Source organism: Triticum aestivum, chromosome 1B (assembly GCF_018294505.1).
Source record: "Triticum aestivum cultivar Chinese Spring chromosome 1B, IWGSC CS RefSeq v2.1, whole genome shotgun sequence".
Lineage (NCBI taxonomy): Eukaryota > Viridiplantae > Streptophyta > Magnoliopsida > Poales > Poaceae > Triticum > Triticum aestivum.
In genome coordinates, this window is record NC_057795.1 from 61,791,870 (window position 1) to 61,863,958 (window position 72,089).

A 72,089-nucleotide genomic window follows, 5' to 3' on the forward strand; every position below is an offset into this window, starting at 1 on the left:
AGTTCAAGAAGGGCAAGGGTAAGAAGAACTTCAAGAAGGACGGCAAAGATGTTGCCACGCCCGGTAAGCCAGTTGCCGGGAAGAAGTCAAAGAATGGACCCAAGCCTGAAACTGAGTGCTTTTATTGCAAGGGGAAGGGTCACTGGAAGCGGAACTGTCCCAAATACTTAGCAGACAAGAAGGCCGGCAACACTAAAGGTATATTTGATATACATGTAATTGATGTGTACCTTACCAGTACTCGTAGTAACTCCTGGGTATTTGATACCGGTGTCGTTGCTCACATTTGTAACTCATAGCAGGAGCTGCGGAATAAGCGGAGACTGGCGAAGGACGAGGTGACGATGCGCGTCGGGAATGGTTCCAAGGTCGATGTGATCGCCGTCGGCACGCTACCTCTACATTTACCTACGGGATTAGTTTTAAACCTCAATAATTGTTATTTAGTACCAAGTTTGAGCATGAACATTGTATCTGGATCTCGTTTAATACGAGATGGCTACTCATTTAAATCCGAGAATAATGGTTGTTCTATTTATATGAGAGATATGTTTTATGGTCATGCCCCGATGGTCAATGGTTTATTCTTAATGAATCTCAAACGTAATGTTACACATATTAATAACGTGAATACCAAAAGATGTAAAGTTGATAACGATAGTCCCACATACTTGTGGCATTGCCGCCTTGGTCACATTAGTGTCAAGCGCATGAAGAAGCTCCATGCTGATGGACTTTTAGAGTCTCTCGATTATGAATCATTTGACACATGCGAACCATGCCTCATGGGCAAAATGACCAAGACCCCGTTCTCCGAAACAATGGAGCGAGCAACCAACTTGTTGGAAATCATACATACCGATGTGTGCGGTCCAATGAGCGTTGAGGCTCGCGGAGGATATTGTTATGTTCTCACTCTCACTGATGACTTGAGTAGATATGGGTATGTCTACTTGATGAAACACAAGTCTGAGACCTTTGAAAAGTTCAAGGAATTTCAGAATGAAGTAGAGAATCAACGTGATCGAAAGAGAAAGTTCTTACGATCGGATCGTGGAGGAGAATATTTAAGTCACGAATTTGGTACACACTTAAGAAAATGTGGAATTGTTTCACAACTCACGCCGCCTGGAACACCTCAGCGTAACGGTGTGTCCGAACGTCGTAATCGCACTCTATTGGATATGGTGCGATCTATGATGTCTCTTACCGATTTACCGCTATCATTTTGGGGATACGCTCTAGAGACAGCTACATTCACTTTAAATAGGGCACCGTCTAAATCCATTGAGATGACACCGTATGAATTATGGTTTGGGAAGAAACCTAAGCTGTCGTTTCTAAAAGTTTGGGGATGCGATGCTTATGTCAAGAAACTTCAACCTGAAAAGCTCGAACCCAAGTCGGAAAAATGCGTCTTCATAGGATACCCTAAAGAAACCATTGGGTATACCTTCTACTTAAGATCCGAGGGCAAGATCTTTGTTGCCAAGAACGGATCCTTTCTGGAAAAAGAGTTTCTCTCAAAAGAAGTAAGTGGGAGGAAAGTAGAACTCGATGAAGTACTACCTCTTGAACGGGATAGTAGTGCAGCTCAGGAAAATGTTCCTGTGATGCCTACACCAACTAAAGAGGAAAATAATGATGATGATCAAGGTACTTCGGGTCAAGTTGCTACTGAACTTCGTAGGTCCAGAAGGACACGTTCCGCACCAGAGTGGTACGGCAACCCTGTCCTAGAAATCATGTTGTTGGACAACGGTGAACCTTCGAACTATGAAGAAGCAATGGCGGGCCCAGATTCCAACAAATGGCTAGAAGCCATGAAATCTGAGATAGAATCCATGTATGAAAACAAAGTATGGACTTTGACTGACTTGCCCCATGATCGGCGAGCGATAGAAAACAAATGGATCTTTAAGAAGAAGACGGACGCGGATGGAAATGTCACCATCTATAAAGCTCGACTTGTCGCTAAGGGTTATCGGCAAGTTCAAGGGATTGACTACGATGAGACTTTCTCTCCCGTAGCGAAACTTAAGTCCGTCCGAATCATGTTAGCAATTGCCGCATACTATGATTATGAGATACTGCAGATGGACGTCAAAACGGCATTCCTTAACGGACATCTTAAGGAAGAACTGTATATGATGCAGCCGGAGGGTTTTGTCGATCCTAAGAATGCTAACAAAGTATGCAAGCTCCAGCGATCCATTTATGGGCTGGTGCAAGCATCTCGGAGTTGGAACATTCGCTTTGATGAGATGATCAAAGCGTTTGGATTTATGCAGACTTATGGAGAAGCCTGCGTTTACAGAAAGTGAGTGGGAGCTCTGTAGCATTTCTCATATTATATGTAGATGACATACTTTTGATGGGAAATGATATAGAACTTTTGGACAGCATTAAGGCCTACTTGAATAAGTGTTTTTCAATGAAGGACCTTGGAGAAGCTGCTTATATATTAGGCATCAAGATCTATAGAGATAGATCGAGACGCCTCATAGGTCTTTCACAAAGCACATACCTTGATAAGATTTTGAAGAAAATGGATTAGTCCAAGAAGGGGTTCTTGCCTGTATTGCAAGGTGTGAGATTGAGCTCGGCTCAATGCCCGACCACGGCAAAAGATAAAGAAGAGATGAGTGTCATCCCCTATGCTTCAGCCATAGGATCTATTATGTATGCCATGCTGTGTACCAGACCTGATGTAAACCTTGCCCTAAGTTTGGTAGGAAGGTACCAAAGTAATCCCGGCAAGGAACACTGGACAGCGGTCAAGAATATCCTGAAGTACCTGAAAAGGACAAAGGACATGTTTCTCGTTTATGGAGGTGATGAAGAGCTTGCCGTAAAGGGTTACGTCGACGCTAGCTTCGACACAGATCTGGATGACTCTAAGTCACAAACTGGATACGTGTATATGTTGAATGGTGGAGCAGTAAGCTGGTGCAGCTGCAAGCAGAGCGTCGTGGCGGGATCTACATGTGAAGCGGAGTACATGGCAGCCTCGGAGGCAGCGCATGAAGCTATTTGGGTGAAGGAGTTCATCACCGACCTAGGAGTCATACCCAATGCGTCGGGGCCAATCAAACTCTTCTGTGACAACACTGGAGCTATTGCCCTTGCCAAGGAGCCCAGGTTTCATAAGAAGACCAGGCACATCAAGCGTCGTTTCAACTCCATCCGTGAAAATGTTCAAGATGGAGACATAGATATTTGCAAAGTACATACGGATCTGAATGTCGCAGATCCATTGACTAAACCTCTCTGCGAGCAAAACATGATCAACACCAGAACTCTATGGGTGTTCGATTCATCACAATGTAACTAGATTATTGACTCTAGTGCAAGTGGGAGACTGTTGGAAATATGCCCTAGAGGCAATAATAAAAGCATTATTATTATATTTCCTTGTTCATGATAATTGTCTTTTATTCATGCTATAATTGTATTATCCGGAAATCGTAATACACGTGTGAATACATAGACCACAATACGTCCCTAGTAAGCCTCTAGTTGACTAGCTCGTTGGTCAACAGATAGTCATGGTTTCCTGACTATGGACATTAGATGTCGTTGACAACGGGATCACATCATTAGGAGAATGATGTGATGGACAAGACCCAATCCTAAGCATAGCACAAGATCGTGTAGTTCGTTTTGCTAGAGCTTTTCCAATGTCAAGTATCTCTTCCCTAGACCATGAGATCGTGTAACTCCCGGATACCGTAGGAGTGCTTTGGGTGTACCAAACGTCACAACGTAACTGGGTGACTATAAAGGTGCACTACAGGTATCTCTGAAAGTGTCTATTGGGTTGACACGGACCGAGACTGGGATTTGTCACTCCGTATGACGGAGAGGTATCTCTGGGCCCACTCGGTAATGCATCATCATAATGAGCTCAAAGTGACCAAGTGTTTGGTCACGGGATCATGCATTATGGTACGAGTAAAGTGACTTGCCGGTAACGAGACTGAACGAGGTATTGGGATACCGATGATCGAGTCTCGGGCTTGTAACGTACCGATTGACAAAGAGAATAGTATACGGGGTTGCTTGAATCCTCGACATCGTGGTTCATCCGATGACATCATCGAGGAGCATGTGGGAGCCAACATGGGTATCCAGATCCCGTTGTTGGTTATTGACCGGAGAGCCGTCTCGGTCATGTCTGCGTGTCTCCCGAACCCGTAGGGTCTACATACTTAAGGTTTGGTGACGCTAGGGTTATTAGGAAGACTTGTATGTGATTACCGAATGTTGTTCAGAGTCCCGGATGAGATCCCGGACGTCATGAGGAGTTCCGGAAGGGTCCGGAGGTAAAGATTTATATATGGGAAGTTGTCATGCGGACACCGGAAAGTTTCGGTGACATATCGGTATTGTACCGGGGCCACCGGAAGGGTTCCGGGGGTCCACCGGGAGGGGCCACCCCTCTTGGTGGGCCACATGGGCCGCATGGGGTAGGGCACCAGCCCCTGGAGGGCTGGGCCCCCCCCTTGGGCCCATGCGCCTACGGTTGAGGGGGGAACCCTAGAGGGGGCGCCCCCTTTGCTTGGGGGGCAAGTCCCCCCTCCCTGGCCGCCGCCCCCCCTCTAGATCCCATCTAGAGGGGCCGGCCCCCCTTGCCCCTTCCCCTATAAATAGAGGGGTGAGGGGAGGGCTGCAATACACAACCCAAGGCACGGCCCCTCCCCTCCCCAACACCTCTCCTCCTCCGTCACAAGCTTGGCGAAGCCCTGCCGGAGTGCTGCTTCTCCACCAACACCACGCCATCGTGTTGCCGTTGGAGCTGTCTTCCTCAAACTCTCCTTCCTCCTTGCTGGATCAAGACGGAGGAGACGTCGTCCGTTCCGTACGTGTGTTGAACGCGGAGGTGCTGTCCGTTCGGCACTTGGTCATCGGTGATCTGAATCACGGCGAGTATGACTCCATCATCACCGTTGCCTCGAACGCTTCCGTACGCGATCTACAAGTGGTATGTAGATGCAATCTCTCTCTCATGACTCGTTGCTTAGATGAACTCATAGATGGATCTTGGTGAAACCGTAGGAAAAATTTTAATTTTCTGCAACGTTCCCCAACACGGCGCTGGGTGGCTGGAGCGGGGGCGGCGCCGGGCGGCGGGATGGTGGGGCGTCGGTGTGTGGGGGAGGGGGCGGTGGCGGGGCGGCGTCGGGCGGCAGGGGCGGTGGCAGGGGTGGCGTCAGGTGGCGGTGGCAGGGGCGATGGCGGGGGCGGCGCCGAGCGGCGAGGCGCCGGGGCAGCGGGATGGTGGGGCGTTGGCGGGTGGGGGAGGGGCGGTGGCGGGGGCGGCGCCGGGCGGCGGGGGCGGGGGCGGTGGCGGCGCAGGGCGGCGGGGCGGGGACGGGGGCGGCGTGGTGGGTGGATGTGGGCGTCGGGGAGGAGAGAGGGAGAACAGACCGGAGAGAGTAACGGGCGGGGGGGGGGGGCTCGGCTAGTTAGGTTAGTTAGGTCCAGTTTTTGCCGTCCGCTTTTTTGTATCTTTGCTGTCCGCTGCGGACGGCAAAGAGGGAGGACGTTAAGTGTTTCCGTTAGTGGGTGCCACCTCCCTCTTTGCCGTCAGCCAGCGGACGGCAAAGATTCTTTGCCGTCAGCCAGCACACGACAAAGAAATGGTCGATGGCAAAGGACTCTTTTGCCGTCTGCCGTTTCGTTGTCGTCTGCTTTTCGGTAGCTAATGGCAAAGAGCTTCTTTGCCGTCCGCTAGCGGGCGGCAAAGATCTAGCAGATGGCAAAGTAGCTGATTCCAGTAGTGTAAGGCCCACTAAGGCCCAATACTTCCCCGGGGGGTTCCGGTAACCCCTCCGGCACTCCAGTTTTCTCCGAAATCACCCAGAACACTCCTGTTGTCCGAATATAGCCATCCAATATATCAATCTTTATGTCTCGACCATTTCGAGACTCCTCATCATGTCTGTGATCACATCCGGGACTCCGAACTACCTTCGGTATATCAAAACACATAAACTCATAATACCAATCGTCATCGAACTTTAAGCGTGCGGACCCTATGGGTTCGAGAACTATGTAGACATGATCGAGACACGTCTCCGATCAATAACCAATAGCGTAACCTGGATGCTCATATTGGTTCCTACATATTCTACGAAGATCTTTATCGGTCAAACCGCATAACAACATACGTTGTTCCCTTTGTCATTGGTATGTTACTTGCCTGAGATTCGATTGTTGGTATCTCAATACCTAGTTCAATCTCGTTATCGGCAAGTCTCTTTACTCGTCCTGTAATACTTCATCCCGCAACTAACTTATTAGTCACAATGCTTGCAAGGCTTATAGTGATGAGTATTACCGAGAGGGCCTAGAGATACCTCTCTGAAACACGGAGTGACAAATTCTAATCTCGATCTATGCCAACCCAACAAACACCTTCGGAGACACCTGTAGAGCACCTTTATAATCACCCTTTTACATTGTGACGTTTGGTAGCACACAAAGTGTTCCTCCGGTATTCGGGAGTTGCATAATCTCATAGTCTGAGGAACTTGTATAAGTCATGAAGAAAGCAGTAGCACTGAAACTAACACGATCATAATGCTAAGCTAACGGATGGGTCATGTTCATCACATCATTCTCCTAATGATGTGATCCCGTTTATCAAATGACAACACATGTCTATGGTTAGGAAACTTAACCATCTTTGATTAACGAGCTAGTCAAGTTGAGGCATACTAGGGACTATATGTTTTGTCTATGTGTTCACACATGTACTAAGTTTCCGGTTAATACAATTCTAGCATGAATAATAAACAATTATCATGAATTAAGGAAATAAATAATAATTTTATTATTGCCTCTAGGGCATATTTTCTTCATAGGCGTGCTCACCTCGGGTGCCGGCGGAGTTAGGGAGCAGGAGGAGGCAAAGCGGCCAAGGGAGGGGGCGCGTGGCGTCGAGGTCGGGGTTGGGGCTCGGACGCGCAACGAGGGCGGGCACCAGACGACCACCAAGGACAACAAAAGGCGTGCAGAGGGCGACGGGAGGGCGCGCGGAGGCCGACGGCGGCAGCGACAGCAGAGGTGCGAGTGGGGATTTGGGGGAAGTGCCCCGGGGGAAGAAAAACCACACATGGGTTAAATCAAACATAGCGGTAGCGCCAGTCGGAAAAGCACTATAGCTAAATAGCTATAGCGTTGGCTATCAAAATGCGCTACTGCTATAGGCAGTAGCTATTTATTTTCCTTTTTCTTTTCTTTTTTTCCTTTTCATTTTCTTATTTACTTTTATTTTTTCCTTTCTCCTTATACAGAACACGCTACTGCTATATTAGCTATAGCGCTTGTTCTGAACGCACGCTACTGCTATGCCTTTCTCCTTTATTTTTATTTTTCTTTTATTTTCCTTTAAATTTTCTTTTTTCCTTTCTCCTTTTTCTATTTCTTTCATTTTCTTTTACTTTTCTATTTGTTTTTTATTTTATTTTATTTTCATTAGCAGTAGCGCTTTTCACAGAAAACGCGCTGCTACAACTAACTTAGCGGCAACGTGTTTTTTCCTAAGATTGCTACTACTATTCCTAGCCTGTCGAGAACAGTGTGGAAATTTTAGTTGTAGAGCCTTTTCTTGCAGAGGCACTACTGCTACCACCATAGTTGTAGCATGTTTTCTTACCAAGCGCTACGGGTGAATAGAAGTAGCGCTTGTTTATTGACCCATGCTACTGATAAGCTTCTTAGTATAAGGTTTTGCCTTGTAGTGCCACAAGGCCTTGCGAGCGTTTCGTCAGGTTTGTCAATAGCCCCGACTACAAGTTCACTATGGTGGACACCATCAACAATATAAAAGCGCTCAAGATTTCGGGCTTGGCCTACCAGAAACTTGTCGAATTCGTGGCCACTACAGGGTCCAGGGCAGCAAGAAGGAGAAGGACTCCCTTGTTGACCTCGCCTCAGCCATCATCAACCCCTACTACAAAGATATGATGGAGGATGCCAAGAGAAATCCTGCATCCTGGCACGAAGTCTGGATGAATCTCACCTCAAGTTCACGGCAAAGAACATGTACATGTGCTACGAGATGCATAAGCAGATCATTGACACGAGGGAGTGCATCCTTCCTATAATCGACGAGGGATCGAGCCACCAGCAGAGCAGTGGCGACAAGCGTCACAAGAAGAAGTAGATGATGATTAGATGATCGTTTATCCTACTTAATTATGCATGTAATTGTTTACGTTGGTGTGTGCCAATGTCACTAGTTACTTATATAATTGAATGTTTAATTTGGTTATGCAATCATGTCCTTATAAGTATATATATTGTTGTTCTGTAGACAGAGCAAATCATATCGCACATGGAATAAACTAGGGAACCCGTCGGTGATGATTTCATCAACTGCTGACAATTGTATACCAACAAGCGTCTGCCCACAACATACATGACATATTAGCATCAATCATATGTGTTATTATCGGTCTTTGCACACATTTTTTATTACGGACCTATTTGCCGCGGATCACACGCATCTTGTTAAGTTGAACTATTTCTGTTGTTTTCGCTCATCGCAAATAGTTCATTCAAGTGAATTTTATTTCGTCTATCGCACACGTCTTGATCTGGCTGGTCGTTTCTGTTGTGTTGCCTAATCGCAAATAGTTCATCCAAGTAAAAATATATGACGTATGTCACACACACCTTGATCTGACTGACTGTTTCTGTTGTTCTGGCTCATAGCAAATAGTTCGGATCAATTGTATGCCTTGTATCACACACACAACTCTAATCTGAATCGTGCTTGATATCTCCACCATCGCACACAGTTCATCTTATTGGTGATGGTTTTATGACGACACCGTTTGCGATGCATGCATTGCATATAGTTTGATCGAAGGGTCACTGATTCATGTGCCACGTTAGCAGCACCTGCATTAGTGCTAGGTCGGATCCTGCCGGCCACGACGGCAAGGACACTCAAGGGTGGCATTTTTCTTCCTGGAGACGTCATTCGGGCCCGCCCCACCTTTTCCCACCTCATGATCTCTCGGGTGAAAACCCTAGGGCGGCGACGCCGCTCTTGGCATCGTGCCCTTCTTGAAGGCGTCGTCATGAGAGCTATGTGGCGGTGGGCGCTTGGGTACGTCGGCAGTTGCAGATGGCATGCCCCTCTTCCTCCAGGTGGCAGTTGTTCCGGGGAAAACCCTAGATCTGGGTCTCCCGGATCGGATAATGACGGGACTTTGGTGCCGCTCTCCCTCCCGGGGCACGGTCTTGGAGCAGCGGTTCACTGGAGAGGCCAACAGGTGGAGAGTGTTACATCGACCACACTGAAGACTGTGGGTCTCGGCGGCATGGAGCAGTGGAGTCTCAGTGTTGGACGTGGTTTGATTGACACACATGGGTTGGTGGCGCTATTTGCTGTGGTGGGATCTTTGCAGTGATTCCTTCTGAAGACGAAATGGCGGAAGATGGCGGCGGCGGATCCTAGAGCGTGCGCATGCGATGCACGTTATGGGACGCCTAGACCGGATGGTCTTAAGGCCACTGGATTAGATTGTGTCCGTTATGCGGACATGGCACATCTGTATACTTGTAAGTGTAGCGACTCTGTTCGCCTAGAAGGTGGCTTCGGGTTGATCCTTGTATTCATTTTGTCATGCTATGGTGACTAATTAATAAAGATGGTTGTGTGCATCATGCTGATGCTGATGTAGAGGCCGGGGTAAATTCTCCTTTCCGAAAAATCCCTATATTTAACACATGATTTTTAGCTGCATAATAATCTAATACAATTTATAACATGTATTTTCAATTTTAGTTTGTACTCCCTATAACTCTTTTTAAAGATTTCACTATAGACTACATACGGATGTATATGGACATATTTTAGAATGTAGATTCACTCAGTTTGCTTCGTACATAGTTTTTTATTGAAATCTCTAAAAAAGACTTATATTTAAATACGAAGGAGTATATTGTTAATCTAAATATAAATATTAAATATAATCAAATCTCATTAAAAACCAATTCCCGTAGCAACACGTGGAACATCGTCTAGTCTCTCGTAATTTCCATGCGGAACATTAATCCGTACCAACCTGTTATCACAAATACATATTCCTTCCATTCACAAATATAAGACGTTTTGGATATTTCAGTATGGACTGAAATGAGTGAACAAACACACTAAAACATGTCTATATAAATCTGATTCAGATGAAAAAAAAAGGGTTAAAGCATCTTATATTTATATTTATGAACAGTGAGTAGCTTAGATGCAGAAAAATCCATGGGAGATCAATGAAGCGAAGCGGCATTGCGGGGAGTGAAGCTAAGCTCACTCACTCGCCAATCCCAGTTAGTTCCCGCGCAAAACCAGAACCCCTCTCGCCAGTCCCCAGCCGGCCCCACCGGCCAGAACAACCCGGGCCCACCCCAGCACCCCTCTCTTTCCCCTCGCTCTCCTCCTCCTTCCTCCCACCTCGCCCGCCTCGTCTCTTCTCCCCCTTCCCCTTCCTTCCACCCCACCCCCGTCTCCCACCCCCCACCCCACCCGGACCGGACACTTTTGCGCCCGGCCCCCTCGCCTCCTCCGTAATCCCGCCCCGCGGCCTCCCCCCGCGCATCCGACGGCCCCCGCGGCCGCCACGTCTCCGTCGTCTTCCTCGCCCGCCCACTATTTATCCGCCTCCCGTCCCCTCCCCTCCGCCCCATCCCCACAACCCCGCATCGCCGCGCTAGGGTTAGGGTTCCGCGCCCCCAGCTTCCGCGCCGCCCCTGCTTTCTCCGGTGAGATTTCCTGTTCCCTTTCCGTTCGATTCGCGGGGCGGGCGCGGCTCCGCTCCCGGAGGAGTGGGGTCGATTGGGTTGGATTCGGGGGCTAGGGTTTTGGCCGGCGCGTGTGTTTTTGCTGAGGATTGGTCTTGCGGTGGTTTGGCGCAGGTGGTGCGACGCGATGGCGATCGTAAGGACCGGCGGCGCCAGGGTCCAGCGGCTGGAGTCCGGCGGGGAGGACGGCTCCACGGAGGACGAGGAGGAGCGCTCGCCCGCCACGGTCTCGGAGGGGTCCGAGGCGGAGGGGTTCTCGGCCCAGGAGGAGAATGGCGGCGGCGGCCAGGAGGAGGAGGAGGACGACTCCGGGATGGGGTCTGACGAGCTTGAGATCACGCAGCTCGGGGAGGCGGGGGCGGAGATGTGCCAGGTCGGGGACCAGAGCGTGGCCCTGCCGCTGGAGCTCTACGACCTCCCTGGCCTCGGCGGCGTCATCTCGCTGGACGCCTGGAACGGCCTGCTCTCCGAGGACGACCGTCTCCGCCTCGCCGCCTTCCTGCCCGACCTGGACCAGGAGACGTTCGCCCGCACGCTCGTCGAGCTCCTCAGGGGGGACAACTTCCACTTCGGGAGCCCCCTGGCCGCCCTGTTCGACCGCCTCAAGGGCGGCCTCTGCGACCCCAGGATCGTCCTGTACCGCCGTGGTGCCCGCTTTGCGGAACGGCGCAAGCATTACTACCATCTGCAGAGGTACCACAATACGATGGTGCTGGGGCTGTGGGACACCAAGGACTGCTGGAAGAGCTGCAACGGGTACAGCCTTGGTGAGAGGCTGAGAGCCATGGATGCAATGAAGGCACAGCGGAAGCAGAAGGAACTGGGTTTGGTTGCCCGGGCTGGGTCAGAGACTGACTCAGAGAGCAGGGGGTCTGCGGAACAGTTCTTGACACGGTCGAAGCCAGATAAGATGGGTCTCAACAAGGCTGGGAAGTTAGGGAAGGAAAGGTCCAAGGGCGTTCTGCGGTTGGGTGTGTCAAAAGGCGTGGGTGAGGAGTACATTGGAGGGTCTGGCCGTGATGCTGCAGGGGCTCTCTCTAAGCTTTCTCGTCCAGATAATGCTTATGGGTATGATGCCGGAGTCGCGCATAGAGGGAAGCTGCACAGAAGCATAGATGGCCTTCATTCTGAGGACCTGGGATATGACAGGAATTTGCCCAGGATCCGGTCTCAGAGACCTCTGATGAAGCCAGTGAAGAAGGAATTGGCCACGGGCTATGATATCAATCCTTATGGAAACAACTACCATGATAGCCAGACTGGTTCTTCTTACTACCATGGCAGGAATGCCATTGGTAATCAGGGAGTTACCTTAGCAGCATCATTTGACCCTCCATATTCTGAGAATGCAAGGAGTGCAAAATACTCGGAGAGAGATCGGATATATGGTGGAAAAGCTGCCCAGAATAAAGCTCCCAAAGTGGAAGAGAGGGATTGGCCAGCTGGTAGCCATGCTGATCTCTTAAGTGACTGGCAGAGAGGGCAGCCTGAAGGCGATTACAGGAGCAGGAAGTCTCAAGTTGGTCATGGTGTGAAGGTTAAGTCCTACAAAAGTATTGAGCAGCAGATAAATGGTGCACATTCTGGATCTGATCCTAGAGGCAGGATATCACAGGTTAAGATTAATGTTAAATCCAATAGTCAGCATGGTAGGATTGGCCAGAAGGACTCCAGGAGCAAAGCTGCCCATGTTCAGAGTGAGGAGACAGAATCTGATTCATCAGAACGGTTTGAAGATGGGGCAGATATGAATCTTGTTGAAGAACAGCCAAACCTTCAATATTCTGAACTTCATATACCAGCATATGGTGCCAAAAGTTCAAACAAACTTAGCAAATCAGTCAAAACAAATTATCCTGCCCCTACTGCAGATTTCGAACCCTACCAGACTCAGAGCAAGCGGTCACACAGAGGAAAGGTTGCAGAGCCTGATTATTTACGCGATGTGCATGTGGAGGTGGCGGAACAGATTAGTGAAGTGATGAGACCCCCAGCAGCAAGGAGTGAAAGAAAGCGCAAGGGAATTGCAAACCTGGACATGCATGGTTATGACAACTCTGAATTGCATGATAGCAACGAGAAAGCCAGTGAATCACTGAGGTCACCAGAGAGTGATAGGCTGGCCAGTAGAGCAGGCTATGCAGTCCAAGATTCTAATGGCGACTTTGATGTTTCTGAAAGAGCGAAAATGCCGCTGGCAAGTTGCAGCTCTGGGTCCAAAAGGCAAAAAGGAAGAGTTGAACTTACAAACCTGGACGAGCATGGCGAGTATGCACCATCTGGTCCAAAGGTGGTAGAGATCAGTGGCAGCTCGAAGAAGAAAAGTAAAAAGAAGCCAGATACTGTTACAGATGCAATTACTGTAGCAGAACCAGCTCCTGTCGTGCCAGAGGTTATTGTGGTGCCAGTAGAACCTGAGAAACCTAAGAAGAAGTATGTACCAATTACACCAACTATCCATACTGGCTTTTCTTTCTCCATCGTACATCTTCTAACCGCCGTTAAGAAGGCTATGGTCGCTCCGGCTGAGGATACTCCAGTGGCAGCCACGGTCACTCCTACTGAGGCTACTCCAGTGGCAGCTACGGTCACTCCTACCGAGGTTACTCCAGTGGTAGCGAAGCAGCCTGATGGGGAGGAGAACAGAAAATGGTTCAATAGTGAGGAACCTGGCAAAACGCCTCAAGAGCCAAGTGCAGCAGAGCAAGCACAAGATACCAGTGCTGCAGAGCAGACCGTGCAGAGCAATTCACCGGCATTAACTGTTCAAGATCTTGTTCATCGGATTAAAACTAATCCTGGAGATCCCAACATACTTGAAACACAGGAGCCCCTGCAGGATTTAGTTCGAGGAGTGCTCAAGGTACTGTCATCTAGAACAGCTCCTCTAGGTGCAAAGGGCTGGAGAGCGCTAGTTGCCTATGACAAGTCGAACAAAAGCTGGTTTTGGGTTGGTCCACTGCCTTCTGCCACCTCATATAGTGATCCTAATGAAGAAACTTCTGCTGAGGCATGGGGTATACCACACAAGATGCTTGTGAAGTTGGTCGATGCATTTGCTAATTGGCTGAAAAGTGGTCAGGAAACCCTTAAGCAAATAGGATCCCTTCCACCACCTCCAGCACCAAATCCTGCAAACTTGGATTTGAAGGAAAGATTTAAGGACCTTAGGGCCCAGAAAAGTCTGAACACAATAAGCCCAAGCTCTGACGAAGCAAGGGCATATTTCCAGCGTGAGGAGTTTTTGAGATACTCAATTCCTGATAGAGCATTTTGCTATACTGCTGCTGATGGGGAGAAATCTATTGTTGCTCCTTTGCGAAGGGGAGGTGGAAAGCCCACGTCAAAAGCTAGGGGACATCCCATGCTCTTGCCTGATCGCCCTCCGCATGTTACTATTCTCTGTCTTGTAAGAGATGCTGCTTCTAGGTTGCCTGGAAGAACTGGAACAAGAGCTGATGTTTGCACACTTCTCAAAGATTCACAGTACCTAAATCATGCAGAATCCAATAAAGAGGCTGCTGTTAATCAAGTTGTCAGTGGCGCTCTTGATCGCTTGCATTATGAGCGTGATCCTTGTGTGCTGTATGATAATGACAAAAAATTGTGGACCTATCTGCACAGGGGTAGAGAGGAGGAAGATTTTGAGGATGATGGCACATCATCTACGAAAAAGTGGAAGAGACCAAGGAAAGATTCAGATCCCGCAGACCCTGGTGCAGGAAACGATGATCCTGAGGATGATGGCACCCCTAACGCAAAAAAACAAAAGAAAGCTGATGCAGACCCTACAGCGTCAGGAGAAGACAAGGATGGTGTTCAGGATCCATCTAACAGTGGGCTGGAAGGTGACCTTGAGGTTGATGTTGTTCCATCATCAACAAATGACAAAGAAACCAGCAAGCTTGTTTCTGCTGATGCAAGGCCAGATATTGGTAGCTCCAGACCTTCAGTAGATGCAGCAGCAAGGGTGACAGCTGATGCAAGGCCAGATATTGGTAGCTCCAGACCTTCAGTAGATGCAGCAGCAAGGGTGACAGCTGATGCAAGGCCAGATATTGGTAGCTCCAGACCTTCAGTAGATGCAGCAGCAAGGGGGGCAGCTGATGCAAGGCCAGATATTGGTAGCTCCAGACCTTCAGTAGATGCAGCAGCAGCAAGGGGGATAGCTGATGGCAATTCATCAAGAGCCCCAGAAAAGAAGCACAATATGGCACTCCCTGTGCAATTCACCAGCAGGGAGTTTAATAAAGGTGCAGAAAGAGAGGGGTCAAAAGGATTCATGGATGCAACCCCGTCATGAATAATGCATAGCAGGACATATATTGGAGCACCAGATTAGGTAATTGCTGCAGAAACTTGAAGTTTTCTGAATTTATTCTAATTTACCAGGCATTCTTTTCATTGTTATAGTGTTACTTCATACTTCTCTTTATCCTATAGTAACATATAAACTGGAAACTGCTAGGTGGTCATTTGTTGTATGAAACCTGTTGATCTATATATAAGTTTGAGATTGCCTTTATACCAAAACTGTGTAACTGCAAGTTGTAATATACTGCTTCAGCCCTAAATATATCTGCGACTCACTTTCTGTGTCTTAGTCGTAATTTTCTTGTCTATTTCTTACTTCTCACAATGATCATCAGCTAGTAGCTTTCCTGCAGCCTGTATATGCCTCAGGCATAGCACATTTACTTCTATCCTAATTATGTTGAGAAAAATAAAATAGCATGTGAAAACTAGATATTGTGTACAGTAATTGTTAGCGTGGGAAGTGATTTGAACAACAACAACAAAGCCTTTAGTCCCAAATGATTTTAACAGATGTTTTTTTTTGGGTTAATTTTTAGTTCACCGACTGATTGTAACAATTATCCTAATTATGTCCTGCATTTCGAATATAATTTTTAGTCCAATTCCCCTGTTCCTTCATCCATAATCCCCATACTGAGGATCTCTTATTTTTGCTTTGCAGGGTATGAAGCGGCAGCCGCCTTTTATCAGTCAGGCCTTCCCCTCAACAGAATATTTTGTAGCAGAAATAGTTTTTTGGTTCTGCCCTTGTGCTTGTACATTCTTCTGTCAAGAAGCAGCGGCTTTCATAGTTTTTTTTCTTCTCCTAGTGGCTTTGTGCAGTTGTGGTGCAGTTCTCATCTAAAGTTGTTAGATCACCAATATATGTTTATGTAACTACAGTACGTTTCACTCATATTTGGATACCAGCCACCAAATTCCAGTGCCAGTGACACTTGACCTACCCACAGTTGAGGCTTGTTTGCGACAGAGATTTAGTCATCAGGTTATTATTGTTATTATTATTTTCAACAGAGATTTCTTCATCTGATTGTTATATTTTTTTCAACAGATATTTACTCATCAGATTATTACAAAAGAGATTTCCTCATCAGACATGGACTTTTTGCTCGGGTGAACAGAAAAAAAAAAAAAAAACTACTTTTTTTTGTAACACATATCCGAATGTTCTACTCCTGTGCAAAATTTCGTGCAGAAATAACATTCCATTTGCTCAGAAGAAGCTCATTTCTTAAGAATTTTTGGGTGCCTGATTTGCTTTTTTAACCAAAGCATCACGAATGAATGTGATCTCTATATGAAAATTTATACGTAGGGTGAACACTCAAGAATGTTTGCCTTCGCCCAGGTACATTTGCACCTGGGAGCAGAATATCACTTTTGTCATCAGACGTTTCTTATTTTAAATGGAGGGAAAATCATCCGCTATCTCCCTCTTGGTTTATTGGTCCATTTTGTATTTTGTGCCAAATTTTGAATTTAACTAACAAAATATTAATGCATGTCACGAAAAATTATGTTGTTGAATTTGTATTTGAACATAGTTTCCGGTGATATTATTTTTGTTACATATAACTTATATTTTATTAATCATGGTCAATATGACCCTAAATATGAGGGTTATTAATCATGGTCAAAATATGACCGTAAATACGAGAGGGACTAATAAACAAGGACAGAGGTACTAGTGCATACGGGCTCTTTTCACAACGTTGCAGCACATTAAGCATAATACTCAGCTCAATGAGTCTTCCATTGGTGCTCAAAAACATTATTCTTTCACTGTGTTGCCTATGTAAATACATATATATTACATTAGATCCACTGATGCAGCAGTAAGTACACGTACTCTTCACTGGTGACCAGCCTAAGAACAGCAAACCCCTCAACTGACAATAGCAATTAATCAAATGGATGGCACTATCAACAGCAAATCAACTGGGTAAAACGTAAAACTAAACAAACGGCTCCTTTGTACATGGTTTGGATGAATCTAATTTCTGGCTATAAGGGGGACCCTCGCCTCCCTGACCGACGACGACGGCGATGCCGACTCTTGTGCCTCCGGGAGGTGTTTCATGTCTCCGTTCGCCTGCTTCCACCCAGCCCTCGACTCGTGAAACGACCTGAGGAGCTCGTCGTAGTCCGGGGTCCGCAGCTCCTCGATTGACTCAGCGCTTGGCAGGTCGATCTGCCGCCTCCTTGGCGTCGAACACGACGGTTCATCCACCTGTCACGTTTAAGGAGAAAGATGCAATGCAGGTTTGCTCAGTCACTGTCAAGGATGATAAAGAACAGATTTCCCCACCAATCACTTTTCATGACTGCTCACCAGGTATTCTTCCTCTAGGCATTTCCCCGCATTTCCGGTTATCTCCACGACCTTGTGGTAATGCGCACCCTTCAACTCCGTCATTTCCCCGTGGCACAGGGTGAGAACGGAGACGATGTTTGCACACGCCTCATGGTCAACTTTCAGCGAGCCTGAAATAACATTAAGTTGTCATCAAAATGAGGAAAAATTATGCTATGCCCTGTGTTTTAGTAACTCTGAAGCGTTAAGAACTTACTGTCAATGGAAGAAAGAAGGGCCTTGTTTGCTACATCTATATCTTCGAGAGTAGTCGATACTGCGGCAGACAATTTGGAACGCAGCAATTGGTTGGCCTCTCTCCCCGTCCTGGTAAAGTGCACATACCATGATCACTTGCAATTCATCGTTGCTAGCTTAAGATAGAAGAGAAATTCCAAAATATTCCAGATCAGTTTCTATGCTAATACCTGACTATGCTATCTACTGATTCAACATTTCCTTTGCCAAGGCTGAAGAGAGAATCCTCAGCATTCTTCCATTGTTGTGCACCCATGCCCGTCTTAGTTTTGCTGCAGATTTCAAAAAAACGTTAAGCACCAAAATCTCCATATTTCATAGCAGAAAGCATCACATCAAGTAGCCATACTGACCATTCCACAAGAACTTCTGCCAAGCAAGACCGTCCACTGTCGACTGCAGTGGTATCTTCAATGTAATTATTCTCCGTTTCTTCCATGTAAAAGCCCCACTTTTCCCGTACGGATGAGGTGAAGTCCTGTGCTGTTGAAATTTCTTTCTGCAGCTGCCCTGTCCTGTTTACAGCGCTCTCTCGAAGGCCACCTACAGCTGTTTGGACCTGCAATATGTGCTTATGATTAACAATGTGTAGCAGTTGTGTAATAGTTCAACTCCTTAATCAATCATAGACAACACATACCTTCTTTTTTTGGTATCACATCATATACTAGATTACTAGCACTCAGATAGTCACAGGCTAAAATCTGAATTACAGAAGATATGGACAACACTTACCAGCTTCTTCTTTCTTGCATTGGAAATTGCAAGCATCTCTGCCACCTTTTCTATAAGTTGCTTTTCTTCATTAGCTGCACACTCCTGTCAAAAATGATAAAATCACATTATGTTAAGAAGTTATATTAATTTATTAACTGCATACTGAATGTAATAATTATCATTAGGAATAACCTCAAATTTCTTCTCAAGATCAATAAGTTGTTGATCTTGCACACCTTGTGTTTCTTCCAAAATACTAGTAAGTTTAGATGCATGAACATCCAGTGAATGGAAGAAACCAACAGTAATATTTGAGATGGACCGCGACGCTTCCACGGCTCTTAGGTGTCCCTGCACACATTAACAGAAATGTTGGAACAGAATGGCTTAACCAAATATCAGATGTTCTAGTGCCTCAAAATATTACAAACCTCCCGCTGCTTGTTTGCGAAGTGGGCTAGTCGCTCTTCTTGTTTCGAAAGGCTACACTGAAGCTCATTTAACAAGTTGTCTGCTCCCAAAGCAATTACTCCGAAACACTATAAAATACAGGAAGATCAATCAGAAATATTCCTATAGTCACTGCAACCACAAGTTGGCCAAAAGAAACAAAGCTTACTTTCTCAAGATCTGATGTGTGTGATTGTACTTGTGAGTTCAGTTTCTCAAATGTTGTCTGAGAATTCATGTCAATTTCGCCTGCTAAATTATCCAGCGCTGTAATACCTGAACCATGCAGGGCTTTCAGGTTTTGTATGCTCTCCTTTAGCCCTTGTGCAGCCTAAAAATGGGTAACTCAAGCACGTCATACTCCACCTTACATAGCAGTAACACAAGATAAACTTTTAAGTACAATATTGAGGGGAAACTTAATTGCCTCATCCTTTGAAGATACGAAGGATTGCATATCATCTTCCATTTCTTTGAGGTGATCCTCCTGCTGCATCACTGAAGTGGAGACGGTTTTATGCAAGGCATCAAGCTCCTGGGTCAGTTGAGATCTAAATCTCTGCACGAGTGACCTGTTTCCATCTTCTATTTTGTCTTTACGCTCTGCCAGTATTCAAGAACAATGACCATTGAAGTGAAACCGGTCCATCACAAAGTAGGGGTGATCAAGTTGAGATGCCGAACCTATTTTGGAGAATAGACCAGAAACATCTGCTGCTGCATTTTCTAATTCTGCGCGGAGATTATAGGCACAATCTACCAGTGATTTTTCTGTAGCAAAAATACCAGCAAGTTTCATTGAATGTCGGCAAACATAGTAAGTATACACTCAATTGGCTAACTGAAATCAAGTATGGATGAGCTTGTGATTCTATGTCAAGACAATTGACAACAATTGATGATTCATTTACCAGTAATTATAAGAAGTAAATGAGCAAACCATGCTAAGCAAAGAGACTTGCAGTAATGAGTTAATTCTTGTTTTTGCAGGTAATAATTAGTTAGTTCAACAAACCTGAGTTTTGAAGATTAAATATTGCAAATTCCTTTTCTTTGATAGTAGACTTTGCTTCACTGTATTTTTCTTCTAAATCATGCAGAGCATGCCTGGTGTCCTCCAGATCTTTCTGCAGACAAAAGACAGATGGAATGACAATTATATAATGTATTTGCCGAAAGATTGCAAAACCATGAGCTGGACACTATAAATATACCTGAGTTTTCTCAAGTTTTTCGCCCAACTCTGCACTCAAAAGCATTTGAGCATCATAAAGCTCTTTTAGTTCCACCAGTTGCTGCCCATAGATTGTGTAGAGAATTTAAAATCAAATCATCATTCAAATAAATGGTTTGCTGTGACATGCTTATATACAACTAACCTTATCCCTAGCCTCTAGATCAACTCCCAGTTTTTCTATTTTTTCTGTCATGGCCTGAGTAAAAAAGTTAGGTTTGAAAAGTTGAGATGATGAATAAAGATTTATTCAGTTTATCTGAACAAATATAACAAGGGTTTAATTGGAAAATTAAGATAAACCTTTTTCTCAGCTTCCTCTTGGAGGTAGCGCTCTCTTGGAATGTATATACCATTCTTCTCTCTTGCCGCAAACACTTCTGAAAAATAGATAGGAGACTAAGTGAGTAGAAAATGCATGACATTTAACATTTCAGTATAGAAAAAAAGTGCACACAGACAAACCTTGTTTAAGGCGATCAATTTCAGAGTAAAGGTCCTTGATGACAGCAGATTTCATCATCTTTTGGTTCACCTGGACTCGATGGTAATAAGAGTAAGTTAGGCGATACAAAACACATCGTCAACGTTTCTACTATCTGAAATAATGAAACATCAATATTTACGGATTATCCAAACGAAAAAAACAAGATAGTAACCTCGGGTTTGTTCCTGATATTTTTTGCACGATGTGCATAATCGAGTGTGCTCAACGTCTCTTCCAAGCAATATACCGAAGGTGATATTGTAGCAATAATGCAAGTCTTTGTTTTCCCTCCCAATGAATCTCGCAATAATCTTGTCAGCTTGCTATCTCTGAAACAAATAGGTAGAGCAATGTTAAGCCCTCTTTAGCAATGCTTTGCTATAACAGGTGCAGTCAGGAGAATGCCCTTAGAGCTACCTATATGGGACATGTCCAGAGTGCTCAACTAGAGCATTAATAACACGGCCAAGTGTGAGCAAACTCTTGTTGATCTCCCCAGCCTCTCTCGCTCTGCCCTGCAATCCAATTGAATATCAAATGTACTTCATGGCATTTGAAAAATCAGGTACATGGGAAGAAGAAGAAAATACTGAATAGGACATTTGAAGTTCACTCACATCTCTAGCACCTGAGCGTGATATATTTTCTGAACCAGCTAGGTCAACGAGATTGAGCTTCCCAATTTTGATCATCTCCTCGCTCTCATGAGTCAATTCCTTGATGTGAATTGTGATTGAGAATATGGAGTGTGACCTGCTGCTTTGCTTGTTCAGCAATGTCTCTGCGGTGCGCCTCTTTGCAGAGCCCTTGTCAAGAATCTTGTAGATTTCGCCAGCAGAGTACACAACCTCCTCTTCAAGCCCTCTAACAAAAACACCACCCTTGCCATCTTCCATAAGGGCAATGGGCTTTTTATTCTTGTCCTCGGGGACAGGTAACACGGGGAACCTTGGCTCATCAGGAGCCAACAAATCAGTGATCTCTTCATTGTAAAGCTCAAGAAAGGTGACTTTCATGCTGTACTCCGCGCACTGGGCCTCAAGGATGTCGAAAATTTGTCTGACGGACCTCGGGATAACTCCAGCATCAGTTGGGAGCTCGCCACTCTGGTTGTTACAGGAGCCAGCCAATGGTAAGGAACATGCACACCAAAGGTACATTTTTAATCCACTTCAAGTACAAAATGTTAACAATTTTACCTTGGCCTTTCTGGTTCCACCTCCTTCCATTGTATAGGTTTTCCCGGTACCGGTTTGCCCATAGGCAAAAATTGTGCAATTATAGCCCTCAAGGACCTCATGCACTATTGGTGAGATGGATTGTTCAAACAAGTCCTTCTGCTTTGATGACGGGCCAAAGACCTACTCGGAACCAATCATTAGACTAAATATGAGTCAAAACTTGCAGTTGCATACATGAAGTCAACAACAACAATCATCAACAAATGCAAAGTGCAACACAGGTGACAGGACAGAGGTTGTCACCATTGAGTGAGGTAATAGCCTAGCAGAAGTGACCGTGGAAGATGATGTAATACCTTGTCGAAGGCGAAAGTCCGGTCAATCTGCTTATTGGCTATGACCTGAGTGGCGGCGACCTCCCGGCGGCGCTCATTGCATGAGATCACCACCGGAGTATTCCCCTTTGTCTCGTCTTCACTCAGGGGCCTGAATGCATCAAATTGCAGAGTGTGAGTGGGCACAAAAAACAGCATGACACTGAACTTCTGAACTTAGAACTGCTGAGCTCTCCTCACTCACCTGCATCTGAGGATGACCTGCACATTGACTCCCTTCTCCTTGTCGCCTTTCGGGGTGGCGTTGCCGCCGGCGCTCGCGCCGCCGTTGGCGTCCCCCGACCTCGTCAAGTCCTTCCCGGACTTCTCCGTCGACCTCGGCGACGGCGATGGAGTGCCACCCCTCTTCTCCATCCCCAATTCCACTCAGCAATCCAATCTCTAGCCCCTTATCAAGAGAACCCAATTCTGCAGTCAAGCGCCAAACCGTTTAAATGCGGACGCAAACTGCTGGAATGGTGAACTGTAAAACATAAAAATCCAGCTACTAGCTGATCAGGAACCAGAGTAAAAAACAAAAGATTACTGAATGTGACAGCGGGTGTCAAACAAAATTTGGCCAGATCAGAGGAGCAGCAAGAAGAGCCAAAACCGCCGGCCACTAGGAGCCCAAACGCAGTAATAATGCAGTAAGAGACAACGGGAGCGAGACAAAGTCGCCGCGGATGCAAATCTCGGATGCATTTGCGATGGGATATTCACCGGAGCAAATCGAGGCAGGATTGGCCGCTGTTTGGCAAATCAGACCAAAGGGAGATCTTTTCTAATGCCACGAATGGAAACCGGAGCATGCTCAAATCACCGGTGAAATGGAAGACAGAAAAAGAAACAATTTGTCACATTTTATTAGCTGCCAAAAACACAGATCTTTGTGGCGCAGAAATCACGAACTAATAACTGAACGAAACGAAAATCCAAGAACTTGGGCAAGCAGCAGAGAGCCCGCGGAACCATCGCAATCAGATCTTCCTCGCGGGGAACAGAACAGAACAGGGGCACCGGAACCAAATCAAGAACAAGAAGCAAAGCCAGAAGCACAAATCGATCGAGGAACGGGAGCACTCACGCTGACGCACGGACGGGGCTCGAACCGAGGCGATCCAATCCGAGCGGCTCAAGACAAGTGTGGTGGTAGTCGTAGCAGTAGGTAGGTAGGTGGCCAGGGGGGGAGGGCAGTGGCAGCAGAGGCAATGGCAGCGGGCAGGGCCGAGATCCAGGGGGGCAGCAGGGTCAGGAGGAGTCCTGCAGAGCGGAGCGGTGGCTTGGAGAAGAGCTCGTGGTCTCTATCAATGGCAACCTCCCCCCGCTTCTTCTATCTGTCCCACTCCCACCCCAGCTTTGCCTGCCTTTCTTTTCCCTCTTTCTTTTGCCTTTGGGTTGGAGACAGACCATGCATCAGATGATACCGACGCACTCGAGCTTTCCTGCCATTGCCATCTTGATGACAATAATAATAATCCGCGTTAATGTTAAAAATTCCCGGACGGTAACGCCAGTTTTACTGTGCCGTTGCTCGCAGAATCATTTTTTTAATTTTTATTAAAAGTTACAGTTATTTTTTTATTTTCGGGAATGGGTGGCGGTAATTTAGATAGCCGGTTTATATATTCCGTTTTGTCATTTGTGGAATGTATTTCTTTTTGGTAGGTGTTGGTGGGATTTGATTGCTACGTTTAGTACCTTTATAAGATCTATCCAAATGTACAACGCACAGGCCTTGTTGCCTAGTTTTTTAATTCATCAGAGAGTAGTAGATAGATTATGGACCAACTCCCAGTGGCCAGTGGGCGTTGCAACCTTGTTGTTGACCTCAACCTCACTTTCGAGTTTTGACCGACTTGGTGCGTTTGACTGGTCAAGGTGACGCCGTTACAACTGGACACCGGTAACGTTTTTGGGAGTATGTGCATAAGTGAATTACTTCAGTTATTTCTTCTGATGTTTTCAAGTGTTTTAAAAAAAATCTTATGAACACCTTTTTTTTTGTTTTGGTTGCATGCCATGTTTTCACTAGCTAATATTATATTTAACCCTGCATATTGCTATTAAATACTACTCCCTCCGTCCGTAAATACTTGTCATCAAAATGGATAAAAAGGGATGTATCTAGAACTAAAATACGTCTAGATACATCCCCTTTTATCCATTTTGGTGACAAATATTTCCGGATGGAGGGAGTATATTTTTTGCGGATTATTATTAAATATTTATAGTTTGGGAGAAATAAAAACTAGCACTCCAAATAATAGTAAGTATGATATATCTGCTAAATGTTAGGAAAGAAACCATCTATACAAAAAGTTCATGTACCATGAAAAATACTTTATTTGTTAAAAATGATGAATTTTACTAGGTTTCTAGTGATTAGCTCTTTAGGGCATCTCTAGCCGATCCCCTAAACTTAGTGGAGTAGAAGGCTTAGTGGAGTATATATATACTCCACTAAGTTTTGGCCGGACCTAGCCGATCCCCTAAATATAACAGAGTAATTTTTTATTTTTCTAAACTTTGTAATTCTAGTATAAATTGCAACTATATATTAGCACACATATAGAAACTAAACATAAATTGGAATGTTCAACCAAATACGAATATAGTTTACAAACCGAAGTCAAAGTTTAGAAACCGAATTATTCAAATTTAAACACGCTGAATGATTCAAATGCAGCAAATAGCATTTCATAAAACAACTAGGACTCGCTTAGACGTTGCCAATGATGCTCAACAAGATCTTGTTGGAGCTGAGTATGAACTTGACCTTTCTCGATCTTCCGATGACGCTCAAGAAATGACAGTATCCTATTAGTATCATACTCTGGCTCAACCGGAGCCCCGTTGGTGATGTACCGAAATTTCTCAGGCATATCTCTCTCGTCTTCAATGATCATGTTATGCAATATGATGCAACAAGTCATGTTTCACCATAGAACCTTCGATAGGCTGGGTTTGGATCAAAGTAATATCTCATGATCTTGGCATGGCCCTTCGCTCTATCATGGTTGATGTGTATGCGGCCAAATTGTGATCCTCTCCTCAGCCGCTGAACATCATCATTGAAAATCATGCCTAAAACGGTGTCAAAGTCATCGTCGTCTTCTTCCTCTTCGGATGATGACTAGTCCTCGAACGCCATCTCCCTCAACCTCTTCACTACAATACAAATAGTTTGGTTCAATCCAAACGGCTTAGTTCAAAGAGTGAAAAAAAAACAAAAAAAAACTCACCAAGGCGATTCTTCGAACACTTGGGGTGCGGTGGTGGTGCACAAGCCGGCCGACGTGGTTTAGATCGAACCGACGAGCGGCGGGTGACCTGCAGTGGTGCGCAAGCAAGGTGGGATGCGGCGGCTGCTAGAAAAATAAGAAACTCGAAAGAAATTGGGCGAATCAACAATAGCGACGGCGACGGTGTTTCACCTTGATTCCGGGGACGGCGATGGGGGCCGAATGGGTTGGCCGACGGGTAGAACGGCGGCGGAGGGCAAGAGATGGAATGAGGTAGCAGGGGGCCGGCGGGAGGCGCGCCGGCGAAGATGCAGTGGCGGGGCGGACATGAGAGAGAGCGCAACGTTTTACTCGGACGCCAACCAATGGAGTAAAAATAGGAAAACTTTTAGGGCCGTAGGAAAAATATACTCCACTAACGGCGGATTGGGGATCAGCTAGGTGCCGGTTAGTAGAGTAAAATCGAAATTTTACTCCTCTAACCGGTTATAGAGGATCACTTAGAAATGCCCTTAGTTGGTGAATAGGTTTGAAATACAAATTCACAAAAAATGTTTCAGATAAGCAACAACAAAAGAGGGTTACACTCCAATGATTGTTTTGGGGTTTCGTCTTCATAAGAATGGTTGAGTTTTGATGTTGCCTCGTTAAACTTATCACAAGCATCCTCTTTTACCTGGGCTTTTGGGACCGGTTGTGTTGAGACAACATAGGTATAGTTAGCTATGAGATACAAGCACAAGGAAAAAAATTCAAAAAACAAGTGTAGATGCACTTATATCGATAATTTTATGTGGTAAAACGTTTATAAACAGGAACAATATGGTTGAGGTATCCATGTCAAGTGAAAAGCGCCCATGTAACATATCTTTGACACCAACATATGGTAATTAAAGTAGAGGGCCATACTCAAGATTGAAAATGAACCCCCCACAATTTTTTTTAGTCTTTGCTAAGTATATAAGGTTGGTTGCTTTCTCTTTAAATCCCTGCAAGTGTTCCATAAAAAGGAAAAAAATCTTGCAAGTGTTGAGGACATCAAATTATCTAATTAAAAAGCAAACACTTTTTTATTCACAAAATGGGAGCTTTCACAAACAAAGCCATCTAACATCCAAAAAGTCAAGTTCCAACTCACAAGTCATGACCAAAATAAAAAGCGAAGAAGAGCTAAGTTGAAGGACATCGACGTCCTTCCACAACACACGAACTGAGTATAATGAGCGACAAAAGAAGAATAGACTTGACAGAACTTCAGAAATGAATAAAATGCTTGATATTGTCTTTAAGTGTTTTATTAAATATACATATCTGGCTGTTTGCATCAACTAATGCAGCGGTCGATGGTTTATCCTCCTTTTCAGGAAAAAAGAAAATAAAAAAGACAAAAGGAGTAAGTGCCCATCGATACGATTATACTGAATATCTGATTCTCTTCCATGTCAACCTTATTTTGGCAAAAGAGTAATCTCACCTTGAGGGGCCAATTATCCCCGGCTATAAAATCGCTGAGCCACAAAGAGTATGCAAAATACAAGAGTACACTTGTAGTTGCCAATTATGTTGCTCACATTTCTCTCTCAGTTTAACCTTCTTGATCAAACTTGTTCGTGCACAAATTTTTTTAATTTATAGCAGTCTTGGTGATGTAATCTCTCCCACAATATATTAGCTGGGTGAGTAGAATTTTCCAGCCAGATCATAATAGTCCTTTCTCTGCTTTGGGCTTGAAGAGCCAGTAACACACTGACACATGAAATCGCATGGCATGATAAGCCATGTGGCGCTTGCATTCTCTGCAATCTTCCTGTCTAACTGCACACTCATGTTCTGATGCTAACCTTTGGCCCCTCACCACGTGATGCTCTGTCATTCTCATACACATATGAGCTTACACTGTCAAGAAGCCCTTCTGGTTTATACTAGTTTTTAATCACCCTCCCAATTTTCTATTTTTTTTTACTTTAGCCCCACATATTGGTCGGTGGAATGTTAATTAATTGCACCACTTGGGTTTGTAAACCAAGATAAGCTTTTGTCTTGTGCTGCAAAAGCTACTGCGTGTTCGTTTCATCGGGAACGCTTTTTGTCGGTGCAAGAGAATCTAGTACACAATTGTATAGCCGCTTCGAAAATGTACTGCCCGTTACTTGTTTTGGCATTGAGAAAGTCTCTTAGGCCTTGTATAATATTGGGTACTTAGTATTATTGCATCTCAAGAAAATTTTGCCACACAATGAAGAGTGCTTCCAGTAGGTGCTTAGTTGCTTCAAATATGTAGCATCCGTGAGGGAAGGAGAGCAGTTAACTCCCCTAAGCACCGGCTGGCATCGAAGCCAAAGTTTGCTTCCGTACCACCTAATAAGCATTTGTGTAAGCATCTGCCCGGAGAAAAACCGGTATTTTTCAACGAGGCACCTGTGTAAGCACCTGCGTTGTACAGGGCCTTATGAGAAAGTCTCTGATGGTTGCATGTATTTGGTTTTTTTTTTCTAGGGAACTTCATAGAGATTTATTTAAGAGAAAGCATTCGCTGGCAGTCAGCCAAAAGGTTGCTAACCAAGAAGCTAGGGGTGCAGTCCAGCCTCTTTCAGTCGTAGTAAGTGTACATGCACGCTTAGCACACAAATGTACTGGACCGTTAGCGGCTCTTATTACATGAGAAATATGAAATGACAAAAAGCTAGCAGAGAGAGCTCTCTAATTTCTAACAAGATCGGTGCTACTACCGAGCGGTCGGTGTAGCTAGAGTTCCAGAGGTTAACTGCCTCGAGACAATCGGATTTCAGTCGCACGTGCGTGTAGCCTCGAAGCTTCGTGAAGATGACGCCCTCACGCAAGGAGAGCACTTCAGCAATGAAGGGATCCGTGACCCCCAGGTGGGGTTTGCACCATGCGCCCAGGAATGCCGAGGAAGAGCGGGCTACTCCCCCCACGCCGGGGTTGCCGGCATCGCGATGTATAGCAGCGTCCATGTTGATCTTTACAAAGTCAGCTTCAGGGGGCCACCAACCGTGACCCGGCAGCGGTATGAAGCTCTGTCGGGGAATGTCCAGTAATGCCAGGTCTTCGCGAATGCATCTAACTGATACGTCTCCAACGTATTTATAATTTTTGATTGTTCCATGCTATTATATTATCCGTTTGGAATGTTTAATGGGCTTTATTATGCACTTTTATATTATTTTTGGGACTAACGTATTAACCGGAGGCCCAGTGCAAATTGCTGTTTTTGCCTATTTCAGTGTTTTGCAGAAAAGAAATATCAAACGGAGTCCAAACGGAATGAAACCTTCGGGAGAATCGTTTTTGGAACAAACACAATTCAGGAGACTTGGAGTGGACGTCAGGGAATCAATGAGGTGGCCACGAGGGTCCAGGGCGGACCCTACCCCCTGGGCGCGCCCCCACCCTCGTGGGCCCCTCGTGGCTCCCCTGACCGACTTCTTTCGCCTATATATATACTCATATACCCTAAAAACATCGAGGAACACAATAGATCGGGAGTTCCGCCGCCGCAAGCTTCTGTAGCCACCAAAAACCAATCAGGACCCTGTTCCGGCACCCTGCCAGAGGGGGGATCCCTCACCGGTGGCCATCTTCATCATCCTGGCGCTCTCCATGACGAGGAGGGAGTAGTTCACCCTCGGGGTTGAGGGTATGTACCAGTAGCTATGTGTTTGATCTCTCTCTCTCTCGTGTTCTTGATTTGGCACGATCTTGATATACCGCGAGCTTTGCTATTATAGGTGGATCTTATGATGTTTCTCCCCCTCTATTCTCTTGTAATGGATTGAGTTTTCCCTTTGAAGTTATCTTATCGGATTGAGTCTTTAAGGATTTGAGAACACTTGATGTATGTATTGCATGTGCTTATCTGTGGTGACAATTGGATATTCACGTGACCTACTTGATGTATGTTTTGGTGATCAACTTGCGGGTTCAGTGACCTTGTGAACTTATGCATAGGGGTTGGCACACGTTTTTGTCTTGACTCTCCGGTAGAAACTTTGGGGTACTCTTTGAAGTACTTTGTGTTGGTTGAATAGATGAATCTGAGATTGTGTGATGCATATCGTATAATCATACTCACGGATACTTGAGGTGACATTGGAGTATCTAGGTGACATTAGGGTTTTGGTTGATTTGTGTCTTAAGGTGTTATTCTAATACGAACTCTATGATAAATCGAACGGAAAGAATAACTTCGTGTTATCTTACTACGGACTCTTGAATAGATCGATCAGAAAGGATAACTTTGAGGTGGTTTCGTACCCTACAATAATCTCTTCGTTTGTTCTCCGCTATTAGTGACTTTGGAGTGACTCTTTGTTGCATGTTGAGGGATAGTTATATGATCTAGTTATGTTATTATTGTTGAGAGAACTTGCACTAGTGAAAGTATGAACCCTAGGCCTTGTTTCCTAGCATTGCAGTACCATTTACGCTCACTTTTATCACTTGCTACCTTGCTGTTTTTATATTTTTCAGATTACAAATACCTATATCTACCATCCATATTGCACTTGTATCACCATCTCTTCGTGGAACTAGTGCACCTATACAATTTACCATTGTATTGGGTGTGTCGGGGACACAAGAGACTCTTTGTTATTTGGTTACAGGGTTGCTTGAGAGAGACCATCTTCAACCTACGCCTCCCGCGGATTGATAAACCTTAGGTCATCCACTTGAGGGAAATTTGTTGTTGTCCTACAAACTTCTGCACTTGGAGGCCCAACAACATCTTCAAGAAGAAGGTTGTGTAGTAGACATCACTAACCGAGGTAGCTGGATCAATGATCTCCTGATCGTGTGTCCTCTTGTTGTGAGACATCCAGATAGCCCACATGACAGTAATGATTGTTGCACGATCCTTGTCTATAAATTGGATATCACAAAGGATATCACGTGCCCAAGTGCTGGGATGGAGCCGTGGCAGGTTAATCTCGAAGAGCAATCTCGCCTCCTCCCAAAAACGCCTTGCATGAGAGAATTGAACAAGAGCATGCATCAAGTCCTCGTCCATGGCAAGGCACAACTTACATAGACTTGTGTCTTTGATATGACGGTGTTGAAGGGTAGATTATCCGGAATGATTCCTCTGATTACCCTCCACCAGAATACTCTGACTTTTGGAACAACTTTGAGCTTCCATAAGCGAATCCACATCTGCTCTTCATCCGTTGATGGCCCCGCTATCTGCCCTTCTTCTAGAGCTAACCGCTTGTTCTGATTCACCAGAGCTCGATAGGCTATTTTAACAGAGTAGATGCCGGATCTCTCATGTGCCCAAGCAAGGAAGTCCTCCCCGCTGCCCTAACGGAGTGGGATGTTAAGAATTGCCTCCGTGTCAGGTGTGATGAAAGTCGCTCGGATTAGATCACACTTCTAGGTCCAATTCTCCGAGTCGATTAGGTCACTGACCAAGGTGACTGAGGGAGTCCTGGATTAGGGGGTGTCCGGATGGCTGGACTATGACCTTTGGCCGGACTCCCGGATTATGAAGATACAAGATTGAAGACTTTGTCCCGTGTCCGGATAGGACTTTCCTTGGCGTGGAAGGCAAGTTTGGCGATTCGATATGAAGGTCTCCTCCCATTGTAACCGACTCTGTGTAACCCTAGCCCTCTTCAGTGTCTATATAAACCGGAGAGTTTTAGTCCGTAGGACGAACAACAATCATACCATAGGCTAGCTTCTAGGGTTTAGCCTCTCTGATCTCGTGGTAGATCAACTCTTGTACTACCCATATCATCAATATTAATCAAGCAGGAGTAGGGTTTCACCTCCATCGAGAGGGCCCGAACCTAGGTAAAAACATCGTGTCCCTTGTCTCCTGTTACCATCCGCCTAGACACACAGTTCAGGACCCCCTACCCGAGATCCGCCGGTTTTGACACCGACATTGGTGCTTTCATTGGGAGTTCCTCTGTGTCGTCACCTTTAGGCCCGATGGCTTCTTCGATCATCAACCACGACGCGGTCCAGGGTGAGACTTTTCTCCTCGGACAGATCTTCGTATTCGGCGGCTTCGCACTACGGGCCAATTCGCTTGGCCATCTGGAGCAGATCGAAAGCTACGCCCCTGGCCATCAGGTCAGATTTGGAAGCTTAAACTACACGACCGACATCCGCGGGGACTTGATCTTCGACGGATTCGAGCCACGGACGAGCGCGCCGCACTGTCATGATGGGCATGATCTAGCTCTGCCGCCGGACAGCGGCCAGAGCGCCGCTTAGGTGTCTGCTCCGACCCCTAGCTCGGAGCCGACCACGCCAGTCGGGGACGGACGGTTGGACGCCGCCCCAGGAGCCGCAATTTCTACGGCGATCGAGCCGAATACCGGCCTAGTCCTTTGTGAGGCCTGTGACTCCAAGGTGCCGGACTCCTTTCCGGACTCCAAATCTTCCGCACCCCTTCCGATCGAACCCAATTGGGCTCCGATCATGGAGTTCACCGCCACATACGTCTTTCAGTACTCGCCCTTTGGTGACATCCTGAATTCACTAAAGTCTCTCTCTTTGTCAGGAGAGCCCTGGCCGGACTATGGTCAGCAAGGTTGGGATGCGGACGACGAAGAAATTCGAAACCCACCCACCATCCACTTTGTAGCCACTTTCGACGATCTAACCGACATGCTCGACTTCGACTCCGAAGACATCGACGGTATGGACGCCGATGAAGGAGACGACCAAGAACCAGCACCTATAGGGCACTAGAAAGCCACCTCGTCATATGCCATATACATGGTGGACACCCCTAAAGCAGGGGATGTCGATGAAAAAACAGAGGACGACCCCTCCAAGAAGCAACCCAAGCGCCGACGTCAGCGGCGCCGCTCTAAATCCCACCAAAGCAAAAACGGCGAGTTCGGCACTAGAGACAACAACACTCCGGACAGTGCCGAAGACAACCCCCTCCATCAGGATTCAGCGCAGGAGGACGGAGAAGCCATCCCTCATGAGAGAGCGGCAGACAGGGAGGTCGAGGACGACAATTACATGCCTCCCTCCGAAGACGAGGCAAGCCTCGACGACGACGAATTTGTCGTGCCAGAGGATCCCATCGAACAAGAGCGTTTCAAACGCAGGCTTATGGCCACGGCAAGCAGCCTCAAGAAAAAACAACAGCAGCTTAGAGCTGACCAAGACTTGCTAGCCGACAGATGGACTGAAGTCCTGGCGGCCGAAGAGTATAAACTCGAACGCCCCTCCAAGAGCTACCCAAAGCGCAGGCTGCTATCCCAACTAGAGGAGGAAGCAACTAAACCTACATCACCAACGTATGATGCGCCCGATTGGCCACCCCGTTGTCACGCCCAATATGCGACCCTATCCAAAAGGAACTCGAAGGTCCCACCAAGGATAGACCCGCATATTGAAACGCTTTTGCAAGGTGGATATCATTACATCAACATTACATAATAGATGGGGATACATACATAAGGCATGCAATGCCACAAGAATACAACATCACAATACAAGAGCATCGTCCGTCTACGGATGAAACACAAACAGAAACTCAAACGACATCCACCCTGCTAGCCCAGGCTGCCGACCTGGAACCTATCCCTGATCGAAAAAGCAGAAGAAGAACTCAACGCAAGCAAGCATCGCTCTCGCGTCATGATCATCGCATAACCTGTACCTACAACTGTTGTTGTAGTAATCTGTGAGCCACGAGGACTCAGCAATCCCATTACCATGGGTATCAAGACTAGCAAAGCTTAAAAGGAAAGGAAGGGGTAAAGTGGTGAGGCTGCAGCAGCGACTAAGCATATATGGTGGCTAACATACGCAAATAAGAGCGAGAAGAGAGCAAGCGGAACGGTCGTCAACTAGTAAAGATCAAGAAGTGATCCTGAACTCCTACTTACGTCAAACATAACCCAGAAACCGTGTTCACTTCCCAGACTCCGCCGAGAAGAGACCATCACGGCTACACACGCGGTTGATGCGTTTTAATTCGGATCTGGTGTCAAGTTATCTACAACCGGACATTAACAAATTCCCATCTGCCTATAACCGCAGGCACGGCTTTCGAAAGATTATACCCTGCAGGGGTGTCCCAACTTAGCCCATGACAAGCTCTCGCGATCAACGTAGGAATAGACCTTCTCCCAGGAAGACCCGATCAGACTCGGAATCCCGGTTTACAAGACATTTCGACAATGGTAAAACAAGACCAGCAAAGCCGCCCGATGCCCCGACAATCCCGATAGGAGCGGCACATATCTCGTTCTTAGGGCAACACCGGATAGGTCAGCCTACGAGTAAAACCAACCCTCGAGTTGCCCCGAGGTGGCCCCGCAGTCTGCCCGGTTCGGACCAACACTTAGACAAGCACTGGCCCGGGGGGGGGGGGCTAAAATAAAGATGACCCTTGGGTTGGCCGACCCAAGGGAAAGGTATAGGTGGTGGTGAGGCAAATGGTAAAACCAAGGTTGGGCCTTGCTGGAGGAGTTTTATTCAAAGCGAACTGTCAAGGGGGTCCCATAAATCACCCGACTGCGTAAGGAACGCAAAATCCGGGAACATAACACCGGTATGAAGGAAACTAGGGCGGCAAGAGTGGAACAAAACACTAGGCAAAAGGCCGAGTCTTCCACCCTTTACCAAGTATATCGATGCATTAATAATATAAGAGATATTGTGATATCCCAACCAAAATCCTGTCCACCATGGAGCAATCTTCAACTTCACCTGCAACTAGCAACGCTATAAGAGGGGCTGAGCAAAAGCGGTAACATAGCCAAACAATGGTTTGCATAGGAAAGGTGTCAAAGGTTAGAGGTTCATGGCAATTTGGGACGACTTGATAAACAGGTAGTAGGTAGCGCAGCAAAGCGATAGAACGAAGCAACTAGCATAGCAATGATAGTAGTGAGATCCAGGGTAGCGGTCATCTTGCCTGAAATCCCGCTAGGAATAAGAACGAGTCCATGAAGAAGACGAACGGATGGAGCTGAACCAAGCGTAGACGAACGAATCCTCACGATCGCAACGAAACAGGAACTATCAAAAAGAAACACACCACACATGAACAAGGCATGATGCACAACAAGTATGATGCATGACAAAGCTACATGAAGCTACTCATGTCAAGAGATGATGCAAACAAGAGCAACACATCAAGGCAAGTTTAAATGAGGCCGGGAACAACATATAACAATTCCGGTAAGTCCTCATATGCATATTTTGAAATTGGTCCAGATCTGAATACAACTTATGTTCAAGTTGTTAAACAGCAAGTTAAGATGCACAAAGATGATCTACACGAGATTCTAGTCAAGTTACATATAAAGTTCATTTAGTTCGGAGCTACGGCCTAGAAGATATGAGTAAAACAAGTTAAACATGTCATTGATGCAAAATGCACCCAAACATCAAGCAAACACCTCAAAACAAGGATGCAACATGATAATATGAAACTACATGCAATTCTAAGCAAGTTTCATATAGAGCACACTCAAAACGGAGCAACGGTTCAACACACACACATGAAACAAGTTATAGCAACAATCTGTCCAAAACAGCAACTAGGCATATTGCAAGCATCAAAACAACATGCTACATCACACCAACATGATAACAAAAGGCATGGGCATGATATACAGGTAAAGCACAACAAAACATGAACACTGAGCTATATCTAGAAATCACTAGAACATACTCAAACACACATGGTAAGATTGCAAGTTATAACAATTCCAGACTTTGCAGAAAATAACATCACGATGAAATGTTTAGAGCTATTAAACAACATGTTACAGGAACTTATCATGGCAAACAAAGGCATGACATGAATCTACTAATTGCATATATCAAAAGTCCCTTAGTGACCATAAGCCAAAAAGGATCAGAAAATATGATGGCACCCACGTAAACATAGCAAGTTATTATACAGATTCAAACATGGCAGAAACAGAATTATGAAGGCATGTAAATGAGCTTGTGCAACTCACTACAGAGCAATACATGGCATGGAAAGGCACCCAACAGTAAGAAGACATGTTTGTGAAGCTAAGCATGGCAATATCAAGGTCATAGGGTGCATGGATCACTAGCAAAACACATGGGAACAAGTGAACTTAATGTAAACAGGCTGACAGCAACATTATGAAGCAACTTTGGAGCAAGATATGAACAAGCTACAGCAACCTATAAATGCAACCAGGGGCATGGATGGATAGAGGATGACATGTAGATCAAAATATGTTTATAGAACATCTCCAGATTATGCATAGAATGATTAGTAGCAACATGTTTATATAGCATCACGAAATAACAGATTCAGCCTAGCAAAACAGCAACAACATGCACCCTACTAAACAAGACCACAAGTCATTGCATGACAAGATAAGCATAGCATCATCAAGAAGACATGTTTGTGTAACCAACCAAGGCAAGAACAAGTCCATAGCATGCAAGGATCAACTATAGCAAGCTTGGCCAAATTGAATAACACGTAAACAATCTACCAGAAAACATTTTGAAGCAAAAGTAGAGCACGAAAATGACATGCTAGACTACTCCATAATTGCAACAAAGGGCATGAATGGATAGACAATAACCACATGTTCAAAACACCCTTACTGAAGTATCTCTAAATATGCATGGATCTCTCTGTAGCATCATGTTTACATGGCATCAAAATAACAGCAGAACAGGGACTAAAACAGCAACATCACGATGCCTAGTTTGCATGCTTGTGCTAGTCACCACATTGATCACAAAAATACATGGTAAGCACCTCCGTAAAGAAGACATAGCCTAGTTCAAAACACCTGAAGACGTCAACCTCATAGGATGCACACATCAATCATGGCAAAAATGACAAAAGAGCTCATTCTGTTAACAGACAACAGAAAACATTATAAAGCACTCTTACAACGATGATTCAGGCATCAAGATGACCTCAAATGAATATGATGCAATGGAATGAAATGATGTACTCGTTGAGACAAACAATTTGACATATTACACGCACAAAACGGAGCTACGGATGCAGAGATACGATGGCATGAACATGGCATGAAAATTACACAGAAACGGGGACTTGGTCATTTCTGAAAAAAAAACGAACGGGCGCAAAATAACTAAACTGCGACCGGGGCAGAGGATAGGGGGGTTGCTCACCCTGGGCTCGGCCCACGAAGAGGAAGCAGGCCGGGGTGGAGGCTGGACAGGGCGCTGGGCTGGGGGAGTCGGGCTGGACCGTGGCCCACGAGGCCTGCGGGGCTGGAGGAGGCCCAGGACGGCGCCGAGCTCGTCGCGCGATCCCGGAGGCCGAGCAAGGCGGCGGCGCTGGCGGGGCTCCGGCGATACAGGGGCGGGGACGAGGCAGGGGTCGGCGAGGAGGCGACAGGGCGCCGGCGGCGAGGTCCGATGGCGGCGGCGAGGCGCTCGGTGGCTGGCGGTGCACCGGGGAGCTGGGCGACGCGGGGGCACGGATAGGGCGGCGGAGGAGGACGGCGGTGCACGCGCGGGGGCGTGCCGGCGAGGTGCCGCGGCGAGGCGCGGAGCGGCGCCCGGCCGGAGGCGGCGAACGGCGGCGACGGGCGGAGGCGGAGGAGCGCTCGGGCGGCGGTGGAGCGGATCGGGCCCGCGCGGGCCCCGGATGGGCTCCGCGGGCCGGCGGTGCGATGGGGAGAGAGAGGGCGCGGGCCGGGACACGTGTCGGCCTGGGAGTGGAGGAGGGAGGCGGCGGCGCTGAGGTGTCAACGTCCTATTGGACGGGGTGACGGGCGGACATGTCCGGGCGCGGACCGGACGTGGCCAGCAGCGCGCAGGGGAAGAGGCTAGGGTTTGATCTGCGCGAAAATTCGGGGGGGAGGTCTAGTTTTATAGGTAGAGGGAGCTAGGAGAGTCCAAATGAGGAGCGGTTTTCGGCCACGCGATCGTGATTGAACGACCGAGAGCATGGAGGGGAGTTAGATGGATTTTGGGCCAGTTTGGAAGAGGTGTTGGGCTGCAAGGAGAGAGGGGCTTTACGGTTACCCGGTTAACCGTTGGGGTACCAAACGAACTCCAAATGGCACGAAACTTGACAGGCGGTCTACCGGTGCTATACCAAGGCCACTTGGCAAGCCTCGGTCCATTCCGAGAACGTTTAACACCCACTCACAACGAGAGACGAAAGGGGAACGCCGGAGGGCATAGGAGCGCCGGATTGCAAAACGGATAACGGGGAAAAGGCTCGGATTCATGAGACGAACACGTATGCAAAATGAAATGCACATGATGACATGATAAAATGCAACACGCAAGAAAATGACATGACAACAAAGACGAATAACTGGTAGACACCTGGCGCATCGGATCCGGGGCGTTACAACACTCCTCCACTAACAAGAGATCTCGTCCCGAGATCTTAGGACCGAGACGGAAGGGAAAAGGATGAGGTGAAGCAAGAACTCGAGAGAAGAAGCAAAGAATCAAGAGCACTCGAGAATTAGAGAGGAACAACGAGAATGACGAGAATCGAAAGCTCACGGAATCAGATAGACTATGAAATCACTCGTTCTAACCGGAGTGGTTAGAATGAGAAAAGAAACGAATAAGACTGAAAGAATTTAGGCAGCACTCTGACTGAAACATGAAAACATTAGGACATGAACTTGAGAGGATGGAACGATACTTGATGAAGACATGACACAAAACCTCTGGAAAGAATTGAAAGAGTTGAATGAAAAGAACTTAGGACGAAGGATTGAATGGAGTTGTTGAGAAAAACAACAACGAAAGAATAAACTTGTCATGGACTTATGGATAACATCTCGGAAATTATGAGGTGATAACCAGCCGCAAACGGAAATGATTGGATAGCTGAGAAGAACGAAGGAATGCAAAACTCCACTTCAAACGAATACAAAGGATTAATTGCACTTCGAGACGCAAGAAGAAAAGATACTTGAACTTCACCGACGAGAATCTTGATGAACACTTGAAGAATGAATTAAATCATGAAGATCCAACATGAAGAACTCCGGTACAAAAAGATGATGAGATAGAATAAAGGATGAAAGCATAAGATGAGCCTTGCGGTGAAAAGAAATGGGAAAACAACTTCTGACATACCCCGGATGGTTAAGAAAGAATATCCGACAACCTGAAATAATTCGAGAGGATGATATGAAAACTCTTCTCCGATCTTCAACTGACGACGTGAAACAACCTCAAAATTACTTAGATACTCCGGGAGAATGAAAAACGAAGAGGTTCAGCCAACAATGAAAAGAATTTGAAAACGATCTTGGGGAAGGCATGTGACTGATGGAATCCATTCTTACGTCACACTTTGAAAATAATTAGGAATAGCTCCGGGGAAATTAAAAGAGTCAGGTAAGATCCTGGAAAAAGACCTGTGGGTTAGGCCCCACTGAAGAGATAACACCGTTGAAAAGGATTGTTGAACAGATAGATGATGCACCGGAACAATAGAAATATTTGAATGAGGTGACAACCTCGAATTAATTCGAACACAAACGAATCTCCTGAGATGTCTTCCTAACTCCGGAATGATAAACTGGCGAGAAGGCGAACAATCAGGGAAAACACTTGATCGAAGGAAGAGAATATGATCAACCCGAAAAATGGAATTGAATCCACCGGAAAAAGAAAAGGGATGAAGAATGACGAACAAGACGAGAATTCACCGGTTGAAATGATTGAGGGAAGACTGAAGAGGCTTCGCACGAATGAAACAGATTGTCGTGAGAGAGACAGACTCCGGGAAGAAAAAGGGTGGGAGGGCGGGAAAACAAAGACAACTTGGAAGGGGAAATCGACGAATATCTTGAAGAAAAAACACCGGTTGAAATCATTGAGGAAAGAAAACAAAGACATCGCACGAGTAGAATGGATACTCGATTACGAACTCCGGTTCCGAGAAGAAAAAGGGGTGGGCGGGTGGGAAAAAGACAACTGAGGATTGAACTCAAAGATGAAGAGGATCGAGTCGACTTGACGAGAAATGCACCGGATGAAAAGAGCTGGGAACCAACGATCGGAAAACCAACTGCGTGATCCTAAAGAAAATTTGAAGGGGAAGAGAAGTAACTCAAAACACCTACGTCAAGATTCCTCACCAGAGCGACGAAGGGGCTGAGGAGTAAAAAGAATTCCTACTCTCTAATATAACTAGACTCCGAAAACAGTTTCTTCTAGACTCAACAACGGCCAAACTACCAATCAATCAAGGGGGCTCCTAGGGTCGGTCGAGGCTCTGATACCAACTTGTCACGCCCAATATGCGATCCTATCCAAAAGGAACTCGAAGGTCCCACCAAGGATACACCCGCATATTGAAACACTTTTGCAAGATGGATATCATTACATCAACATTACATAATAGATGGGGATACATACATAAGGCATGCAATGCCACAAGAATACAACATCACAATAGAAGAGCATCATCCGACTACGGATGAAACACAAACAGAAACTCAAATGACATCCACCCTGCTAGCCCAGGCTGCCGACCTGGAACCTATCCCTGATCGAAGAAGCAGAAGAAGAACTCAATGCAAGCAAGCATCACTCTCGCGTCATGATCATCGCATAACCTGTACCTGCAACTGTTGTTGTAGTAATCTGTGAGCCACGAGGACTCAGCAATCCCATTACCATGGGTATCAAGACTAGCAAAGCTTAAAAGAAAAGGAAGGGGTAAAGTGGTGAGGCTGCAGCAGCAACTAAGCATATATGGTGGCTAACATACCCACATAAGAGCGAGAAGAGAGCAAGCGGAACGGTCGTCAACTAGTAAAGATCAAGAAGTGATCCTGAACTCCTACTTACGTCAAACATAACCCAGAAACCGTGTTCACTTCCCAGACTCCGCCGAGAAGAGACCATCACGGCTACACACGCGGTTGATGCGTTTTAATTCGGATCTGGTGTCAAGTTATCTACAACCGGACATTAACAAATTCCCATCTGCCTATAACCGTAGGCACGGCTTTCAAAAGATTATACCCTGCAGGGGTGTCCCAACTTAGCCCATGACAAGCTCTCGTGATCAACGAAGGAATAGACCTTCTCCCAGGAAGACCCGATGAGACTCGGAATCCCGGTTTACAAGACATTTCGATAATGGTAAAACGAGACCAGCAAAGCTGCCTGATGCGCCGACAATCCCGATAGGAGCTGCACATATCTCGTTCTCAGGGCAACACCGGATAGGTCAGCCTACGAGTAAAACCAACCCTCGAGTTGCCCCGAGGTGGCCCCGCAGTCTGCCAGGTTCGGACCAACACTTAGACAAGCACTGGCCCGGGGGGCTAAAATAAAGATGACCCTTGGGTTGGCCAACCCAAGGGAAAGGTATAGGTGGTGGTGAGGCAAATGGTAAAACCAAGGTTGGGCCTTGCTGGAGGAGTTTTATTCAAAGCGAACTATCAAGGGGGTCCCATAAATCACCCGACCGCGTAAGGAACGCAAAATCCGGGAACATAACACGGGTATGACGGAAACTAGGGCGGCAAGAGTGGAACAAAACACTAGGCAAAAGGCCGAGTATTCCACCCTTTACCAAGTATATAGATGCATTAATAATATAAGAGATATTGTGATATCCCAACCAAAATCCTATCCACCATGGAGCAATCTTCAAATTCACCTGCAACTAGCAACGCTATAAGAGGGGCTGAGCAAAAGCGGTAACATAGCCAAACAACGGTTTGCATAGGAAAGGTGTCAAAGGTTAGAGGTTCATGGCAATTTGGGACGGCTTGATAAACAGGTAGTAGGTAGCGCAGCAAAGCAATAGAACGAAGCAACTAGCATAGCAATGATAGTAGTGAGATCCAGGGTAGCGGTCATCTTGCCTGAAATCCCGCTAGGAAGAAGAACGAGTCCATGAAGAAGACGAACGGATGAAGCCAAACCAAGCGTAGACGAACGAATCCTCACGATCGCAACGAAACAGGAACTATCGAAAAGAAGCACACAACATAGTAAACACACCACACATGAACAAGGCATGATGCACAACAAGCATGATGCATGACAAAGCTACATGAAGCTACTCATGTCAAGAGATGATGCAAACAAGAGCAACACATCAAGGCAAGTTTAAATGAGGCCGGGAACAACATATAACAATTCCGGTAAGTCCTCATATGCATATTTTGAAATTGGTCCAGATCTGAATACAACTTATGTTCAAGTTGTTAAACAGCAAGTTAAGATGCACAAAGATGATCTACACGAGATTCTAGTCAAGTTACATATAAAGTTCATTTAGTTCAGAGCTACGGCCTAGAAGATATGAGTAAAACAAGTTAAACATGTCATTGATGCAAAATGCACCCAAACATCAAGCAAACACCTCAAAACAAGGATGCAACATGATAATATGAAACTACATGCAATTCTAAGCAAGTTTCATATAGAGCACACTCAAAACGGAGCAACGGTTCAACACACACACATGAAACAAGTTATAGCAACAATCTGTCCAAAACAGCAACTAGGCATATTGCAAGCATCAAAACAACATGCTACAACACACCAACATGATAACAAAAGGCATGGGCATGATGTACAGGTAAAGCACAACAAAACATGAACACTGAGCTATATCTAGAAATCACTAGAACATACTCAAACACACATGGTAAAATTGCAAGTTATAACAATTCCAGACTTTGCAGAAAATAACATCACGATGCAATGTTTAGAGCTATCAAACAACATGTTACAGGAACTTATCATGGCAAACAAAGGCATGGCATGAATCTACTAATTTCATATATCAAAAGTCCCTTAGTGACCATAAGCCAAAAAGGATCAGAAAATATGATGGCACCCACGTAAACATAGCAAGTTATTATACAGATTCAAACATGGCAGAAATAGAATTATGAAGGCATGTAAATGAGCTCGTGCAACTCACTACAGAGCAATACATGGCATGGCAAGGCACCCAACAGTAAGAATACATGTTTGTGAAGCTAAGCATGGCAATATCAAGGTCATAGGGTGCATGGATCACTAGCAAAACACATAGGAACAAGTGAACTTAATGTAAATAGGCTGACAACAACATTATGAAGCAACTTTGGAGCAAGATATGAACGAGCTACAACAACCTATAAATGCAACCAGGGGCATGGATGGATAGAGGATGACATGTAGATCAAAACATGTTTATAGAACATCTCCATATTATGCATAGAATGATTACTAGCAACATGTTTATATAGCATCACGAAATAACAGATTCAGCCTAGCAAAACAGCAATAGCATGTACCCTACTAAACAAGCTCGATACACTCACCACAAGTCATTGCATGACAAGATAAGCATATCATCATCAATAAGACATGTTTGTGTAACCAACCTAGGCAAGAACAAGTCCATAGCATGCAAGGATCAACTATAGCAAGCTTGGCCAAATTGAATAACACGTAAACAATCTGCCAGGAAACATTTTGAAGCAAAAGTAGAGCACGAAAATGACATGCTAGACTACTCCATAATTGCAACAAAGGGCATGAATGGATAGACAATAACCACATGTTCAAAACACCCTTACTGAAGTATCTCTAAATATGCATGGATCTCTCTGTAGCATCAAGTTTACATGACATTTAAATAACAACAGAACAGGGACTAAAACAGCAACATCACGATGCCTAGTTTGCATGCTTGTGCTAGTCACCACATTGATCACAAAAATACATGGTAAGCACCTCTATAAATAAGACATAGCCTAGTTCAAAACACCTGAAGACATCAACCTCATAGGATGCACACATCAATCATGGCAAAAATGACAAAAGAGCTCATTCTGTTAACAGATAGCAGAAAAAATTATGAAGCACTCTTACAATGATGATTCAGGCATCAAGATGACCTCAAATGAATATGATGCAATGGAATGAAATGATGTACTCGTTGAGGCGAACAATTTGACATATTACACGCACAAAACGGAGCTACGGATGCGGAGATACGATGGCATGAACATGGCATGAAAATTACACAGAAACGGGGACTTAGTCATTTCTGAAAAAAAACGAACGGGCACAAAATAACTAAACTGCGACCGGGGCAGAGGATAGGGGGGTTGCTCACCCTGGGGTCGACCCACGAAGAGGAAGCAGGCCGGGGTGGAGGCTGGACAGGGCGCTGGGCTGGGGGAGTCGGGCTGGACCGTGGCCCACGAGGCCTGCGGGGCTGGAGGAGGCCCAGGACGGCGCCGAGCTCATCGCGCGATCCCGGAGGCCGAGCAAGGCGGCGGCGCTGGCGGGGCTCCGGCGATGCAGGGGCAGGGACGAGGCAGGGGCCGGCGAGGAGGCGATAGGGCGCCGGTGGCGAGGTCTGATGGCGGCGGCGAGGCGCTCGGTGGCTGGCGGTGCACCGGGGAGCTGGGCGACGCGGGGGCGCGGATAGGGCAGCGGAGGAGGACGGCGGTGCACGCACGGGGGCGCACCGGCGAGGTGCCGCGGCGAGGCGCCCGGCCGGAGGCGGCGAATAGCGGCGACGGGCGGAGGCAGAGCGGATCGGGCCCGCGCGGGCCTCGGATGGGCTCCACGGGCCGGCGGCGCGGTGGGGAGAGAGAGGGCGCAGGCCGGGACACGTGTCGGCCCGGGAGTGGAGGAGGGAGGCGGCGGCGTCCTATTGGACGGGGTGACGGGCGGACATGTCCGGGCGCGGACCGGACATGTCCGGCGGCGCGCAGGGGAAGAGGCTAGGGTTTGATCTGCGCGAAAATTCGGGGGGAGGTCCAGTTTTATAGGTAGAGGGAGTTAGGAGAGTCCAAATGAGGAGCGGTTTTCGGCCACGCGATCGTGATCGAACGACCGAGAGCATGGAGGGGATTTAGATGGTTTTGGGCCAGTTTGGAAGAGGTGTTGGGCTGCAAGGAGAGAGGGGCTTTACGGTTACCCGGTTAACCGTTGGGGTACCAAACGAATTTCAAATGGCACAAAACTTGACAGGCGGTCTACCGGTGCTATACCAAGACCACTTGGCAAGCCTCGGTCCATTCCGAGAACGTTTAACACCCACTCACAACGAGAGACGAAAGGGGAACGCCGGAGGGCATAGGAGCGCCGGATTGCAAAACGAACAACGGGGAAAAGGCTCGGATGCATGAGACGAACACGTATGCAAAATGAAATGCACATGATGACATGATAAAATGCAACACGCAAGCAAATGACATGACAACAAATACGAATAACTAGCAGACACCTGGCGCATCGGATCCGGGGCGTTACACCCGTGGCCGCGACAGAGAGGCCTTTCGGCCCTCAACTCAAGCCACACCCCGGCGCCGCTCCAAAAATACCAGAGCACGGGGAAACGCAACAGACCTGCAAGACGTATTGGAGGATAAGGCAAGGCAAACAAGATCGATCTACGGATTTCGTGGGCGCCCCATGTCATGTGACGATAACCGTCACGCCGGATACGATAAATATGGCCAGGCCGAACACAACAGACAAAGCTCATCCGAGCTACGTCGCGATATAGCCCAGTACAGGGGCACCGCACACCCACTATGCTTCACAGACGAAGTAATGGATCATCAAATCCCCGAGGGTTTTAAACCCGTAAACATCGAATCATATGATGGCACAACAGATCCCGCGGTATGGATCGAGGATTATCTCCTTCATATCCACATGGCCCGTGGTGATGATCTACACGCCATCAAATACCTCCCGCTCAAGCTTAAAGGACCAGCCCGGCATTGGCTTAACAGCCTGCCAGCAGAGTCAATTAGTTGCTGGGAGGACCTGGAATCCGCATTCCTTGACAACTTCCAGGGCACTTATGTGCGACCACCAGACGCCGATGACATAAGCCACATAATCCAGCAGCCAGAGGAATCGGCCAGACAATTCTGGACACGGTTCCTAACCAAGAAAAATCAAATAGTCGTCTGTCCGGACGCAGAGGCCCTTGTAGCCTTCAGGCACAACATCCGAGACGAATGGCTTGCCCGTCACCTAGGACAGGAAAAGCCGAAATCTATGGCAGCCCTCACGACACTCATGACCCGCTTTTGCGTGGGAGAAGGCAGCTGGCTAGCTCATAGCAATAACATAACCAAGAGTCCTGGCAATTCGGATACCAAGGACAACAATAGCAGGTCACGTCGCAACAAGCACAAGCGCCGCATTAACAGCGACAATACTGAGGAGACGACAGTTAATGCCGGATTCAGAGGCTCTAAACCCGATCAGCGGAAGAAGCCATTCAAAAGAAACCCTCCGGGCCCATCCAGTTTAGACCGGATACTCGATCGCTCGTGCCAGATACACGTCACCCCCGAACAACCAGCCAACCACACCAACAGGGATTGTTGGCTGTTCAAGCAGGCAGGCAAGTTAAGTACCGAAACCAGAGACAAGGGGCTGCATAGCGATGACGAGGAGGAGCCTCGGCCGCCGAACAACAGAGGACAGAAGGGCTTCCCCCCGCAAGTGCGGACGGTGAACATGATATACGCAACCCATATCCCCAAAAGGGAGCGGAAGCGTGCTCTCAAGGACGTCGATGCGTTGGAGCCAGTCGCCCCAAAGTTCAACCCATGGTCCTCCTGCCCGATCACTTTTGATCGAAGGGACCACCCCACTAGCATTCGTCACGGCGGATTCGCCGCATTGGTCCTAGACCCAATCATTGACGGATTTCACCTCACCAGAGTCCTCATGGACGGCGGCAGCAGCCTGAACCTGCTTTATCAGGATACAATGCGAAAAATGGGTATAGACCCCTCAAGGATTAAACCCACAAAGACAACCTTTAAAGGCGTCATACCAGGTGTAGAAGCCAGCTGTACAGGCTCGGTTACACTCGAAGTGGTCTTCGGATCCCTGGATAATTTCCGAAGCGAAGAGTTAATCTTCGACATAGTCCCATTCCGCAGTGGCTATCACGCCCTGCTCGAACGAACCACATTCGCAAAATTCAATGCGGTGCCGCACTACGCATATCTCAAGCTCAAGATGCCAGGCCCTCACGGAGTCATTACGGTCAATGGAAACACCGAACGCTCTCTCTGAACGGAGGAGCACACGGCGGCCCTGGCGGCGGAAGTACAAAGTAGCCTCTTAAGGCAATTCTCCAATCTGGGTGTTAAATGTCTGGACAATGTCAAGCGCGCCCGAAGTAACCTACAACAAAACCGGCTGGCACATTCCGATCAAGCATAGCAGTGCGGCCCCAACCCCAGCCCTCGCCAAATGGCGATAGCGGTACCATGCGTACATAATTACGCTCTGGAAATACCATGGGCATAAGGGGAGGGGCACAATCACGGCACGCCCAGAATGCGGCTCAACCGCACTAGGGGCTCCCTATTCTGCCATTTCCTTTTTTTATATACTTTCAGGACCCAACTATTCGGAAGTCCTGTCCGGCAATACACTCGCCGAACGCACGAAGCAACAGCCAGGGAGACAACAAGCCATGTCAAATGTCCAGGTGGTCTCTATAACGAGCTAAATACCTGTTTTACTTAAAGTCTCGCAGCTTGCCCCCGGAGGGGGACATGTCAAATAATCCCATCTCTTGCTTTTCGCACTATTTGTATCGTTCTGCTTTCACAACAGCCCTTTTTAATAAACAATACATAGCTCTTATCTATTATTGTATTCATTTATTTTTATACAAATATGTTCAGTCATGACATTCTGAACCGTACACTTTGGTACGGCTAATACACCAGGGGCTGAAGTACCCCATAACACGGTGTGAGAAGACCGAACACTCTCATGAGTGCGGCACCCCGAACTTATAGCACTATATGCATCGGCTCCGAATCATGTATTGGGTCAATAGTTGGGTTTGCCCGGCTCCCATGTTTTGGTACCTTACGTTCCGCAATGTTGGCTAAGGTAGCGCTGGGAGAACTACTGCGATTGTGCCCTAGTTGAGCTGGGTTAACACCTCAGTAGAGAAAGCTAAAACTGACCATCATGATAGTGCGAGAGACCGGTCGCTGTTCGAGAGGTTTTTCGAGTCCCTAAAGACTTATGCCGCTTAGAGCGAGGAGCCGGATTTATCCGGCCTAGGCGTGGATAGCGCCCCGAGCTCGGTCTTCCGAATACTAGGGGCTTCACAGAAATTTAAAATTATAGAATTCTATGGCTAAGTGAGAGTGATAAAGCATTATAAGTCCGATGGCCTGGTTCGTTGTGCTGAGCGCCTCCCTAGATGGACCCAAGAATGGGAACAAGAGCACTCAGGTTTATCCCGAACACCCCAGCACTCGTGGCATGGGGGTAGAAGCCGACGACTTGCATCTCTCAGATTTCATAAACGGCCGCACAAAAGGTAATATTTTAAATTCAAAAAGCGTTGCTTAGCGCATATGAACCAGTTTTCAGCGCACATGATAAACACGAGCGAGTTTACTCAAAAATTACATTCCCGGTACATTCATTCGCTACAAGACGGGCACCCTTCAGGACGCCCTCATAATACATCTCGGGCCCGCGATGCTCCTTCCCCTCCAGTGGCCCATCCTTCACCAGCTTCTCAGCATCCAGCTTGCCCCAGTGCACTTTAGCACGGGCAAAAGCCCTACGGGCGCCCTTGATACACACGGAACGCTTGATGACTTCAAGCCGTGGACATGCATCCACCAGCCGCCGCACCAGCCCAAAGTAGCTCAAAGGCATGACCTCACCAGGCCACAGCCGGCCTATCAGGCCCTTCATGGCCTGTTCGGCTGCCTTATGAAGCTCGACCAGCTGCTTTAGCTGGTCACTCAAGGGCACCGGGTGTCCGGCCTCAGCATACTGGGACCAGAATACCTTCTCCGTTGAGCTTCCTTCCTCGGCCCGGTAGAATGCGACGGCATCGGATACACTGCGGGCCAGATCTGCGAATGCTCCTGGAGAACTGTAACGCCCCGGATACGATGCGCCAGGTGCCCTTCAGTTATTCGATGTTGTAGCCATGTCATTTGCTTGCGTGTTGCATTTTATCATGTCATCATGTGCATTGCATTGCATACGTGTTCGTCTCATGCATCTGAGTATTTTCCCCGTTGTCCATTTCGCGATCCGGCACTCCTATGTTCCCCGACGTCCCCTTTTGTCTCTTGTTGTGTGCGGGTGTTAAACTTTCTCGGAATGGCCCGAGGTTTGCCAAGCGGCCTTGGTATAGCACCGGTAGACCGCCTGTCAAGTTTTGTGCCATTTGGAGTCCGTTTGATACTCCAACGGTTAACCGCGTAGCTCGAAACCCCCATTTCTCTTTGCAGCCCAACACCCTTCCAAAGTGGCCCAAAACCTAGCAAACTCCCCTCCATGCTCTCGGTCGTTCGATCACGATCGTGTGGGCGAAAACCGCACTCCATTTGGAGTCTCCTAGCTCCCTCTACCTATAAATATGTGCTCTCCCCAAAAATCTCGCAGTCCAACCCTAGCCAAACTCCTCCCCACCGCCGGACACGTCCACCTCCGCACCGGACGCGTCCTCCGCCGCCTCCTCGCCCAATCCCAATGCACCACGTGTCCCCCGCACCTCCTCTCTCTCCTCCCGCCGCCGCCGGCCCGCGAAGCCCATCTGGAGCCTGCGCCGGGCCGCGCCGGGCCCGGATCCGCCCGGAGCCGCCCGATCCCGCGCCCCCGAGCGCGCGTGCTTGGCCTCCTGATCCAGCCCCTGCCGCCGGTCGTCTTCTCCGCCACTGCTCGCTGGAGCTCTGCCAGGATCTCGCCGGAGACCTCCAGCAGGCCAGGCCCCGCCTCCCCTTCCCTCGTGTCTCTCATTCTCCCGTTTGCTCTCTCCCTCGCTCAATTCTCTCTCCCTCACACAGCTCTCGCTCTCTCTCCTTGTTCCAGGAGCTTCCATGGCCGCCCCGATCTCCGCGCTCGCGCCGCCCCAAGCCGCCCCATCGTCGAGAATGGGTTGCCCCGCGCCCAATCTACTCGTTCACGGCCTCCCCGACCCTCGCCGGAGTCCCACGTCGCCCAACCACAGCTGTTGACTTCCACCGGAATGGTTCTGTACGAGGGAAGCAGCCAACCCCGTCCTGACAGTTTTTTTCGTGAGGTGAAAAAAAACTGTTAAGTCCCCGAAATAGTTACATTCTGGTGCTACCTTTGACCTGCCATAACTCCATGCATACTGCTCCATTTTGCATGCATAATATGTAAAAATGTTCACTGAGAGATGCTCTTCATTTCATTCCATTGCATCATGTTCATTTGAGTCCATCTTGATGCCTGAATCTTCATTGCAAGAGTGCTTCATAATGTTAGTTCCTGTTTCTTAACAGAACATGCTCATTTGTCATTTTTGCCATGTTTGATGTGTGCATCCTATGAGGTTGATTTCTACATGTGTTTTGAACTATGCCATGCCATCTTTAAAGTGGTGTATGCCATGTATTTTTGTGATCAATGTGGTGACTAGAACAAGCATGCAAACTAGGCTTCGTAATGTTGCTGATTTTAGTCCCTGTTCTGCTGTTATTTTGATGCCAAGTAAACTTGAGGCTACAGAGAGATACATGCATATTTTGAGATACTTCAGTAAGGATGTTTTGAACATATGGTTATGCTCTAGCCATACATGCCCCTGTTTGCAATTATGGAGTAGTCTAGCATGTCATTTTCGTGCTCTACTTTTGCTACAAAATGTTTCCTGGCAGATTGTTTACATGTTATTCAATTTTGCCAAGGTTGTTGTAGTTGATCCTTGCATGCTATGAACTTGTTCTTGCCTTGGTTTGTTTCATAAACATGTCTTCTTGATGATGATATGCTTATCTTGTCATGCAATGACTTGTGGTGAGTGAATCGAGCTTGTTAAGTAGGGTACTTGCTGTTACTGTTTTGCTAGGCTGAATCTGTTACTTCGTGATGCTATGTAAACCTGCTGCTACAAGTCATTCCATGCATAATATGGAGATGTTCACTAAGGGTGTTTTGTCATAAATGTCATGCTCTATCCATCCATGCCCCTGGTAGCATTTATAGCTTGCTGTAACTTGTTTTTATCTTGCTCTAAAGTTGCTAAATAATGTTGCTGTCAGCCTGTTAACATTAAGTTCATTTGTTGCCATGATTGTTGCTAGTGATCCATGCACCCTATGAACTTGCTCTTGCCATGCTTAGCTTCACAAACATGTCTTCTCACTGTTGTTTGCCTTGCCATGCCATGTATTGCTCTGTGGTGAGTGGTTCAAGCTCACAAACATGCCTTCATAATTCTGTTTCTGCCATATATGAATCTGTCATTATAACTTGCTATGTTCACATGGATGCCATCATATTTTCTGTTCCTTTTTGGCTCATGGTCAGTAAGGGACTTTTGTTCTATGAAATTAGTAGATTCATGCCATGCCTTTGTTTGCCATGATAAGTTCATGTAACATGTTATTTGGTAGCTCTAAACATTGCAACTTGATGTTATTTTCTGCAAAGTCTGAACTGTTATTATTTGCAATCTTGTCATGTGTGTTTGAGTATGTTCTAGTGATTTCTAGAAATAGCTCAGTGTTCATGTTTTGTATGCTTTACCTGTACATCATGTCCATGCCTTTTGTTATTATGTTGAGATGCTGTAGCATATTGTTTTGATGCTTGCAAGATGCCTAGTTGCTGTTTTGGACAGATTGTTGCTATAACTTGTTTCATGTGTGTGTGTTGAACCGTTGCTCCGTTTTGAGTGTGCTCTATATGAAACTTGCTTGATTTTGCATATAGTTTCATATTATCATGTTGCATCCTTGTTTTGGTGTGTTTGCTTGATGTTTGGGTGCATTTTGCATCAATGCCATGTTTGACTTGTTTTGCTCATATCTTCTAGGCCGTAGCTCCGAATTAAATGAACTTTATATGTACCTTGACTAGAATCTCATGTAGATCATCTTTGTGCATCTTAACTTGCTGTTTAACAACTTGAACATAAGGTTTATTCAGATCTGGACTAACTTCGAAATTTGCATATGAGGACTTATCGGTATTGTTATATGTTGTTCCCGGCCTCATTTAAACTTGCCTTGATGTGTTGCTCTTGTTTGCATCATCTCTTGCCATGAGTAGCTTCATGTAGTATTGTCTTGCATCATGCTTGTTTGTGCATCATGCCTTGTGCATGTGTGGTGTGTTTACTATGTTGTGTGCTTCTTCTCGATAGTTCCTGTTTCGTTGCGATCATGAGGATTCGTTCATCTACGCTTGGTTCGTCTTCGTGGCTTCATCCGTTCGTCTTCTTCATGGACTCGTTCTTCTTCCTTGCGGGATTTCAGGCAAGATGACCGCTACCCTGGATGTCACTACTATCATTGCTATGCTAGTTGCTTCGTTCTATCGCTATGCTACGCTACCTATCACCTGTTTATCAAGACTCCCAAATTGCCATGAACCTCTAACCTTTGACACCTTTCCTATGCAAACCGTTGCTTGGCTATGTTACCTCTTTGTTCAGCCCTCTTATAGCGTTGTTAGTTGTAGGTGAAGTTGAAGATTGCTCCATGGTGGACAGGATTATGTTGGGATGTCACAATATCTCTTATATTATTAATGCATCTATATATTTGGTGAAGGGTGGAAGGCTCGGCCTTATGCCTGGTGTTTTGTTCCACTCTTGCCGCCCTAGTTTCCATCATACCGGTGTTATGTTCCCGGATTTTGCGTTCCTTGCGCGGTCGGGTGATTTATGGGACCCCCTTGACAGTTCGCTTTGAATAAAACTCCTCCAGCAAGGCCCAACATTGGTTTTACCATTTGCCTCACCACCACCTATATTTCCCTTGGGAGTAATTAACCCAAGGGTCATCTTTATTACAGCCCCCCCGGGCCAATGCTTGTCTAAGTGTTGGTCCGAACCAGAGCCACTTGCAGCGCCACCTCGGGGAAACTCGAGGTCTGGTTTTAGTTGTACGTAATGTTCATCCGGTGTTGCCTTGAGAACGAGATATGTGCAGCTCCTATCGGGATTGTCGGCGCATCGGGCGGTCTTGCTGGTCTTGTTTTACCATTGTCGAAATGTCTTTTAAACCGGGATTCCGAGTCTGATCGGGTCTTCCTGGGAGAAGGTATATCCTTCATTGATCAAGAGAGCTTGTCATGGGCTAAGTTGGGACACCCCTGTAGGGTTTAAACTTTCGAAAGCCGTGCCCGCGGTTATGGGCAGATGGGAATTTGTTAATGTCCGGTTTTAGATAACTTGACACCATATCCGAATTAAAATGCATCAACCGTGTGTGTAGCCGTGATGGTCTCTTTTCGGCGGAGTCCGGGAAGTGAACACGGTTTTGGGTTATGTTTGACGTAAGTAGGAGTTCAGGATCACTTCTTGATCATTGCTAGCTTCACGACCGTTCCGCTTGCTCTCTTCTCGCTCTTATTTGCGTATGTTAGCCACCATATATGCTTAGTCGCTGCTGCAACCTCACCACTTTACCCCTTCCTTTCCCTTTAAGCTTTGCTAGTCTTGATACCTATGGTAATGGGATTGCTGAGTCCTCGTGGCTCACAGATTACTACAACAACAGTTGCAGGTATAGGTTATGTGATGATCATGACGCGAGAGCGATGCTTTCTTGTCTTGAGTTCTTCTGCTGCTTCTTCTTCGATCAGGGGATAGGTTCCAGGTCGGTAGCCTGGGCTAGCAGGGTGGATGTCGTTTGAGTTTCCGTTTGTGCTTCATCCGTAGTCGGATGGTGCTCTTATGTATTGAGATGTTGCATTCGTGTGGCATTGTATGCCTTTTGTATGTATCCCCATCTATTATGTAATGTTGATGTAATGATATCCACCTTGCAAAAGCGTTTCAATATGCGGGTCTATCCTTGGTGGGACCTTCGAGTTCCTTTTGGATAGGGTCACATATTGGGCGTGACAAGTTGGTATCAGAGCCTCGATTGACCCTAGGAGCCCCCTTGATTGATCGTGTAGTTTGGCCGATGTCGAGTCTAGAAGAAAACTATTTTTCAGAGTCTAGTTATATCGGAGAGTAGGAATTCTTTTTACTCCTCAGCCCCTTTGTCGCTCTGGTCAGGAATCTTGACGTAGGTGTTTTGAACTACTCCTCTTCCTCTTCAAATTTTTCTTTAGGATCATGCAGTTGGTTTTCCGATCGTTGGTTCTCATCTCTTTTCATCCGGTGCATTTCTCGTCAAGTTGACTCGAGCCTCTTCATCTTTGCAAGTTCAATCCTCAGTTTTCTCTCAACGAAGTTATTTCTCTATCCTCAGTTGTTTTTTTTCCCACCCGCCCACTCCGCTTTTCCTTCTCAGAGCCGGAGTCCGTAATCGAGTATCCATCCTACTCGTGCGAAGTTTGCTTTCTTTCCTCAATTATGTCAACCGGTGTCTTCTCTTCAAGTTATTCATCGTTTCTCTCTTCCAAGTTGCCTTTGTTTTTCCCGCCCTCCCACCCTTTTTCTTCCCGGAGTCTATCTCTCTCGACCATCTATCTCATTTGTGCAGAACCTCTTCAGTCTTTCGTAAATTATTTCAACCGGTGAATTCTCTTTTGTTTGACATTCTTCATCTCTTTTCTGGTGGATTCAATTCCAATTTTGGGTACTGATTATATTCTTTCCCTTGGCTCAAGTGTTTTCCCTGCTCGTTCGCCTCTCGCAGTTTGTCCTTCCGGAGTGCTCAAGACATCTCAGGAGATTCGTCTGTGTTCCAACTAATTCGAGGTTGTCACCTCATTCAAATATTTCAATTGTTCCGGTGCTTCATCTATCTGTTCAACATCCCTTTCCAATGGTGTTTTCTCTCCAATGGGCCCTAACCCACAGGTCTTTACCTAGGATCTTACCTGACTCTTCTAATTTCCCGGAGCTATTCCCAATTCTTTTCGAAGAGTGACTTAAGAATGAATTTCATCAGTCACATGCCTTTCCAAGATCGATTTCAAATCATTTCATTGTTGGCTCAACCTCTTCGCTTGTCATTTTCCCGGAACATCTCAGCAATTTTGGTGGTGTTTCTCGTCGTCCTTCTCAATGTTTGAAGACCGAAGAAGAGTTTTCCCTCTCGATCTTGTCTGTTCTCCCGAAGATTCGTGGTTCTAGCTTCTTGTTACCCTCTCGAATTATTCCATTTGTCAGTTATTCTTTTTCTTACCTATCCGGAGTATTTCAGGAGCTAATTTCTTTTTCATTTCACCGGAGGCCATCGTTCCAGAAGAATTCTTCGTCCTCACATTTAAGCTACCGTTATCCAATTATCCCGGTGATTCAGTCTCTTTCATCAGTCATTTTCGAATTCTTATGGTGGTTCGTTCAAGATTCTTTTTCCTTGATTATCATTCAATCCATTCGTTCTTTACAATCATACCGGTGGTTCATGAAGACTTTCTCAAGTTTTGTGCTATGTTTCCCCTTAATCCTTTTTCAACGAGAAGAAGTAGTATGCAAAATCCATTGCTTGTCATCAATTTAATTTGATGAAGAATAAGCATACAATAAATCTTATTCTTATTTCATCCAAGTGAGTAATCCCTTCCTTCGGAGTTTGTTCGTGATGAATAAATTCTAGTTCCAAGTGTTTTCATCTTTTCTTTTTCCGGAGTTCAAATTTCCTCGGTCATTTCGTCGGATCCTCCATCTAAATCATCGCAAGGCTCATCTTATTCTTTCTTCCTTCATTCTATCTCATCATCCTTTTTGTCACCAGAGTTCTTCATGGTGGTTCTTTATGATTTAATTCATTCTTTCAAGAGTTCATCAAGATTCTTGTTGGCGGAGTTCAAGTATCTTTTCTTCTTGCGTCTCGAAGTGCAATTAATTCTCCGTATTCTTTTGAAGTGGAGTTTTGCATTTCTTCATTCTTCTAAGTTATCCAATCATTTCCGTTTGCGGCTGGTTATCACCTCATAATTTCTGAGATGTTATCCATAAGTCCACGACAAGCTTATTCTTTTCGTTGTTGATTTTCTCAACAACTCCATTCAATCCTTCCTTCTTAGTCCTTTTCATTTCATTCTTTTAATTCTTCCGGAGGCATTGCATTGTTCATCTCGTCAAGTTCCATCTCATTGGGTGAAGTTCGTGTTCTATTCCTCCATGTTTTAGCCGGAGTGCTGCCTAAATCCTTTCAGTCTTATTCGTTTCTTATCTCGTTCTAACTGGAGTGGTTTCATAGTCTATCTGATTCCATGAGCTTTCGATTCTTGTCATTTTCGTCGTTCCTCTCTTCTTCTCGAATGCTCCCGATTCTTTACTTCTTCTCTTGAGTTCTTGTTTCACCTCATCCTTTTTCTCTTCTGTCTCGGTCCTAAGATCTCGGGACGAGATCTCTTGTTAGTGGAGGAGTGTTGTAACGCCCCGGATACGATGCGCCAGGTGTCCTTCAGTTATTCGGCGTTGTAGCCATGTCATTTTCTTGCATGTTGCATTTTATCACGTCATCATGTGCATTGCATTGCATACGTGTTCCTCTCATGCATCCGAGCATTTTCCCCGTTGTCCATTTCGCGATCCGGCACTCCTATGTTCCCCGACGTCCCCTTTTGTCTCTCGCTGTGTGCGGGTGTTAAACTTTCTCAGAATGGCCCGAGGTTTGCCAAGCGGCCTTGGTATAGCACCGGTAGACCGCCTGTCAAGTTTCGTGCCATTTGGAGTCCGTTTGATACTCCAACGGTTAACCGCGTAGCCCGAAACCCCCATTTCTCTTTGCAGCCCAACACCCTTCCAAAGTGGCCCAAAACCCAGCAAACTCCCCTCCATGCTCTCGGTCGTTCGATCACGATCGTGTGGGCGAAAACCGGACTCCATTTGGAGTCTCCTAGCTCCCTCTACCTATAAATATGTGCTCTCCCCAAAAATCTCGCAGTCCAACCCTAGCCAAACTCCTCCACGCCGCCGGACATGTCCGCCTCCGCACCGGACGCGTCCTCCGCCGCCTCCTCGCCCAATCCCGACGCGCCACGTGTCCCCCGCGCCTCCTCTCTCTCCTCCCGCCGCCGCCGGCCCGCGAAGCCCATCTAGAGCCCGCGCCGGGCCGCGCCGGGCCCGGATCCTCCCGGAGCCGCCCCATCCCGCGCACTCGAGCGCGCATGCTTGGCCTCCCGATCCAGCCCCTGCCGCCGGTCGTCTTCTCCGTCGTTGCTCGCCGGAGCTCTGCCAGAATCTCGCCGGAGACCTCCAGCAGGCCAGGCCCCGCCTCCCCTTCCCTCGTGTCTCTCATTCTCCCGTTTGCTCTCTCCCTCGCTCAGCTCTCTCTCCCTCACGCAGCTCTCTCTCTCTCCTTGTTCCAGGAGCTTCCATGGCCGCCTCGATCTCCGCGCTCGCGCCGCCCCAAGCCGCCCCATCGCCGGGAATGGGTTGCCCCGCGCCCGATCTACTCGTTCACGGCCTCCCCGACCCTCACCGGAGTCCCACGTCGCCCCATCACAGCCGTTGACTTCCGCCGGAATGGTTCTGTACGAGGGAAGCAGCCAACCCCGTCCTGACAGTTTTTTTCGCGAGGTGAAAAAAACTGCTAAGTCCCTGAAATAGTTACATTCTGGTGCTACCTTTGACCTGCCATAACTCCATGCATACTGCTCCATTTTACATGCATAATATGTAAAAATGTTCACTGAGAGATGCTCTTCATTTCATTCCATTGCATCATGTTCATTTGAGTCCATCTTGATGCCTGAATCTTCATTGCAAGAGTGCTTCATAATGTTAGTTCCTGTTTCTTAACAGAACATGCTCATTTGTCATTTTTGCCATGTTTGATGTGTGCATCCTATGAGGTTGATGTCTACATGTGTTTTGAACTATGCCATGCCATCTTTAAAGTGGTGTATGCTATGTATTTTTGTGATCAATGTGGTGACTAGAACAAGCATGCAAACTAGGCTTCGTAATGTTGCTGATTTTAGTCCCTGTTCTGCTGTTATTTTGATGCCAAGTAAACTTGAGGCTACAGAGAGATACATGCATATTTTGAGATACTTCAGTAAGGATGTTTTGAACATATGGTTATGCTCTATCCATTCATGCCCCTGTTTGCAATTATGGAGTAGTCTAGCATGTCATTTTCGTGCTCTACTTTTGCTACAAAATGTTTCCTGGCAGATTGTTTACATGTTATTCAATTTTGCCAAGGTTATTGTAGTTGATCCTTGCATGCTATGAACTTGTTCTTGCCTTGGTTTGTTTCATAAACATGTCTTCTTGCTGATGATATGCTTATCTTGTCATGCAATGACTTGTGGTGAGTGAATCGAGCTTGTTAAGTAGTGTACTTGCTGTTACTGTTTTGCTAGGCTGAATCTGTTATTTCGTGATGCTATGTAAACCTGCTGCTACAAGTCATTCTATGCATAATCTGGAGATGTTCACTAAGGGTGTTTTGTTATACATGTCATGCTCTATCCATCCATGCCCCTGGTAGCATTTATAGCTTGCTGTAACTTGTTGTTATCTTGCTCCAAAGTTGCTAAATAATGTTGCTGTCAGCCTGTTAACATTAAGTTCAGTTGTTGCCATGATTGTTGCTAGTGATCCATGCACCCTATGAACTTGCTCTTGCCATGCTTAGCTTCACAAACATGTCTTATTACTGTTGTTTGCCTTGCCATGCCATGTATTGCTCTGTGGTGAGTGGTTCAAGCTCACAAACATGCCTTCATAATTCTGTTTCTGCCATATATGAATCTGTCATTATAACTTGCTATGTTCACATGGATGTCATCATATTTTCTGATCCTTTTTGGCTCATGGTCAGTAAGGGACTTTTGTTCTATGCAATTAGTAGATTCATGCCATGCCTTTGTTTGCCATGATAAGTTCCTGTAACATGTTGTTTGATAGCTCTAAACATTGCAACCTGATGTTATTTTCTGCAAAGTCTGAACTGTTATTATTTGCAATCTTGTCATGTGTGTTTGAGTATGTTCTAGTGATTTATGGAGATAGCTCAGTGTTCATGTTTTGTTATGCTTTACCTGTACATCATGTCCATGCCTTTTGTTATTATGTTGAGATGCTGTAGCATATTGTTTTGATGCTAGCAAGATGCCAAGTTGCTGTTTTGGACAGATTGTTGCTATAACTTGTTTCATGTGTGTGTTGAACCGTTGCTCCGTTTTGAGTGTGCTCTATATGAAACTTGCTTGATTTTGCATATAGTTTCATATTATCATGTTGCATCCTTGTTTTGGTGTGTTTGCTTGATGTTTGGGTGCATTTTGCATCAATGCCATGTTTGACTTGTTTTGCTCATATCTTCTAGGCCATAGCTCCGAACTAAATGAACTTTATATGTAACTTGACTAGAATCTCGTGTAGATCATCTTTGTGCATCTTAACTTGCTGTTTAACAACTTGAACATAAGGTTTATTCAGATCGGGACTAACTTCGAAATTTGCATATGAGGACTTACCGGTATTGTTATATGTTGTTCCCGGCCTCATTTAAACTTGCCTTGATGTGTTGCTCTTGTTTGCATCATCTCTTGCCATGAGTAGCTTCTTGTAGTCTTGTCTTGCATAATGCTTGTTTGTGCATCATGCCTTGTTCATGTGTGGTGTGTTTACTATGTTGTGTGCTTCTTCTCGATAGTTCGTGTTTCGTTGTGATCGTGAGGATTCGTTCGTCTACGCTTGGTTCGTCTTCGTGGCTTCATCCGTTTGTCTTCTTCATGGACTCGTTCTTCTTCCTTGCGGGATTTCAGGCAAGATGACCGCTACCCTGGATCTCACTACTATCATTGCTATGCTAGTCGCTTCGTTCTATCGCTATGCTGCGCTACCTATCACCTGTTTATCAAGCCTCCCAAATTGCCATGAACCTCTAACCTTTGACACCTTTCCTATGCAAACCGTTGCTTGGCTATGTTACCGCTTTGCTCAGCCCTCTTATAGCGTTGTTAGTTGCAGGTGAAGTTGAAGATTGCTCCATGGTGGACAGGATTATGTTGGGATATCACAATATCTCTTATATTATTAATGCATCTATATATTTGGTAAAGGGTGGAAGGCTCGGCCTTATGCCTGGTGTTTTGTTCCACTCTTGCCGCCCTAGTTTCCATCATACCGGTGTTATGTTCCCGGATTTTGCGTTCCTTACGCGGTCGGGTGATTTATGGGACCCCCTTGACAGTTCGCTTTGAATAAAACTCCTCCAGCAAGGCCCAACATTGGTTTTACCATTTGCCTCACCACCACCTGTATTTCCCTTGGGAGTAATTAACCCAAGGGTCATCTTTATTACAGCCCCCCCGGGCCAATGCTTGTCTAAGTGTTGGTCCAAACCAGAGCCACTTGCAGCGCCACCTCGGGGAAACTCGAAGTCTGGTTTTAGTTGTTCGTAGTGTTCATCCGGTGTTGCCCTGAGAACGAGATATGTGCAGCTCCTATCGGGATTGTCGGCGCATCGGGCGGTCTTGCTGGTCTTGTTTTACCATTGTCGAAATGTCTTGTAAACCGGGATTCCGAGTCTGATCGGGTCTTCCTGGGAGAAGGTATATCCTTCGTTGATCGCGAGAGCTTGTCATGGGCTAAGTTGAGACACCCCTGCAGGGTTTAAACTTTTGAAAGCCGTGCCCGCGGTTATGGGCAGATGGGAATTTGTTAATGTCCGGTTGTAGATAACTTGACACCAGATCCGAATTAAAATGCATCAAACATGTGTGTAGCCGTGATGGTCTCTTTTCGGCGGAGTCCGGAACACGGTTTTGGGTTATGTTTGACGTAAGTAGGAGTTCAGGATCACTTCTTGATCATTGCTAGCTTCACGACCGTTCCGCTTGCTCTCTTCTCGCTCTTATTTGCGTATGTTAGCCACCATATATGCTTAGTCGCTGCTGCAACCTCACCACTTTACCCCTTCCTTTCCCTTTAAGCTTTGCTAGTCTTGATACCTATGGTAATGGGATTGCTGAGTCCTCATGGCTCACAGATTACTACAACAACAGTTGCAGGTACATGTTATGCGATGATCATGACGCGAGAGCGATGCTTGCTTGTCTTGAGTTCTTCTTCTGCTTCTTCTTCGATCAGGGGATAGGTTCCAGGTCGGCAGCCTGGGCTAGCAGGGTGGATGTCGTTTGAGTTTCTGTTTGTGTTTCATCCGTAGTCGGATGGTGTTCTTATGTATTGAGATGTTGCATTCATGTGGCATTGTATGCCTTTTGTATGTATCCACATCTACTATGTAATGTTGATGTAATGATATCCACCTTGCAAAAGCGTTTCAATATGCGGGTCTATCCTTGGTGGGACCTTCGAGTTCCTTTTGGATACGGTTGCATATTGGGCGTGACAAGAACTCCGGATGTGGGTAAGTAACAGGTAATTTACTTTCACATGCTTGCTTTGCATAAAGAATGCCTTACCCGCCGCAATCTTTTTCATCGCCTCAATCTCCTGGAGGGCTTTTTGGGCTTCGGCCTTGGCAGATTTGGCGCTTTCAAGTGCCGAGGCAAGCTCGGACTCTCGAGTCTTCGAGTCAAGCTCTAACCTCTCATGTTTTTTCACAAGAGCGTCGAGCTCTTGCCGCACCTCCGCCACCTGCGCCTCTTGCTTCTCTCGCTCGGAGCGCTCCATGGCTGCATTGTCTTCGGCCTTGGAAAGCGCTTCCTTCAGGGTTGCCACCTCGGTTGTGGCCCTTGTAATATTCACGATTGGTCCTGTCATTATTTGCAACCAGGTATTTATATATACATTTACATATGGTACTATAAACCTTCTTTGACCTCGAGCTGCTTCTTGGCACGGCCGAGCTCATTCTCGGACCGCTCGAGGCTCTGCTTCAATGCATCGACCTCCGCAGTCAGTGCGGCAGAGGTCAGCAGCGCAGCCTGCATTCGCATATTGACATATTTATATTAGACTCCTGCGTATATCTTTTTAGATTCTCAGTCCGGCTTTTCTTTCCGAACACCAAACCGAGCATCAGGGGCTACTGTCTATGCGGTAACATTTTTATATGTTTTGAATACATACCTCAAAGCCTGTTAGCAGGCTGGTACTGGCTTCTGTCAGCCCGCTCTTGGTGAACTGAACCTTCTGAATCACCGCACTCATAACAGTGCGGCGCTCCTCGTTGATGGAGGCGCTGTTAAGCACCTCCAGCCAATTGTCCGGTGTCTCCAGTTGGACGGAGGCTGCCGGCACCGTAGGCGTGCCTTTCTTGCGAAGGCGCCGCCTACCGGACTCTAGAACCGTTGATGGTTCCGGGGCGGTGTCCGGCCCAGGGCCGGACTTAGATCCCTCTGGGGCTTTACCCCCTTTTGGCCTGGAGTCCGAGAGGTCGCCTTGCGGTGCCTCCAGGACCACCTCCTCCTGGTTTAGTCCCTTTTGGGACTCCACCTCGACGTCGTCCGTAGGGAGAGGGGAGGAGGCCGTCGGAAGTGAAGCGCTATTCACATCCGACGAATCCAGGGAGCCGCTCGACGAATCGCCGAGCTGAGCCTTGGGCGGACTGCATGATTGAATTCGGCGTCAGAAGGTACCATACAATAGAGGAGCGCCATAAGTTATTCTGGTATCCGGATACTTACGATTTTGCCAGGGGCTTGACCCTGGATGGCCATTCCTCCTTGCCATCTTCGGCATCGGAGGCGTAGTCCGGCAGAAGGGTCATCCCCTTCTTGGACCCTCCAGCCTCCCCAGTTGGGGCGACCTTCCTTTTCTTTCCTCCCCCGCTGGAGGGGGAGAGGCTTCTTCTTCTTCCTCCTCCTCGTCCTCAGAGGCGGAGGGTGCTTCGGGGTTGTCAGGCAATGAATCCGACACCACCAGGCGCCGGGAACTCTTTCGAGTCCCCGTGGCCTTCTTCTTGGCCTTCTTCTCCGGCACCACGTGAGGTGCCGGAACCAGCAGCTTCGTCAAGCGTGCGTCTGCTGGGCCTTTGGGCAAAGTGGCCGGACAGTCAAACTGTCCGGATGTCCTCTTCCAGTCCTGTCAGAGGAGCAGGAGTTTAGATCCTACATGGAATCAAACTATGAAAATCAAGTGTCCCGTGGAGGACTAAAAGCAAGCTTACTTCGGTGGCTTGGCGCTTGGCACAGAATCCGTGATCCTCAGTGATGGGAGGGGAGAACTCGGAGCTCTTGAATAGCACCTTCCAGGGGTCCTCGTGCTTTGCGTCGAAGAGCCAGAACAAAGTCTGGTGCTGGGCCGGGTCGAACTCCCACAAGTTGAAGGCCCGTTGTTGACACGGGAGGATCCGGCGGAAGAGCATGACCTGGGCTACATTGACAAGCTTGACCCTCTTGTTCACCAGGTCTCGGATGCAGGTTTGGAGTCCGGTCACCTCTTCCGGACTACCCCACAACAGGCCCGTCCCTTTCCAAGATGTGAGCCGTGTGGGGATGCCAGATCGGAATTCGGGGGCTGCTGTCCATTCAGGGTCACGCAGCTCGGGGATATAGAACCACCCCGACTGCCACCCTTTGATGGTCTCTACGAAGGCGCCCTCGAGCCATGTAACATTGGTTATCTTGCCCACCATGGCGCCTCCGCACTCCGCTTGGCGGCCACCCACGACCTTCGGCTTGACGCTGAAGATTTTCAGCCATAGGCCAAAGTGAGGCTGGATGCGGAGGAAGGCCTCACACACGACGATGAACATCGAGATGTTGAGGATGAAGTTCGGGGCCAGATCGTGGAAGTCCAGGCCGTAGTAGAACATGAGCCCCCGGACGAACGGGTGAAGAGGAAAGCCCAGTCCGCGGAGGAAATGGGGGAGAAATATGACCCTCTCATGGGACCTAGGGATGGGGATGAGTTGTCCCTCATCTGGAAGCCGGTGCGCGATGTCGTTAGACAAGTATCCGGCCTTCCTCAACTTTTTGATTTGCCCCTCCGTGATGGAGGAGGCCATCCATCTACCTCCCGCTCCGGACATGATTGGAGAAGGTTGAGGTGAGAAGTGCGGACTTGGGTGCTGGAGCTCGAGTGCGCAGGAATGGATAAGCAAAGGAGGAAGAAGGCGTAAATGGAAAGGGTGGATCCTTATCCCCTTATATGGGCGGCCGAAACTATGAGCCCCCACCAGCCTAATAAAACTCGCTTATCTCCCAAGCGCCGCGGTTAAATGGTGCGGTTGGGTTACCCGCGCCCGTATTGATGAGAATCCCGGAATAAGGGGACACGATCTCTACTTTGACAAGACATGCCAAGGAAACCGCCTCGCTAAACGCGCTGAGGTGGAACAGTAAAATGATTCAAATAAAGGCTTGGCCGTGGCGTGATGTCACGCTGCGGAATACGTCAGTAGATTAGATTTGTGCAGATATTATTCTCTCTACGGTGGTATGTGGAACTTATTTTGCAGAGCCGGACACTATCCTTGTGTTCAACATCTTCTATGAAGTATTCGGAGGAGGAACCCGCCTTGCAATGCCGAAGACAATTTGTGCGCCGGACTCGTCGTCATTGAAGCTTGGTTCAGGGGCTACTGAGGGAGTCCTAGATTAGGGGGTGTCCGGATGGCCGGACTATGACCTTTGGCCGGACTCCCGGATTATGAAGATACAAGATTGAAGACTTCGTCCCATGTCCGGATAGGACTTTCCTTGGCGTGGAAGGCAAGCTTGGCGATTCGATATGAAGATCTCCTCCCATTGTAACCGACTCTGTGTAACCCTATCCCTCTTCGGTGTCTATATAAACCGGAGAGTTTTAGTCCGTAGGACAAACAACAATCATACCATAGGCTAGCTTCTAGGGTTTAGCCTCTCTGGTCTCGTGGTAGATCAAATCTTGTACTACCCATATCATCAATATTAATCAAGCAGGAGTAGGGTTTTACCTCCATCGAGAGGGCCTGAACCTAGGTAAAAACATCGTGTCCCTTGTCTCCTGTTACCATCCGCCTAGACGCACAGTTCGGGACCCCCTACCCGAGATCCACCGGTTTTCACACCGACAGTGACCATGGTCGATGGTGGCCTGAACAAAGGCCTCATAGAAACAATCGATGGTATCCATCGGTCCTCCCAAACGGAGGTAGAAGCTCCATCACCAATGCGCTTGACAAGACCAGCACTAAGAGCTACATGTCCAGCGATGATGGCCCTCCAGATGGCTGATGCAGATTTTGGTGTTGTTGCTTGCATAAAATCATAGTCCGGGAAATACCTTCCCTTCATTACCCTGGTATAGAGAGCGTCAGTGTTTGTTAGGAACCTCCAACCATGCTTCCTGAGAAGCGCTAAGTTAAACTACTGTAGGTCCCGTAAACCCATTCCCCCCTTAATCTTTGGTGTAGCAAGTTTGTCCCAATCGATCCAATGAAGAGAACGTCGATCCACAGAACTCCCCCACCAGAATTTTGCCATGCTCGAGGTTAGATTCTTGCACACTTTTTTGGTCAATAGAAAACAGGACATGCTAAAAGTCGAAATAGCTTGTACAATTGATTTGATCAAAGTCTCCCTTCCTACACAGGCAAATAACCATTCAGACCAGCACTGCATCTTTCCCCTCGCCCGATCGCCAATGTGTTCAAAAGTTCCACTTGTAATTCTTCCAATGGCAGTGGGCAGACCAAGATATCGTTCAGAAAAAGCTTCTGACTGGACGTTCAAAAGTTGTTTGAGACTTCCTCTTAAGGCCGCGGGTATATTAGGACTGAAGTAGATGGCACTTTTTGCTCTATTAACACACTGGTCAGAGGCCTCACCATAGATTCTGAGGATGTCATTCAAACAAGATGCACTTTTCGTTGTTGCCTGGATGAAGATCAAGCTATCATCTGCGAATAGAAGATGACTTAGCCATGGGGCTCAGAATCCCATTCGTATTCCCCGGTCAATATGATTGCCATAATACTTCAGCAGGGACGAAAATCCTTCAGCGCAGAGCAAAAAAAGGTATGGTAATCAGGATAAATCATGGTAAGCTATTGTGGTATATGGACATGCTGATCATGTCATTACCCCTTCATTTCTTGATGAGCGTACCTTAAAAATTAACTCTTCTACTCTTACTCTTCTCATTGGTGGTGATTTTAACATTTTGCGTGCTCCGTCTAATAAGAATAATCCCAATTTCTCTTGGGCTAGGGTTGATGCTTTCAATGACTTTATCCACTTTACTACTATCTGAGAGATTTCTCGGGTAGGTTCTTGTTATACTTGGTCTAATCACCATATGGACCCCATTTGTTGTGTGCTCGACATGGTTTTTGTTTTGCACTCTTGGGATGCTCTTTTCCCTTATTCCTGTCTCATTGTTATGCCCACATTGGCTCGGATCACACTCCTCTTCTGTTGGGGTCAGGTTTTAGGTCATGTCGTTCTATCTCTAGGTTTAGATTTGATGAACCCTAGCTCCCTATTGATGGCTTTGTGCTGCTGATATCTCATAAAATTATGAACCTTCTCTCCTCTTCTTTTAGATCTTTTGGCCTCATCGATGATTGGCGTTTATGTTCCCAAAACTTGCGTAGATTTTTGGAAGGCTTGGGACCAAATCATGTGGTTCAGTTCCGATGCCATAAGGTTGTGCTCAATGGTAAAATTAAAGATCTGCATTCCATTGCAGACTCCTTTGGCCTCGCCGACGATGGCTAGTATTAGCGGTGTGCCCTGCAGGTTGCCCTGATGGACTTTCGCCGCAGGGAAATGTTTTACTAGTAACAACGCGGTCGCTTGACCTAGACCCTTAAAGGTGATCCCTTGATGGCCTAATTATTTGCAATTGCTAATGGTAGGCATCAGCTCTGCTCTATTGTGACAGCTTGGATTTTGCCTTCTCTCTTTTTTTTCGGACTTTATTTGCCCTTGCTTTGGATTTGAGTTTGTGGAATCAATTCAAATGGACTTAGCACTTGGTCATTCCCTTGACTTTCACCCAAGTGACCCATCTACCTTTCATTCAACCTTATTTCTCTAAAAAATCCCAAAATGCCCCAATGAATATTTTTCATAAAAGAAAATTATTCAAATTCTCTTTTGAAACTCATTTCAGAAACTAGTGCTCCAAAGCAACCCTCATTTTTATTGCTCCAAAAATCCTGAGATAATTCCTAAATATTCTTTGAACCTTGGCCCACCTCCCTGAGCAAAAATATTGCATGACTTTTTGGAATATTTTTTCTACAGAAAATCATTTCACTTCTGGCCCAAAAATGCACTTTGTATAGCAAGTGTATTTTTCTTTGATCCAATGGAGCTGGTTTTTCTTGAGCCTCATTACCCTCCGAAGAAAAGCTTAACCCCAGGAGATCAGCCCTAATGACCTTATAGAAGCCCTCCAAACTTGGCGACCAAGTTACTAACCAGAAACTTGACACAAGCTTAAGTCATATCTGGTCGGCCTGGCTTTGAGTTCTCAGCTTTCCTAGACCTAACACTGCATGAACAATAGCCTAGACAAGGTTTGGCCGAGCATGGGCATCGTTTTGACCATCCCAGCATGGTGACCATGTGAGGGCACAGGCTCTGGCATGCGTTCGACGCGCTCTGCGTCGCGCCAGTGCCTCTGTTCGGTGCGTGCTCGAGCCAGAGCTCGCCGACGACTGCCGCACCGCGCCACTAGCCTCGATTCATCACCCAAGACCCCTCCCTGGCGCTCACCAATGCCGGAGACACCACAACAAGCATGAGCACGTCGCGGCTAAAAGCCACAGTGCGCCCGTGCCCCTATCTTCTTCTCCCCCTGCTTCCTGTGCTCGTCCGCGAACGTGGACAACCCCCACGTGATCGCTGAGCTCTTTCCCCCTCTCTGGCACCCTTCGTCATTGCTTGCCGGCTTCCAGAGAACTCCGGAGGCACCACGTATCCTCCTCCTCCTCTGGCTATATATAGAGCCCCTCCCTCCGCTCCGAAGCCTCACACCTCACCTCTCAACCACCATGACCCCGTAGCTTAGCGACAGCCCGGCCAGGCAGGTCTTGAAGGAAATATGCCCTAGAGGCAATAATAAAGTTATTATTTATTTCCTTATTTCATGATAAATGTTTATTATTCATCCTAGAATTGTATTAACCGGAAACATAATACATGTGTGAATACATAGACAAACATAGTGTCACTAGTATGCCTCTACCTGACTAGCTCGTGAATCAAAGATGGTTAAGTTTCCTAGCCATGGACAAAAGAGTTGTCATTTGATTAACGGGATCACATCATTAGGAGAATGATGTGATTGACATGACCCATTCCGTTAGCTTAGCACTTGATCGTTTAGTATGTTGCTACTGCTTTCTTCATGACTTATACAAAGTTCCTGCAACTATGAGATTGTGCGACTCCCGTTTACCGGAGGAACACTTTGTGTGCTACCAAACGTCACAACGTAATTGGGTGATTATAAAGGTGCTCTACAGGTGTCTCCAAAGGTACATGTTGAGTTGGCATAATTCGAGATTAGGTTTTGTCACTCCGATTGTCGGAGAGGTATCTTTCGGCCCTCTCAGTAATACTCATCACCTAAGCCTTGCAAGCATTGTAACTAATGAGTTAGTTATGAAATGATGTATTACGGAACGAGTAAAGAGACTTACCGGTAACGAGATTGAACTAGGTATTGGATACTGACGATCGAATCTCGGGCAAGTAACATACCGATGACAAAGGGAACAACGTATGTTGTTATGCGGTTTGACCGATAAAGATCTTCGTAGAATATGTAGGAACCAATATGAACATCCAGGTTCCGCTATTGGTTATTGACCGAGAATAGTTTTAGGTCATGTCTACATAGTTCTCGAACCCGTAGGGTCCGCACGCTTAACGTTACGATGACAATTTTATTATGACTTTATAAGTTTTGATGTACCAAAGTTTGTTCGGAGTACTGGATGTGATCACGGACATGACGAGGAGTCTCGAAATGGTCGAGACATAAAGATTGATATATTGGACGGATATATTTGGACACCGAAAAGGTTCCGGATGAGATTGGGACTATACCGGAGTTCCGGGAGGTTACCGGAACCCCCCGGTAAGTATATGGGCCTTATTGGGCCTTAGTGGAAGGGAGGGAGAAGGAGCAAAGGAGGGGGCGTGCCCCCCAAGCCCAATCCGAATTGGGAGGGGGGCCGGCCCCCCCTTTCCTTCTTTTCTCCCCTCTCTTCCTTCCCTCTCCTACTCCTAATAGGAAAGGGGGGCCAAACCTACTTGGAGTAGGTTTGCCCCCCCTAGGGCGCGCCTCCCCTCTTGGCCGGCCCCCTCCTCCTCTCCCTCTTTATATACGGAGGAGGGGGGCACCCCATAGACACATAAGTTGATCTACGGATCGTTCCTTAGCCGTGTGCGATGCCCCCCTCCACCATATTCCACCTCAGTCATATCGTCACGGAGTTTAGGCGAAGCCCTGCGCTGGTAGAACATCATCATCGTCACCACGCCGTCGTGCTGACGGAACTCATCTCCGACGCTTTGCTGGATTGGAGCCCGGGGAACGTCATCGAGCTGAATGTGTGCTGAACACGGAGGTGCCGTACGTTCGGTGCTTGGATCGGTCGAATCGTGAAGACGTACGACTACATCAACCGCGTTGTCATAACGCTTCCGCTTACAGTCTACGAGGGTACATGGACAATACTCTCCCCTCTCGTTGCTATACCATCACCATGATCTTGCGTGTGCGTAGGAATTTTTTTGAAATTACTATGTTCCCCAACAGTGGCATCCGAGCCTAGGTTTTATGCGTTGATGTTATATGCACGAGTAGAACCCAAGTGAGTTGTGGGCGATACAAGTCATACTGCTTACCAGCATGTCATACTTCGGTTTGGCGGAATTGTTGGATGAAGCGGCCCGGACCTACATTACGCGTACGCTTACGCGAGACTGGTTTTACCGCCGTGTTTTGCACACAAGTGACTAGCGGGTGTCAGTTTCTCCAACTTTAGTTGAACCGAGTGTGGCTACGCCCGGTCCTTGAGAAGGTTAAAACAGCACCAACTTGACGAACTATCGTTGTGGTTTTGATGCGTAGGTAAGAACGGTTCTTGCTCAGCCCGTAGCAGCCACGTAAAACTTGCAACAACAAAGTAGAGGACATCTAACTTGTTTTTGCAGGGCATGTTGTGATGTGATATGGCCAAGACGTGATGCTATATTTTATTGTATGAAATGATCATGTTTTGTAACCGAAGTTATCGGCAACTGGCAGGAGCCATATGGTTGTCGCTTTATTGTATGAAATGCAAACGCCCTGTAATTGCTTTACTTTATCACTAAGCAGTAGCGATAGTCGTAGAAGCATAAGATTGGCGAGACGACAACGATGCTATGATGGAGATCAAGTTGTCGCGCCGGTGATGATGGTGATCATGACAGTGCTTCGTAGATGGAGATCACAAGCACAAGATGATGATGGCCATATCATATCACTTATATTGATTGCATGTGATGTTTATCTTTTATGCATCTTATCTTGCTTTGATTGACGGTAGCATTTTAAGATGATCTCTCACTAATTATCAAGAAGTGTTCTCCCTGAGTATGCACCGTTGCCAAAGTTCGTCGTGCCCAGACACCACGTGATGATCGGGTGTGATAAGCTCTACGTCCATCTACAACGGGTGCAAGCCAGTTTTGCACACGCAGAATACTCGGGTTAAACTTGACGAGCCTAGCATATGCAGATATGGCCTCGGAACACGGAGACCGAAAGGTCGAGCGTGAATCATATAGTAGATATGATCACCATAGTGATGTTCACCATTGAAAACTACTCCATCTCACGTGATGATCGGTTATGGTTTAGTTGATTTGGATCACGTGATCACTTAGAGGATTAGAGGGATGTCTTTCTAAGTGGGAGTTCTTAAGTAATATGATTAATTGAACTTAAATTTATCATGAACTTAGTCCTGGTAGTATTTTGCAAATTATGTTGTAGATCAATAGCTTGCGTTGTTGCTTTCATATGTTTATTTTGATATGTTCCTAGAGAAAATTGTGTTGAAAAATGTTAGTAACAATGATGTGGATTGGATCCGTGATCTGAGGTTTATCCTCATTGCTGCACAGAAGAATTATGTTCTTGATGCACCGCTAGGTGACAGACCTATTGCAGGAGCATATGCAGACATTATGAACGTTTGGCTAGCTCAATATGATGACTACTTGATAGTTTAGTGCACCATGCTTAACGGCTTAGAATCGAGACTTCAAAGACGTTTTGAACGTCATGGACCATATGAGATGTTCCAGGAGTTGAAGTTAATATTTCAAGCAAATACCCGAGTTGAGAGATATAAAGTCTCCAACAAGTTCTATAGCTAAAAGATGGAGGAGAATCGCTCAACTAGTGAGCATGTGCTCAGATTGTCTGGGTACTACAATCGCTTGAATCAAGTGGGAGTTAATCTTCCTGATAAGATAGTGATTAACAGAATTCTCTAGTCACCATCACCAAGTTACTGGAACTTTATAATGAACTATAATGCAAGGGATGACGAAAACGATTCCCGAGCTCTTCGTGATGTTGAAATCGACAAAGGTAGAAATCAAGAAAGAGCATCAAGTGTTGATGATTGACAAGACCACTAGTTTCAAGAAAAGGGCAACGGGAAAGAAAGGGAAACTTCAAGTAGAATGGCAAACAAGTTGTCACTCCCGTGAAGAAGACCAAAGCTGGACCAAAGCCTGAAACTGAGTGCTTACACTGCAAAGGAAATGGTCACTGGAAGCGGAAATGCCCTGAATATTTGGTGGATAAGAAGGATGGCAAAGTGAACAAGGGTATATTTGATATACAGGTTATTGATGTGTGCTTTACTAGTGTTTATAGTAACCCCTGAGTATTTGATACTTGTTCGGTTGCTAAGATTAGTAACTCGAAACAGGAGTTACATAATAAACAGAGACTAGTTGAGGGGAAGTGACGATGAGTGTTGGAAATAGTTCCAAGATTGATATGATCATCATCACACACTCCCTATATTTTCGAGATTTGTGTTAAACCTAAATAAATGTTATTTAGCGTTTGCGTTGAGCATGAATATGATTTGATCATGTTTATTGCGATACGGTTATTCATTTGAAGTTAAAGAATAATTGTTATTCTGTTTACATGAATAAGACCTTTGATACACCCAATGAAAATAGTTTGTCGGATCTCGATCGTAGTGATGCACATATTCATAATATTGAAACCAAAAGATGCAAAGTTAATAATGATAGTGCAACTTATTTGTGGCACTGCAGTTTAGGTCATATTGGTGTAAAGCGCATGAAGAAACTCCATGCTGATGGGATTTTGGAATCACTTGATTATGAATCACTTGATGCTTGCGAACCATGCCTCATGGGCAAGATGACTAAAGACTCCGTTCTTCGGAACAATAGAGCGAGCAACTGACTTATTGGAAATAATACATACTGATGTATGCGATCCGATGAGTGTTGAGGCTCGTGGCAAGTATCATTATTTTCTGACCTTCAAAGATGATTTGAGCAGATATGGGTATATCTACTTAATGAAACATAAGTCTGAAATGTTTGAAAAGTTCAAATAATTTCAGAGTGAAGTTGAAAATCATCGTAACAAGAAAATAAAATTTCTACGATCTGATCGTGGAGGAGAATATTTGAGTTACGAGTTTGGTCTACATTTGAAACAATGCGGAATAGTTTCGCAACTCACGCCACCCGGAACACCACAACGTAATGGTGTGTCCGAACGTCATAACCATACTTTATTGGATATTGTACAATCTATGATGTTTCTTACCGATTTACCACTATCGTTTTGGGGTCATGCATTAAAGACAGCTGCATTCACATTAAAAAGGGGCACCACCTAAGTCCGTTGA

At 46.5% G+C, this 72,089-nt stretch overlaps 2 protein-coding genes across 3 annotated transcripts; one reads left to right on the plus strand and one right to left on the minus strand.

The window, feature by feature from the left end:
- The first annotated feature begins 10,528 nt into the window (after window positions 1-10,528).
- On the plus strand, window positions 10,529-16,143 carry LOC123106861 (uncharacterized). 2 transcript variants are annotated; one of them, XM_044528907.1, is made up of 4 exons: window positions 10,529-10,776; window positions 10,930-14,739; window positions 14,803-15,157; window positions 15,794-16,143. In XM_044528907.1, the coding sequence occupies exons 2-3, from the start codon at window positions 10,943-10,945 to the stop codon at window positions 15,116-15,118; spliced, it is 4,113 nt and encodes a 1,370-aa protein (XP_044384842.1). In that variant the 5' UTR covers window positions 10,529-10,776; window positions 10,930-10,942; the 3' UTR covers window positions 15,119-15,157; window positions 15,794-16,143. The 2 variants fall into 2 exon arrangements, with proteins under 2 accessions (XP_044384842.1, XP_044384836.1); XM_044528901.1 differs by having other exon boundaries at window positions 10,930-15,157.
- Window positions 16,144-16,854: 711 nt separating this feature from the next.
- LOC123106880 (kinesin-like protein KIN-5A) lies at window positions 16,855-23,577 on the minus strand. Its single transcript, XM_044528918.1, has 23 exons — window positions 23,274-23,577; window positions 22,392-22,615; window positions 22,169-22,298; window positions 21,831-21,992; window positions 21,249-21,737; window positions 21,049-21,146; window positions 20,804-20,960; window positions 20,610-20,679; window positions 20,448-20,524; window positions 20,290-20,343; window positions 20,125-20,205; window positions 19,926-20,037; window positions 19,595-19,681; window positions 19,338-19,513; window positions 19,080-19,241; window positions 18,892-18,999; window positions 18,653-18,811; window positions 18,479-18,562; window positions 18,097-18,302; window positions 17,914-18,015; window positions 17,703-17,812; window positions 17,465-17,616; window positions 16,855-17,362 (listed from the first exon to the last, which is right to left on the minus strand). The coding sequence occupies exons 2-23, from the start codon at window positions 22,559-22,561 to the stop codon at window positions 17,126-17,128; spliced, it is 3,183 nt and encodes a 1,060-aa protein (XP_044384853.1). The 5' UTR covers window positions 22,562-22,615; window positions 23,274-23,577; the 3' UTR covers window positions 16,855-17,125.
- Window positions 23,578-72,089: the final 48,512 nt, after the last annotated feature.

Coding starts and splice junctions, on each gene's coding strand:
- LOC123106861 (XM_044528901.1), top strand. CDS start 10,943: ATGGCGATCGTAAGGACCGGCGGCGCCAGGGTCCAGCGGCTGGAGTCC.
- LOC123106880 (XM_044528918.1), bottom strand. CDS start 22,561: ATGGAGAAGAGGGGTGGCACTCCATCGCCGTCGCCGAGGTCGACGGAG. Junction 19,514..19,594: donor TGGTCTATTCTCCAAAATAG/GTTCGGCATCTC, acceptor GAATACTGGCAG/AGCGTAAAGACAAAATAGAA. Junction 18,563..18,652: donor ATCTTGAGAAGAAATTTGAG/GTTATTCCTAAT, acceptor CATTTTTGACAG/GAGTGTGCAGCTAATGAAGA.